The sequence below is a fragment of the Falco peregrinus genome, chromosome 3 (assembly GCF_023634155.1).
Source record: "Falco peregrinus isolate bFalPer1 chromosome 3, bFalPer1.pri, whole genome shotgun sequence".
Lineage (NCBI taxonomy): Eukaryota > Metazoa > Chordata > Aves > Falconiformes > Falconidae > Falco > Falco peregrinus.
Genome location: NC_073723.1, coordinates 18,660,189 through 18,732,277, shown reverse-complemented (window position 1 = coordinate 18,732,277; position 72,089 = coordinate 18,660,189). Strand labels below are relative to the sequence as shown.

At 42.8% G+C, this 72,089-nt stretch overlaps 1 protein-coding gene across 6 annotated transcripts; it reads right to left on the bottom strand.

Annotated features, from left to right (window-relative positions):
* Positions 1-33,412: 33,412 nt before the first annotated feature.
* On the bottom strand, positions 33,413-71,115 carry TMEM65 (transmembrane protein 65). Of its 6 annotated transcripts, XR_008746458.1 has the most exons (9): positions 70,541-71,110; positions 67,249-67,488; positions 48,448-48,492; positions 46,195-46,262; positions 44,840-44,894; positions 43,601-43,643; positions 42,492-42,597; positions 37,033-40,896; positions 33,413-33,538 (listed from the first exon to the last, which is right to left on the bottom strand). XR_008746458.1 is itself a non-coding variant. In XM_055799559.1 (8 exons), the coding sequence occupies exons 1-8, from the start codon at positions 70,866-70,868 to the stop codon at positions 40,247-40,249; spliced, it is 891 nt and encodes a 296-aa protein (XP_055655534.1). In that variant the 5' UTR covers positions 70,869-71,115; the 3' UTR covers positions 33,413-40,246. The 6 variants fall into 6 exon arrangements, 5 of the variants coding, with proteins under 5 accessions (XP_055655534.1, XP_055655533.1, XP_055655532.1 ...); XM_055799559.1 differs by having other exon boundaries at positions 33,413-40,252; positions 70,541-71,115; XM_055799558.1 differs by having other exon boundaries at positions 33,413-37,123; positions 70,541-71,115.
* Between the last annotated feature and the right edge of the window lie 974 nt (positions 71,116-72,089).

The window sequence follows — 72,089 nt, the reverse complement described above, 5'->3', positions numbered from 1 at the left end:
AGGCTCCCCAAGGATGTGGTCAAAACACCGAGACGGTCAGAGTTCAAGGAGTGTCTGGATGATGCTCTTAGTTATGATTTAGTTTTAGGTAGTCCTACAAGGAGTAGGGAGTTGGACTCAATGATCCTTATGGGTTCCTTCCAACCTGAGATATTCGACAATTCTATGAAAATCTTGTATCTTCAGCCACTCATCGACTATAAACAACAGCTGCAAGCCACACACCAGACAGACACTGCCCACGACATCTACATTTACAAGCACATACAAAAGTACCTTTTTGAAATATATTAAAACAAAATTATCTGCATGAGGTCCAGCTGGTGCTAGATGAAAGCCTGAACTGCCAGATACCGGTGGCAAATATCAGCAAATATCTACATGGTACCTGAGAGGCAGAGGCAGCTGCCCTGCCCATGATTTGCCCCGTGCCTTCTCCAGCTTTATGCCTACAAGAAAGTCCCACCACTTGCACAGCTTCCCCGACACAGAGTCCACCTTCAGCATCATGGTCTGTGGGCTGGGGTTATTTAATTTGCCTGTAAGCACCAAGCAGGCAGCAAGCGCCTATTAAATATAATACTGAGATTAAACTCATTCCCACCAAAAGTATGAAATTATCTTGCTGCGGTGCTGGATCACAGCGAACCAACACCTTTAGTCAGCGTGACCTAGGAGATGGTGAGGTTTTCCTCCATGTAGAGAAGGGAATGGATGATATAACTACAGATGGAAGAGAATTGCAGGAGGAAAACAGTAAGAAAGGCACAAGAACTTACAGGCAAAGATATTATTTACTAAGCCAAGGAAAAGCTTTTCCTTTAATTTACAAGTGGTTTTAGTGATGCCATAAGGAGAGACTGAGCCATATTAAGCAAAATCTGTTTTGCAAACAAGCCCATAATAAATATTTTTTTTTTTGGACTGGCTGTTCACTGGTAATAAGACACAAGGACGATTTAATACCTTTATTTGTTTAATGCTTCCTGCTTATTGAAACTTCTCCCTCAAAAGCAGTTTAGGAGCCCTGAAAGAAGCACCAGGGGCTGCATGTGAACCCTGCTGCCTGTCTGGAACATTATTCTGATGGTATTTTAATATGTTTCGTGTGGATAGATGACTGCTTTTACTGGAGAAATGCTATTTCAATTACAGGTCTTCATGGAACTTATACCTGGGGGAGCGTGGTGACTGTCTGGAAAGTCAAAGTGATTTTACAGCTTCCTCACTGCACTACAAGCTGCTTTGGGCTGTGCCTACAGTCAGAGTCAGGTACAACCAAACTGCAGCTTTTTGCACTAAAACATGTTGATTTTGATGACATTTTGACATGAAAATCTTCAGATCAGCTCTCATCAGGTTGAGATGTGTAGGTTTAGACAGACAGTTGCCAGGCTTGTTGTGTAACTGTTTAGCTTTTCAATTCCCAGAGGTCTGTAAAATATAGAGTATACATCAGTATTATTTTACACCATGTAGGTACAGACTGTGCCATACCAGTCCCACACACTGTCCTGCCAGAGACCGTGGCAGAGGGAGGCTGCCCGCCTGTTCAGCCTGGGACCTGTGGGCCAGGCACCATCAATGCCTGAGCAAGTCCCCCTGTGTCTGGAGGGGTGCAGAGCCCACTCCAGGCTTCGGCTCACCCATGCCAAACTGGGACTGAAGCAAAAGGATATATTTAACTCATACGATGTTTGGTGAATGCAGTGTTCAACCCACAGGAGGAACACAGGAGGAGGTGAGGTGCTATCTGCTAAAATTCGCAGCCAAGAGCCTTAGAGGGAAGAATCAGAGATGTTTCAACATCTCTGGGGAAACCAGGGAAATCACCACAGGGCTGAAAAGCTGATGAAGCTCCCAAAGAGGAACGTGGTGACCCCAGGTGTTGCACATTGTAGGAAGGCTACCCCGGATCACTAAAACAACCCTTTAATTTAGGGTCTAGATCAGCAAATCTGAGGGGCCATGCTGTAACACAGCATAGGCTCGTGAAAGAAAGGTTCAGGCAGTTTCCCAACAAGATTACAGTTCTATACGCTATATATTTTCTTGGACCATTCACCCACACTTCACTGTTAGGTGGTACGTTGGTCAATCAACATGCATGAGGGAGCAGTAGGTATCAGAAGCAGGATTAGACACATTGAAGGCTGGCTCACAGACAGGTCTCCACGTGCACCCAGGTGCAGACCACACCAGAGGGGACATGTTTGGTGTAGGCTGCTGCAGAGATTGGGCTTTGAGCCAGCATTAAATAAATGTTTTGATTGTGATACAGGCTTTTTGCTGGTAAAATATGCCGAAGATAACAAGAACAGAACAGTAGCAACCAAGCAGGAGAATGGCTTACCTTTGCAAAGTGATCTGGACAGCTTGGTAAAATGGCCACAATCCAAAAAGGATATGTTTGAATATGGGAAATTGTAATAAAGGACCAGTTTCTTTATACTGGATAAAGAAAGCATATTTCTAAGCATGGCATGGTATCAATGGTTCTTTGATAGCAAAGCATTCAAAATGGGCTGACATCTGTTGGGTGTGAGAGGACAAAAGTTACAGCTATTAGAAATATTCCTCAGTACCTTGTCATAAACATTAGTTTCAAGGGTGAGATTTGCAGAGGCAACATGCTCCGTCAGAGAATGCTCCCTGACATTTTAGAGAAAGCAGGAAGGAGCAGAGCGCAGCCACCTGTCTTAATTCTCATTATTGTAATTGCCCCAATATTACCAAAGAAATACAGGATTTTGGACATACATTACACCAACAAAATTCTGATGAGGTTTTGACTGACACAGTTATTAACATAGAGAACTGAGAGGTGTCAGAAGAGCAAAAATGTACATGGCAGTCAGGGAAGATATTCTGACTAATAAGAAAAAGCAGTCTGGAGCATGATATCAATATTTTGATTTGCAAAAGCCCCAAAGGAATGACATTAATCTGACAAGAACAGTCTTAAAACAGCAATATTTTTAACTTAGCAGTGATTTGATCTATTTACTCTCTTCTTAGTGGAAAATAAGAAGTTTCCCAAGATTGATACCATAGCCCACGTAAGCAAATGAACTATTACTCAATAAAATCATCATGCATATTTATTTTATAGGTATTTGGGGGATAAAAAAGCCTATTCCAGGCAGTATTTTAAAATACATGTTTCAAGGAGGCCAATGCCCTTCCTAAGTTATCGGCTGTGGACTTTGCAACCTTCTGTCTTTGCTAATACTGTATCTCCCACCCAGGAATCCAGGGTGAAACCGGAGAACAAGTCTTTAAAATACAACTTACTTTCATCTCAGTCTATCAAACAGGGTTTGGTGTCCCTGTGGCATCGAGCCCAGGGGCCCATGCCCTGCCTGGGGCCACGCGGCAGAAAGGGGCCAACATCAGCACCCAGCCCACCAGCCAGGCTGCACGGAGGGCTGGGGCTGCCACAGTCACCTGCCAGCATCTACACCGACGTGCCTCTCAAGTGTTTGTTTTCTAGTGTCCCAGGAAATGCTGATGTCTGTGCATGCTTCTTCCTGCTTCTGCACATCTTCCAACAGAGCTTTGTATCTGCATCCATCCTCTCTGAGCCGGGTCTTAGGTACCTCTGGTACTTGATGCCTGTGGATGTCTCAGTGCGATATGAAGATGGCTTTGGATGTACAGTTATGGCTCAGCCTTGCTGCCAGCCCCACTGGCATCTCCATGGCCACTGGTTATCAGTAATGGAAGATGGGTTCTGCATCTCCACACGCGCAGGGACACACTGTGCTCAGATGGTGTCAGACAGCACAGAAAAATCTCAGAAATGCAGAGCTCTTCCCCCCACTCCAGGGTTCCAGGCAGCCGCTGAACCACAACCCTTTGTGGTGGTTTATTTGCACACTTTTTAAAAAAATAATAACATCTTTCTCATCCAACAACACAAACAACACAAAAATCAAACCTACCTAAGTGACAGCATGCCTTAGAGCACCACTTTGGACTCACTTCATTGAGCTTCATGCATCCAGCATGTGTTGTGATTTAATCCCAGCTGGCAACTAAGCCCCATGAAGTTGGTTGCTCCCTCCCCTCCCCACCCCACAGTAGGATGAGCAGAAGAGAACTGGAAGAGTAAACATGAGAAAACTCATGGGTTGAGGTACCGTTTAATAGGTAAAACAAAAGCTGATCAACCAAGCAAAGCCAAACAAGGAATTCATTCACCACTTCCCACGGGCAGGCAGGTGTTCAGCCATCGCCAGGGAAGCAGGGCTCTGTCACACATAACAGTTACTTGGGAAGACAAACACCATTGCTCCAAACATCTCCCCCCCTTCCTTCTTCTTCCTCCAGCTTGATATGCTGAGCATGATGTCCTATGGTATGGAACATCCCTGTGGTCAGTTGGGGTCAGCTGTCCCAGCCGTGTCCCCTCACAACTGCTTGTGCCCCCCAAGCTGCTCGCTGGTGGGGTGGGGTGAGAAGCAGAAAAGCCCTTGGCGCTGTGTAAGCGCTGCCTAGCAATTACCAAAACATCCCAGTATAATCAACAGTTTCCAGCAGAAATCCAAAACACAGCCCCATAGTAGCTACTATGGAGAAAATTAACTCCATCCCACCCAAAACCAGCTCAACATGCGACTCACTTCACGTAGCTTTATAGCTCTCATTCTTAGCTGGTTAGCATAAGCTGTCTTCACAGTCAATGGAGGGAAACAGGCACCTTTATCCAAACAATTTAGTGTAAATATCTTTAATTCTAAATATTTTGAAATGTAGTTTCATTCTAAAACTATAGAATTACATGGCTGGAATGCTGAAAGTGCCAGGTTTCCTCCATGGGCTGTAAAGGGCACTTAGACAACTCACTCAGATACAGACATTCAATTGGTGAGAAGAATCCCAGCGACGGGGTCCAAACACAATGCACACAGAATTTCAGGCAGCACATCAGCATGGCACATGCCAGCCAGCTCTGAAGCAAGCCAAGACCAGTCCCGGCAGCCGTGCTGCCCTGCACCGAGAAACAGCATCCCCCACTGGCTCCAGCAGATGGGGAGGGGGTGCGGAGGGTCCCACCAGAGCCTGGGCAGCCCTTCAGCGGGACTGGTGGTGTGTCCACTTCAGCAAGCTGTTAATGTTCTTGCACACCATCACAGGGTGCACTCACAAGCAGGGACACGACATGGACAGTCTTAACACCATGCATTTTTCTAAGGGTCTGCAAACATCTGCTGCTCTCTGAGCTCCCAGACCAGGCTCCCTCAGCAAACCTTCCTTTAATGCTTTCTCAGTGACATAAAACATGATGTTATCCCTAAGCAAATCATCCTCAGCGTTTCCTTCCTCCTGATTTCCTGCTTTTTGCCTCAGTTTGGTGTTACACTCACTCTCCTACACGGTGAGGAGACCAGAACCGATGCCAAGCTATTCGGGAACAGCAGAACTTCCTAAACATTTTCAATGATGCACACAAAGGGATAATAAAATGATTCCTGATTCCTGTGATAATACATTATAAATAACTACATCCTCTTCCGATGTCATACACACTAAAATGTGACTTTTACACTGCTCTTTTTTAACATGTTCCTAAGATGTTCATAGGCGTGCAACATCTCTTCCCAGCTTTTCAAGACTCAGGAAAATGAACCCATAAAAAAAGTGAGAAAAGCAACTTGTAAGCCTTGGTGTTTTCCCTTGTGTTTGTTTGGTTTGGGTTTTTTTTTTTTTTGGGGGGGGGGGGGTTGGTTTTTTTTGTTATTGTTGGTTGTTTTTTTTCTCTAGGTGAACAGGCTTTCTTGCACAGTCCCTGGGGATGAGATTCTTTTAACTACAGTATACATACCATTCAGTTTCCTCAGTCTTTCTTTATAGTCCATGGAGAGAAACGGGCACTTCAGGTGATGCTGCTGGAGGTCTAACCGATGGCAGCCGATCGCAGTGTAAGAACTGCCTGAGGCTCTCCACAGCCTACGGAGGAGCCAGGAGCCACCGTCCCACATGCAGCTATCTGTAGACAGTTCAGGCGGCTCCACTCTGGGTTTTAGACAACACTTGTGCCATGGTGGTATTGGTTGCTTCTGGCACTACGGAGCCCCATCAGCCTAACACTGAGCCTAGAAACCTGCTCTCCTGTGGTAACACTTCATTATTTTGCAAACGCCGCACTCCATTGCATCCCCATACAGCAAGGTAGAGCATTTGGCAGTTCTGGCTTTCACTCACTCTCCCTAGTAACCCTCAGGCTTGTCCCCAGAGAGCTCATTTCCCTATCCATTACTGAGAAGAAAGGCAGTCTGATGCATAAGTATGTCAGTTTGGGACTCAGAAATCATTTCCCTTGACAGGTTTTTGTGTCATTCTGCAGACAGACATTGCTTTTTGCATGCCAGATGCCTGGCTGCATCTGCAGTGAGGTGGTGGCCTTGACCTGGCTGGGACACCTGAGCTCTTCAGGGCCACATCATACTCCATGGATGAAGTGCAGTAAGGTGAGGACAACACAGGCTGAGCTGAGCCTGTCTTTCGAGTTAAATTTGTGGTCCTTGCACTCCAACACCGTTTCCCCTAGAACCTAATGGCCCTACAAACTCTCCACCAGGTAAACCTGTGGACAGCTGATGAATTTTGGCTTCAGCCTGGCTCCAGCCCACGCCTGAATAGCAGCACCAAAACAGAGCACCTACCTCCTACCCACACCGTGACCATCACTACTCGCACTGACCTCCGAGACAACAAACCACTCTCACCATCGTGTCACTGTTATAGATGTTTATCTATCATTAGCACTCAGAAACACAAAAAACACTGAGTGCCCCTTGTGCTGGGGGCTCTACAAGCTTAGGACAGAAGAGACATTTGCCCTCTTAATAAGGAATGCCCCCCTAAAATAAAACCCACAATCCATTTACCTAATAGTTTTTTAACAAAGAATACAGGCTTTTGAGCCTTTAATTAGCATTAAATATGATAATTAATAGCATTTAATAATATCATTACATTTTAATTTAATATTAAATATTTAATAATATTAATATTAATAAATGACATTAAAAATGCTATTACTCAGTATTTGAACGAAGCATGAACTGAACAAGAAGGTCTCCATCTCTGCTTACCAGAGATGTTTCCAAAATATAGAACAAAGTTCCCCTTTAAGAATGTGCCTTCCTTATTAATACCTTGCCATCAGCAAAGTAATTTCTGCCATCATAATTGGTTTTATGCAAAATTTTCTACATACTGCAAGGAAATGGTACAGTAATTACTTATTACTTCCTTTAGCATTTACTTACATGGAGTACTCAGAATTATCCATATCCAAAAAGAAAATTTGTTTATGTAATGCTATCCCCTTGATCAGTTTGCTGAAATCTCTTACATTCTAAAACCACCTTCCTTATCTGTATTTTTCAGTCTGAATCTTTTTGCCTAATCCTAACATACATACAAACTTGCAGAAAGCCTGTGCTTCCATTCTCTCCCCCTGCCCTGGGGGAAGAAAAAAAGAATAGCTTGGGTTTATGACTTAGTTCAAGAAAATGTACCAAGTGAAAATGAATACAAATTTTGCTACTGTGGTGAATTGCTGATAAAATGAAACCTGAAGTTGAAATCTAGGGTTCGTCTTCATTTAGCATAAGAAATACTTTCTGCTCACAGTTCAGAATACATTTCTGCAGATAAGAATGTTTAAAACAAGCCTGCTCGGCAAGAATTTTTAAAGACTCTTTTACAGCTGAATAAAGCGAAGTAGAGAGAGACAGAAAGAAAATTGCTGGTTTACTGTAAATCCTGGACACATTTCCCCCCTCTCAGTAGAAGCAGACAATGTGTATATTTCATATTTAAGAGATCCCTGGCAGATCTGATGTAAATTAGCATTTATATGCAAGTGTCCTTTGAGGGATTTGGCTACTTTACTGTTGCAAGACAAGAAGTAATAGGTCAGATATGAAATATAACTCTTTCCTGAAACTGTTCTAAAAACTGGTGACATTCATTGCTGACTTGAAGCAAATCCCATACAATTGCGCAGGAGCAAAGGCACAAAAGAAATCCTGCTTTTTCTAACAACCTGACTTGGTATCTTCTCTATCACCCGCCTACAACCCAAATCAAAACACACTGTAGTTTCCAGTAAGAGTAAGAGTGTTTCCAGTGATGTGTTGAGCATATATATATATATATATATATATACATATACACACACATATATATAAAAGATACCTTTTGGGATCCTATGGAGCTGTTTTTAGGGAGGAGAAAATAAGAGGATGGAGCTATACATGCAAGAGAAGTGTAGGCAGCAAAACATGGGGAAAGTTTATATATATATATACACACAAATATATATACATAAAAAAAAATATAGAGCCAAGGTGCAAACCAGATCTTTTCATTTAACTTGCAAGTGGCTTCTATGCCTTAAGAACAGACTGAGCCATATTAAGCAAAATCAGCTTTGCCGGCAAGCACATATGTGTGTGCATTTCTGTGGTGCTGAGTAATGGCTGGGTGAATGCCATAGGACATCTAAGAACTCTGAATTATGTTTGTTTGCTTAATGTTTTCTGCTGACGGCAACTTTTCCCTTGCCCAGCTGCTAAGTTATGGGTGAACCATTCCCCACCCCAACACCTCTGGCACAACAGCCTGCAAAGAAACGGCATCTTGCCAGCTCACACCTCACCTCCCAAAAGGCAATGGCAGACACGCTGCCTTGATCCACATAATTGCATTGAGAAAACACAAATTCAGGCCAGAGGTGTTTCACTATATCAGTATTCTTACAATAAGTACAAAACCAAAGTCAGTGAGGCTCTCAAAAGTGCCCAGCACAGGTTTTTGTACTCTATTGAGTTCAAACAAATCAGAGTTAGCTCAATACAGGCTGAAGTTCTTCAGAGAGGCTCATTTCAACTTGGCAAAATTCAATTACTTTTCCAATCTTTACCTGACAAAACTTGTTCATCCTCTTCCAGATTTCAGAACCAGTGTATGTACAGCATTTAGTAAATCAAGAGCCCCACAGTCCAGGGCAAATGCTACCACTATAAAATACAGCAAGGAGGATGGGTAACCATCATACGATTCATCTGAGACAGAATCAGTACAAATCAAAAGAAATACCCAAATGTAAAATCACTTCTGCCTCACAGCCTGTCATAAACAGGCCAGTTGTTAAAGGAGAACTGCCTCTATCTTTTTTGCATTCAGACATTTGCTGCTTTTCAAACATCCAAGTCCATTTGTTCTCTTAACAGTGTTGATTTGACACTGAAGATGGTGGGTTTGTAAAGAAAATTTTCTTTGTACTCCTTCCTCACACACTCCAGCCTGTTATGGTAAAGACAACACAGTAGAACAACCTATTATTTTCTACTCATTTTTTTTCAGCAATATCTTGGCTGCTGCACAAACAACAATTATTTTTATTACTTCTAGGTAAGCTGATGATTTTTCTGTTCTGTTGTTTGCTGCTGGAGACTATGAGCTGTTCTACTATTCACTGCTTTTATTTGTATTTCCAGTCAATCCTGAACATTGTTCCATTTATGGAGGTAACAATTCTTGTGTGGAACTGAGCATTTAATCTGTGGGATTTGCTGTTTCGGTCTAAATTCTTCATGGTGCTTTTGCAATGTAACACGTTTAGAAGCTGAAGTCAATACAGGAAGGCTGAAAACCTGATTTGTATGGGGAAAGCAGAGGGGGATTTCAGTGAAAGCATCTATAAACTTAAGTTTTTCAGGCAGGCTGTTCCTTATGGACAGCACCAATGTGCCTGAGCTTATGTTGTCTCTCATACAAACCCAAAGGAGAAGTTGCATATTGTTAAAGTGCTCTTAAACTGCAACTGCAGATTTATTTCTAATAACAGGTTCTAGGCTTCCCAGCATTGCACACGTGTTGCACACACCCTCATCCAGCAACAGCCTCCCCAGATCCCCACGGGACTCTGTGAGCTGAAGAGTTTCACCCCTTAATCTCTGCCTGTAACTTCTCAGCTGCAGCATGTCCCGTGGAAAAGCTTTCGGTCCTGACTGGCAGATTTCTAGTGATGCGGAAATGATTTTTTAAAATAAAAAATTCACAATGCAAAAATAAAGGTGGATCAGGGGTGTCAGCTGCTATACTCATAATCCACCACTTCACTTTGCTACTGTAATCAAGATTTGTTTACTGTAATTTTCTGCAGCTCTTTACTCATGAGTAACCACAGTGGGGGGCGGGGGACGGGATGACACCACTACTTTTGGATGGAATAATGTGGGGCAATGCCCGTATTAAAAAAGGATAAAAAGAGGACTTCCCCTGCTGTTGGAGCAAGCCAGAGGCAGCAAGTCGAGAGGCAGGACCCACAGGAGACACTGGTCTGGGGTGCGGAGGGGTAGAAGCCGAGCACTTCAATGGTACTGTCTTCCTGCATGACTTTAAGCAAAACAATTTCATCCCTCTTCACCTCTCATCTGTAGCCTGTTGGTATCAGCAGTTTCCCATCCCTCCTCCTATCCCATTTATTCGTACTATGAACTCTTCAGAGCCACACCTTGATTCTGGTATGTATTTATACAGTGCCAACACCAGCTTGGCCACATGCACAGAGCTGCATCAGTACCAAATCCCTGATGCAAACCAGGGAGGAAAAATCATTCCTGAGAGCTGCCAGCAAGCCTTCTCGCCCCACACCTGTGTCTCCCTGCCTCTGCAACGCAGGTAGCATGTAATAAAATGCTCTTGGACTTGAGTATGCATCCCTGAGCAAGTGTGAGCTATCTCCTCCTGCAAAAACTGCAGGGGACTGGAGGTTTTCCCAGGCATTTAATTCACTTTGGATTTTAACTGAACATCTCAAAATAAAGGCGAGAAGGAAAAAGTACTTATATTATAATTAGATATGCCCAAAATAACCTCACCTTTTTTCTGACACTGCTTAAATTAGTATTCACCGGGCATAAACCAATGTGAATAAGCTAATGAAATGATTCATTTGTTCATTTGCCTATGCGTGCTGATAACTATAAGCCAAGAATCCAAAGACTTGTTAACAGCATCATTTATTTTAAAGAAGATGCTCTCATTCATAAAGCATTGGCCACCTGCCACGCGTCCCTTCACCCTTCCCTGCTGCCTTCATAAATCTCTGATTAACCTCTCGAGCATCTTAGGCGTTTTTGTGAGGAAAACAGCAGCATCTGCTTAGAGGCAACTGCTGCTCATCTGCTCACCTTGCAAAGGTTTCTTGGCCCCTGCCCCTTCCCCTGTCTGTTGCATCCTGCTGATGCAGCTCATCACTTCCAGCCTGCACAGACATTTCTCATAGTCATCTGGCACTTTGCCGTTGCTCCGTATAGGAGGAGAGGAAGCCATAGCTCTCCTCCTCTCTTAACCAAGCAGCTAAGATTAGTCATAAACCAGATCATTTGCTCTCAGCATGATTTTGAACGAAGCTGTTAAAAGTTACCATTATTCTCCATTATGCACAAGGCGCACACAAGAGCTCCTCTGCTCCTGAATTTGTCGGGGAGGCCACCAGAAACCAGTGACTGGCAACTTTCCCATCCACAAGAACTGTCGGTGCTTATCCAGCCTCTCCGGATATTTCTGAGCATCCACGTGAGACAAGTGAGTCGGTGCCGTGATCTCATTTTATAAATGGGCACTTGAGGCATGGAGCTGAAATAATTCAAGGTCACGCATAAAGCCTGACCAAGAAATGGAACACGTGTTTTCCCCTCCCCTAGATTAGATCACATCCCTCCATTTTGGGGGGAAAGTGAGTATCCTGGCCCACCCTGCCCCTGAAGTTGCAGGAGGGTTCAGCAGGATCAACAGAGATGGGTCTGTCTTGGGAAAACCTCCCCTGCTTCCAAAGCAAGTACCTCAAGTTTTCTTTGTGCAGAACAGTGCTGGGGTCACTAGGTCATGCTATTTTGGGTTCAAAGGAGGTAACCACACAGCCCCAGTACATGCAGAGAAGCAGCACTTCTACACCAGCTGAGTAGGCAAGTCCTCTTTTTTCCCTATCATATAGGTCCTCTCACAGCCAACCTGCAACAGGACGGTGTTGATGAAAACAGTAGGCTCCACTTCTGCCACCACTGAGCGACACTGTCACCATCTGCCAAACAGTGTCACACAGTTACTCATCTTATTTTGCACTGCAGTAGTTTTCCAACTATGGCCCGTGTACCCTTGAGGTCTGGTTAGCAGCCTGTAGCTGGCAGATTTTACGTATTAAACCCTTACACTGACAAACTCATCAATTAGAAGTTGGATGCTATGGCCACCTGGCAGCCCACCAAAGCCTGCAAAGGTAATAAATGGGTCAGCTCCCAAGTGGTTTGGGATTGTCTGGATCCTTATTACTAACAGGAAAAATATCTGCATCCCAGTTCGTGTTCCAGGTCCATATGGCATGTTTTACGGAAATATTAATAAAGTACAAGAAAGACACTGGACTACCAAGAGGAGTTGAATGCATTACAAGGAATAGGAAATATAGAGCAAGAGTAGAAAGGAACCATAATGGTGGAAACCCACGAAACACTTGTGGGGTGCAGCTTTGACATTAGGTGAAGTGTTGGTTAAATCCTATATTAGTATTTATAGGAAGGAAGATTATCCTGGGCCTGGATGACTTCAGGAAGTCACTCTATTCTTCAGGTCTCCAGAGTGAGCTCCAGGGCTTCTGGCCCTTTCCTTGCAGTGCCTTGGTGCTGCAGACAATCCATGCTTACGGTGGCTGCTGTGAGCCCCGCCATGGGAGGGCTTAGCAATAAGAAGCACCCTTCATAACCAAATTCATAACCAAATCGCAACACCCTGGGACCAGTTATAGCTTTTCCTGCTATTTTCCAGTTTCTTATCTAAATTGAAGCAACACGTGTTCGATTACACCAGTGCATTAAATGGGCGATGACTCTAGTCTCACTAGCTTGCAAATGCAAGACTGATAGATAGCACTGAGATGATCTTTACCCTGCACACCTCTCCTTCGCATGGTGCTATCCCCCATGTGGGATGCATCACCAGGACATGTTTGGAATGAGAATCAGCAACTCGCACAATGCTTTCGCTGTTTGTATACCCAGGATGGGGTCTACAGACATTTGTTTCTTCTTCTGCCACCTTCCAACTAACCGATGTATGAGGCTTCAGAGGGAAAAATTGCTTCTGATTTAATTAATTATGTGTTAACCTGGTGTTGTGAGGCAACGAAAGGAAAATTGAATTGTCTGGCCCTTAGCATGTAACACGATGGAAGCAGATAATATTTGTGCTGCTTGGTCTTCTATCAAATAATACTGAAATCACTCCTGCACAGGAGCAGCAGCAACGTATTTAGTCCTTGATTCCCCTTACACTGCTCAAGCAGAGTTGCTCTGGCACATCCTCATATGGGCAATCAAAGGCTGTGGGCAGAATTTCTCTTATTGGCATCTTACAGCAGCAACTGTGTCCTAAGTGTAGTGCCAATTCTGCAGAAAAGTCTTACCAACATAATATGTAGATGGATCCCAAGAACAAATTCTGCGCTTTCACATATCCACATCCAGGCCCATGTCACCTAAGGCTGTCACTTACAGAGTCATAGACCAGCTCAGGGTGGGAGGGATCTCGAGAGGTTGTCTGGTGCAATCCTTTGTGGAAAGCAGGGCCCAGGTATGATCATCTACCACCCTGTCCAATCCCCTCTTGAAAACCTGCAGTGATGGGGACTGCCACATCCCTGAGGAGGTTGTTCCAGTGATTCATTGTTCTCACTGTAAAAAATTTGTTTCTTATATAAAGACAAAACATTGCACCATGACACTTGGTGACTGCCCCATCAGAAACCCACTGCTCTATTTATTTTTCCAGGGTGCTGTTCCTTCCGACTGACTTCCACCTCAGCACCTCAGAATCCTTGGCAGGCATTTGGGATGCTGAAAGATGCCAGTACCTGCTACTCCTGCAGCCAACCACTGGCTTCCTTCTCCCACTGCTCCTGCAGCAGCCAGTTTCAGGATGTGTGATGAAAACAACTTGCCAGTGCCATACCCTAGCATGCGATTTCTACAGTGACTTTAGCACAGCTTTTTGTTATTTAATTTTCAGATATAAATGCTTTTGTTGATGGAAGGACTTGGACTGTCACTAACTGCACTTCATCTGCTCAGGGACAAAAACTCACCTGTACTCACCACACCTCGCCTCAGCTGCTTTCTAAACCTCTTCCTACTGGGATGCTTCACCTCCTGCATCAGTGTTAATGCTTTGCACAAGGAGTGAAGGGGAAAGCTCTTCTGGCAAGGGCAACAGCAGAGGTGCCAGGTGCTTGTTCACATCAGTCTTGTGCCTCAGGCCACCTCATTGTGTCTTGTCCCCTCCATACAGACAGTGACTCCTGCCTTCTGCTATTCCTCTTTGAAACAGGGCAGCTGTGGCTCTTCAGACATCCCTCCTCCGCCCCAGCACTGACCAGAGACTGACAAGGACCACACATTTAGGTTACAGATATGAGTTGTAGCCATCAAGTTAATACAGCTAAATGATCTTTCATCGTGAGCGATCAGGTGAGCCATACATTAATTACATCAGTCTCCTCCACCTGTCCCACTTGTACTCGTGGTTGATTCCTGATGCTGAACGGACAAGTAACTCACTGCGCTCTGGCAGAAAGGCTGTACCCTCCACCCAGGGTAAGCATTTCTGATTTATGCAGAGGGATATAGGTTTTACATCCGTGCCTAGTAAATCACAAGATGCCAGATGCTAAAGCAGATCATTAGAAAGTTAAGTATCAGTTTCAATATTTTTAGAGCTTCTGGAAGGATTCACTTCTAGGTGATAGATATTTCTAAGATATTTCCCAATTTAAGCAGCAGCAGCTGGACTTATGTTCTAAGCAAACTAACTTCACAGCAAAAAGAAAAGAAAGTACTGGCAAGGAGTTTCAAAGTCAATCCACTTCACTGTGGAAGTTTGACAGAAATAAAATGAAGATGTTCCTTTAGGTGGATCCATATAATTCAAGTCAAAATGTTTATACCAGCTATGTATCTGAAAGACAGAAAATAAACTTCTGCAGTTTTCTTAGATTTAATAAAATTCCAATGATAACCAAATTCATTTGAAGTGGGTATCAGTAAACTGCTTTTATATGTGATTCTAAGTGGAATCTTCTTTCACTTTGATAGCTAGATTTGCCTACAGGCAGGATTTACCTCACTGAAATTTGGCTGTTCCAAAAGACAAGCACAAGCCTGTCAGTTGTCTGGGCTCCCCTCATCAGAAGAGGAAAACGGGCTCCTCCAAAACCAGGTGCTGCCCATCTCAACACAGGGACTCATCCCTGAAGCTGTCTACCTTCCTCCACTAAATATGGGGGGCTGATGTGGCTAGACATCACAAGCCTAATTCTACCCTTAATTAAAAAAAAAAAAATAATGACAGAGAGCTGGGGGGGGGGGGGGGGGGGGGGGGGGAAGGAAACATTTTTTAGTAACAACAAAATGAGCTTGAGAAATCTTAACAAAGCATCTTCCATGAGAAAGCACAAACGAACCATTGACCAAAGGTGCACCGGCTTTTTTATTGCTTCGCCTGCCTCTGTCTGTCCTGTAGCTTTTTGTCTGAAAAATTTAAAAAGTCAGTGTGGTTTCCAGTGTAAAATAGTGGAAATGGGAACTGAAGGGTGTTCTCAGGTTTAAATTACAGGGAGTATTACTTTGCCATCATTATTACTGATTTAATGATGATTCATAACCAAAAGAGATTCTAACTCACTACAGTTAGCTTCAACCAACCAGATGACTTTTATTTAACAGCCTACAGAATTAAAAAGTGAGCTTTAAGGAAGTAATTTATAACAGATGTAGATTGAGTGTAAAAGCAGTTGATCAGATTGCCAGTAAGAAGGATAATTTCTACTTACAGAAATTATGCAGACTGAACTACCAAGAGCACAAGGCTAAACCAAAACAAATGTGACCTCTCAGGGTGACCCTTTCCTTCCTAAAAATTCTATTTTTTAGGAATTCTATATTCCTATTATAATCCTATATAGGAATTCTATATTCCTAAAAATAACTGCCACTCTTGTGGAGTTAATAGTGAAGGAGATGCTCCATGACACTGTCACCTGGCCTGTTCAGAAGCTGCCAGCAGCAGAATAAACTATTTCAGACAGTAAAAGCCAATATTACAGATTTTTACGCATATTACATCAAGAGCTTCATTTCCACACGATGACACCAAAGTCTACTGAGTTTTTACACCGGCCATCCTACTTCAAACCCCAGGTGAAAAAGGCCAGAACAGCCAAGCTCTGACAGACAGCAGAAGAAAACAACAAAGTCCTCAAAGGATGTTAACCCCGTAACTGCCTTTAAACAGCAAGGAACGCTCTCACCGTTCACTTTATCTCACAGTCTCTCTCCCCTCAGCTCACTGCTGTTGATGAGAGCAGCCAGAGGGTCCTGTGGCCCTTGTGGGGTCCGTGGAGGAGAGCACTGCAGTGGGGCTGGGAGGTGGGTTACGGTTAGCCTGTGGTGGTTGTCCCATAGAAGAAAGCCGAATGAAAAGTGATGTGCACTGGGGAAAGTCACAGCACATGAAAATGAACTGCATAGACACATGCTTCGTGTGTTTAAATTGTTTATCCAGACAAAAATAAAAATATTATCAATCTCGACAAGCAAAATGCTGGAGATCCAGACTCAGACATACACATTCAAGCCGAAGCTAAGAAGTTCAAGAGGGTTTTGGGTGGGTTTTTTTCTCCAAATTTCTGCTTCCTGCCTAATAAAAATGTGTCATGACAATATGTTGTGTTAAGATAGATGAAGAACTTAAGTATTTTGAGAAGCTGTCCTGGGAATCCATCAATCAAACTTTGCCTTTGAAATATTGAAGTGATTAAATCTAATATTTGATGTTTGCTCATAATTTTTAATGGCATAATAAAAAAAACATGATAGAAAAAAAAATATTTAATCTGAAAGGAGTTGGAAAGAGAGATAAATCAGACTAATAAGAATTCCTATCTGTACGAGTAATCACAGGAAAGCCAGCTCAGAATGGATTAGCTATATGCATGTTTAACTTGAAAATGTCATTTCTGAGATGCGTTTAACCTGTGTTCAACCTACAGGCATAAAAACATTTTTTGCTCTGTATTTTAACAACCAGTTTAGGGCCCACATGACAGAGCTAACCAGGGAAACTTAAAAATTAAATACAGAAAAAGATTTTGGCTATTTGGAATAGGTTTAGGGTGTAATGCAATTACCTAAGCTCCCAGTAGAGGATTTGAATCAATGCATAGAAGGGCATTTAAGGTCACCATCACTGGGGAGAAAATAAATAACTGCTGTTTTTGAAAAGGTCTTCCCAAAATGGCCAAGCTCCTGCTGGCCAAGAGGCTACTGAAAAGCTGAGCAATGAGATTTTTGCTTTAGGTGGGTGCCTCAGAGCTGCCAAGTGGATCTGAGCAATATACTGAGGAGTCTTGAGTGATGGCTGTTGGCAGAGTCATTGGAAATTCAGTTAGAAAGTATAGATTTAGCATTGTGTAAACCATTCCAGAGATAACTGCAGCACCTTATCATTGTGAGGAAGGCCAGTTACCGGTGCTGGCCTCAGCCATGCTGTACGCGCTACAGAAATCTCCAGGGGCTTCTGCAAGTGCAGGAATTTTCCTGTGCGACGCTCACCACTGATTAGGAATATGACAGTCAGGTCTGGAAAGGTCATGAATGAAATCCCCAGTCAACTGAATTTAATCAGATTTCTGCTGTGGCTTGTTTCAGTGAGCCTCAGATGCCACCTGTTAACAACAGGGAGGGCTCTGCCCTGGGAAACACAACCAGTAGATTTAGAGGTCTGTAGTGGTATCACTGTATCACAAGGAAAGGAAAAACGGATAAGCACCAGGGCTTTTTTTTTTCTTTCTTTCTTCTGTTCAAATAAATTATTAACATGCAATGTTTTGACTCGTTCGAGAAATTGTATTGTCTCATCCAGCAGTGGTTTTCCTAGATAACATTTACCTCGGACCACCACACCAGCGCTCTTCCCACTAGCTCCATTTCCAAGTTCGATGGATTGCACACCAATGCCACTAAACACTGGGGAAACAGTTACCTTTTACATCAACCACCAGTCCAAACAGCCAATAGCCGGACCCAAAGTTGCATATTTATGCAGTTAGAAAACATGCCAAAGCTTCTGAGAAAGCAGATAGACATTTTAACCTGCTTTCATTATTTATGTTGTCTTTTAGTCAATGCTGTGTACGTAATCAGCCAGTTATCTTCTGTCTTTACAAGGAAATTCTTACAGCTGCATAGGGAGAAACAAGAAAACCCTTTCACAATAGATTTTAGGGAATTACACAGGGAGTCGGATGTTCATCTGGCAATGGGCCAGCACATGCTTCACATTAATTGCACAGTATTTATGCCAAATTAAGATGTGGCCCACTCTCCAAGGGAAGCTTCAAAAATTCAGTAACCCTGAAAATAACATGTAAAATCTTTCTTTTTTTCTCCCAAGGCATGGAGTTTCTCTTTAAAACTGTAAATCTCATTTGCAGGATAAGTAATTTTCAGTCTTTAACAACATATCTTACAATCTTAGGAAATGAGAGCTTCTTTACTGCTAGATAAATTAAACCTCCAGCAAGACTCATGCCACCGTCAGGACTTCCCGGTCTCCTGAGGATGGTTAGTGGCGATGCACAAACCACACGCACTATCCCCTTCTCACTGCCTGTCTGTTCACACAGACCTGAACCACGGTCCCCGCGAGCAGACACTGCTCTTCAAGTCACCTGCTGCCAGCGATGCTCTGCAGCAACACCCACATCTGCTGGCAGCACCCACCAGGCTCACTCTTTTGCCCAGGATGCAAAGAATGAGGAGAGCACCCAGTGAGGGAGCAGGGAGATGGCAGGAGCATCCAGTTTGTGAGCAGGGAGATGGCCTTGGTGTCTTAATCTTTTCAGGCAGAGAGGATTAAGAGATTTCCCCCTCCACAAACACACAGAACAGCCAGAGCAGGGTGGTCCTGCTGCCCTCTCAGCTGCCAGTACCTGCCACTCAACTTCCAGGCACCCTCCCCTGAGCTGCTGGGAATGGGGAAACTCGCTGCAATACACTATCTTGCAGTCATTTATCAAGAAAAGCCATTGATGTCTCATTCTACTCCTATTTTTATGCATCAAATATTTGTTTTCCCCTACCAAGCGTGTAGAGACAGAGCTGCAACAGCTAAAGGGTCCTGGTTTTGCAGGCTGTGGCATAATGAAAAAATAAGGTAGTGTGGTGATTTGGTGGAATCAAGTTTTCCACACTTGTTCAGGAACTCCTGAATAATTCAGCGGTAGCTTTGCTTCCTGTGAGTAATGTACTCAGTCTTGAACTCGTGCCAGTAAAAACTTACATTCCATCATTGTGAATCTTCTGCTGTACAGAACACTCGCGGTGACGCTTACAGATAAACATTTAATGGGTTTTGGGTATGAATTTGCTCTGTGTGTGCTCCAGTAGAGACCCAGCCTCGTGAATAACAACTGCTTACTGTTACTTAAATGCTCACGTAACACATTCGACTACAGTTTTCCATATCCCAAGTTGGTTGTTAGCTTGATTGCCTGAGATGGCTCAGGAGTCCCAGCATTTGCTGCCCCATCCTCTTCCTACTAATTCCCGGGCACCCCAATTTGCCTTTTTGACCACTGTTGAGCAACCAAGCCAATATCTTCATCACACAAGCTATCATAACCCACGTATGCTACTCCTGCATGGTAACGGATAGTTTGGAGACAAACATTTTTGTACATGAAGTTAGGATTGGTTTTTACCATGTATATCTCTGAACATTTACACATACTGAACCTCATGTTTTTCTGCTCAGTCACCATGCCTCAAAAGTTCCTTCTGGAATCCCTCACATTTGGTCTGATTTATTTTACTGCCCCAAAAGTTCAGTGCTATTATTGTTCGTTCCCTTTTCAGTCTGTTATGAATAATAATGAAGCATTCATTCATAAATAATGAAGCATTCAGCTGCCTTAGCCATGAAATCATTCCCTCCTTCCACAGGTTATTCGTCCCTCCCCTCCATGCAAGCTGAAAGAACTGAATTCTGGAGATGGTCAAAAGACAGAAATTGCAAAGTCAAGGTGTAGAAAAAATATGAGCAGAAAGAAAACTACATGAAAATACATACAGGTGGGAAAGGAGACAGCTTTCCTCCCAGCCTTACATTTATCTACCTGGGTCACAAATGGGGCTGGATCGGTCCCACACGCACCCCTTCCTGTGCCATGGTGGGACAGCACAGGGCCACCTCCCTGCGACCTGGCTCTACACACACATTCATGTGTGTCTGCAAAGGGGACAGCAGCATTTCAGCGTCCCCCTAAAGAAGGGGCTCCGTTTGCCTTAGTGGCACCACAGTCAGTGCCTGCTGCAGTGCCCAGAAAGGGGATTCTCTTGCTTGCCAGCAAGTGAGTTATTTTGAATAAATAAATCGACATCTTAAACCCATCCAGAGCCTGGCTTCTTTACAAAACAACAACATTTCTTCAAAAATAATTGCTTGAGGCTGATTGCTGAGCACTGCCCCTTTGGCACGTTAGGTCCCAAGCACGCAGGCCACAATTGCTTCTCAGCAGACCAGAGAAACACTGAGAGCAGCCACCAGCAATGGCGCTTCTGCACCACAGCTCCACGGCAGGGGGCCTGGGGCCCTCCTGTCATCCCCTCCACCCCATGGAAAGGAAGGTGGAGGTAGATGATGCTTTGCGACGTGTCCGAGACTCCTCCTCCGTGCCTTAGGAAAGCACCACCCTGCAGACACATCACCCTCCAAACCTCCCGCAATCATTCATACGTCCCCTCCTCCATGCCCCAGGGTTTATCTGCCATTTGTCTACCTCAATCTGTTCAAGCTCCGACACCCAAGCAATGCATCAAGTGTCAGTTTAAGGGAATAAAATACAGGGTTTAGAAGTGAATAATAAAATGAAATTCCAGGAGTCCATGAGATCAGACTATGTGATCTCACAGCTGCTCCAAATCCTTAATAATAAGGTCCCCAAATACAAATCTTAAGCTCAAATATCATCACAGCCAAAGTATATTGTGTTTATAATAAATTCCCCTAAAAAATGTATTATTAATCAGCGCATGTATTTCTGCTAGTATATCTGACAACAAACTTACACATTTAAACTTTTAAACGTACATTTCTTATGGAACAAACCCTGTCTCTGCTCCTTCTGGCACTTCTCATTCGCAGCTTCTCCACTCACTGCAGTAGAACACCGTATTACACTGAAGGGATTACAACGATCTCTTTGCAGACCTAAGTCTAAATGAAACACTTTGCCACTTAAACAGAAGACAAGAGGTCTTCCAGTTAGAGACCCTTAAAAACCAGCAGGTATCAGGTAAACATTTACATTTTGATGAAACTACACTCTTCACTGGGAAATTATTCCACCTGCAGATTAGATTTATCTTAGTTAATAGTTAGAAATATCTTTGAATTGCTCCAAAATACAGAATCATAAAAAATGCCCAGGTGCAAGCGATGGCTGCCATTTGGTTCTGGCCGTTCACCTGCATGGGACAGCCAGCTTGCAGCACAGATGTAGGGAACACCTGGATCATACCAGTGCAACCAGTCCATCATTCCCAAAAATGTGAAAGAGGCTCTCCACACCTGATTTGCAGGAGCGTGGTGGTGCCTGTTGGATCTGCCCCAAGGGCTCAGTTGCTAAGCAGCCCTGGTGTAAATACCGTTGTACTCCAGGAGAACCTGCAAGTGAGACCCAGGAGAACGCTCTTCTCTTCCAAAGATACAACTAGTGGTTTACGTATTTTCATTTTACCCTCCTGTTTGCTATTTGTTTATTCAGGTTTATACCAAAACCCTCAAAAACAATGCCCGAGATTTTACAGCAGCCCTTCCAGAGGTTACAAAAAATAGGAATAAAATTTAATTGCTCACCAAGCTGCAAACTCCTGTCTGCCTCCAAATCATATTTGTCCTCAAACCCACCTTATCTAAAAGGCAACAAACACCACAGGCATCTCTGCCAGGTTAAACTCAGCAACACGTCTGTGTTTAGTGCACAGTGCACCAAGGACATCCTCTCTGCCAAAGAAGTGATGCTCTGAAAGTCTCTCTTCACCTGGCTCCTTTGCCTTCTCTAGGCTTTCAAGACCAGGCTGTAACCAAGCTACTGGCAGACGGGTGACAGCATACTTCTCTGCCACAGCTGCATGGCTCACTAGACACCCGTCTTCTCTCTCAAACAGCAACTGAGTCTCAGCATTCTCTTTTCTAATTATCACAGCCATCTAAATACTTTTTCTTTCTTATCAGGGTCCTTACTAGAGTGAGAGGGTCTGAAGAGGTGGTTCCTGCTCATGGTTTCCCTGTGCTTAATGCTTCCAGTCTCAAGGGCTTTCGTTTCTGGTGATGGGTTTAAGCACCCCCATCCTCACCATGATTTCCTTCTGTACCAGTCACCGACCTCTGCTCATCTCTGGTCTTTGCATTTTCTCAGTCTTGACCAGCACCTGGGACAGGTACAATGACAACCTGAAAAGCCTCTGTGCAAAGGCACAGCAGATGATACCCCAAATGGGAAAGCCTTCATGAAATGGCAGGCACCAACAGCCTGAAGAACAGACTGCAACACAGTGTTGATTCTCTCTAAGCCTAATATTTACGTTTACTTTTAAAAACACAAGACATGTACCTGACCCCCTATGATCTCCTGTTTGTTTACAAATTGTCACAAACACTTGTTAAATGCTGGAAAATTGTTGCTGACAAGACCAGCCTCATTTCATGCTGAATTTTAAGTGTTCAGAGTCCAAGGCATCCTCAGAAGGCAGTAAAGGGAAGAGGCTCGCTCCAGCAGTTCAGCTCACATAAGACAGGACTGAACTTGCAAAAAGCAAATCCCAGCTCTTGCCACGGCTGCTGAAGGAGTCTCACACTGAAGCAGCTGTGTCATTGAAATAGAGATGGCCCCTGGGAGACTTTAAGGACACACACAAAAGCATTTGTTAGAAACAAAGAAAGTCTTTGTACAACTTACAACTGAGACACTTCTTGGGCAAATCCTTGATTTCTCTGGTTCAGATACTGCCTGTATCTGCAAGTTTGCACACGAAGCACCCTTTCTCTGATAGGGTCAAATTTGCAAGCATCAATGTTCTGGAGGTAATTTGCCTGTTAGGTACAGTTCCTCCAAGTTTCAAAATTCCCAGAAATCTTCAATTTTCCTCTAAATTTCAGTTTTAAGTCATTCCAGACATCCAGACATATTCAGGATCCAACCCTGACCCACCCTAAGCGAGTCTCCTACCAGGCCAACTATTATTCGTAGCAGTCATCAACTGCCACACCATCCTCTGTTCTTCTCCTGTGTTTTTTGGACCCCGACTCTTCCCTTTTGCTATTCCCAGTCCTAGCGCTTGGTGAAAGCCTCCAGCATCCAGCCTGAGCCCAGAGACAACGGCTCTCACCAGCTCCCTGTCAGCCTGAATGTTATTTGGGTACTGAGATGGTGCCATGCGTTTGAGCATCAGTGCAGTCTGAGGAAACACAGGGAAATGAGCCCATCCAGAATAATTTTTGGCTCTGTTGGAAATGACTCTTCATCACCCATCCCTGGAGCTGCTGAGCAGGGAAATGCCAAGGGCCTGCCTTTGCCATGAGCGCTGTGAAAGTCAGGGAAGAAAAGGTAAAGAAAAAAAGAATCTACCTCTTTGTCTACACGAGGCAGCAGGATTTCTTTCTTGACGGAGTAATGCAACCCTGCATTGCCATGGGTAGGGATCAGCAAGAAGTTCCTACTGCTCACCCGGAAAATCCTACAGAACAAGCATTTGCAATACTCCCAACATACAGGTTTACTGCAGGATGTCTGCTCGGACTCAGGTTCTGGTATAGAGAATTCACACTACTCTGAAAGGGGCCCAAAAGTCTTGCCTGCAAAAGAAACCCGAGATCCAGGGACCTAATGCAGAGAGCTGGGAAAAAAAAATTTAAATGTTTTCATCGTGTCAGTCTCATGCATTGCCCAAGGTCACTCTGGGTATGACAGTTTAACCAGAACTTGTCAGTGCACTGTCTGATGGCCTCCCCCGGAACCCACAGACAGTGTAAAGCAGCAAGGAATGAAAAGCAGGCCTATTCAGGAAAATCAGGGTTGATTTGCAATTAAATAACAGCCTTTATGTTTTCCAATAGTTCTATTCCAGCAGCTTTAAAATCTCATTGTGTGCAAGATGTGTCTCTTACCTAATATTTGCATAAAGCTGATGATGTGCAACAGCTTTTATTAAAAGCATCTCCTCTCCAGTTTTTTTATTTACAATGATAAATATATTTAGAAGGAAAATCTTTTCTCCAGCTGCAGTCCCACAGCCCACTCACACATTAATTACACCAGCAATGCCTGGAACCCAACACCACTATTTAGCAGATGGTATTTCAGAAGCTCCTGTTGCTAACATCTTTTTCACCTGCATTACTGCGGGTCTTTTCCTTACGCCCACCACCCATCAACTGCAGATTACATCCAATCACCAGCCATTCTTTAAACTATAAATACTGAGGATGGTTTAGAATAAAATTCTTCAGTTTTCATCCCTCCCCTACAGACAGAAATGCCCGCTCCCACTGCTGTCACCTCCAGCTCAGAGCGAGCCCTCAAAATCTGCCAAGTTATTCTCTCCCAGTGACTCTCCAGTGTTGATGAGAAAATAATGGCTTTCCAAAGGAGAACAGATCAGAGGGTAGGGCTTATATTAAGTGGTTGCAATGAGATAAACTTGGCCTGTAGGAGAAAAACTATTTCATGCCAAGCTCTGCAAGCTGCAGAAGGATTAGGCTGCATTTCTCACATGCGTTCCAAATAACTCATTCCAGAGAGATCATGTCCTGCAGCTGTTGTACCCCCAGCCTGCTCCAAGCCAACTGACCTGGAAAGCCAACACCTTTGGGGATAACACACACACAAAGAGGAGAGAGACAGAAATAAGCAACAAATCAGAGATGCATTTTAAAAAGCAATAGAAATCCTGGTCCTGCTCTACTGCTGGTAGGGAGGCACAGAAGCGGACAAGCTCTTCTAGGACCACCACCCCCCCTCCAGCTGTGGTATGTCAGACACAAAGGTAGCACCATGTATGTGGTATGCTTTTTTTTTTTTTTTTCAGGAGCTTCTCCCTACTAGGAAATTCAAAGGCCCTTCTTCCAAACCAGGTTTCAACCACCAAATCCATCCCAGCATAATTCAAAACACGCACCCTTCCTTCTCTGACAAGAACTGAGAAGCCTGTAAAAGATAAAATGTGGGCTTGACCACAGCGAAGTTTCCAAGTTCTACCTACCAATGAACTTTTACCTGTACCATGCCTGTTTTCTCATATTTTTCACCAAAACCCTCTGAACAATTGCAGTTTCATTCCAGTGAAGATTTTTTTTTTCCACAGGATAATAAAAATATATCCTTCGTACAGAATCGCATCATGGCTGAGGTGGGAAGGGACTCTAGAGATGGCCTAGTCCAACCCCTTGCTCGAAGTAGGCTCACCTACAGCATGTTGCTCAAGGCTGTGTCCAGTCAGGTTTTCAGTATCTCCAAGAATAGAAACTCTGCAACCTCTCTGGGCAATCTGCTCCAGTGTTTCAGCACCCTCACAATAAAATGTTGGGGTGTTTTTACAGTTAAATGGAATTTCCTGTCTTGACACTGGGAACCACTGAGAACCACCTGGCTCTGCCTTCTTCACACACCCCCAGTCAAGTATTCACACATGTGTAAGGTGCCCCTGAGCCTTCCCTTCTCCAGAGTAAATAATCCCAGCTCCCTCAAGGCTTTCCTCATACAACAGATGCTCCAATTCCACCTTCGTTGTCTTACTGGACTTGCTCCAGCACCTCCATGTCTCTCCTGTACTGAGGAGCCCAGGTCGGGACACAGCACCTACAGGTGTCTCACCAGGGCTGAGCAGTGGAAGGATCACCTCCCTTCACCTGCTGGCAACGCTCTGCCTACTATAGCCCAGGGAGGCTGGTGGTTCACCGTTGCCACAGGGGCACGTTGATGGCTCACGGCCATCTTGGTGTCCACCAGGACCCCCAAGGGCCTTTTCTGGGGTCAGTTCCAGCCTGTAGCTGTGCACCGGGGCTACTCCTGCCCAGGGGCAGCATAGCATATCCCTGTGCTGGACTCCATGAGGCTCCTGTCAGCACATTCCTCAGGCCTGCCCAGATCCCTCTGGACAGCAGCACACTTCTCTGGTGTATTAGCCACTCCTCCCAGTTTCTTATCATCTGCGAACATGCTGACAGAGCACTCTGCCCAATCATCCAGGTTCATTAATGATGTCCCAGTATCGACCCCTGGGTCGCCACCAGTGACTGGGCTCCAACTGGACATGGCTCTGGGCCCAGCCATTCAAGCAGTTTTCAGTCCACCTCATTGTCCACTTGCTAAAGGCAGGATAAACAACATCCATCTCCCTCCACTTGCCCACCGGGCCTATCTGACCTGTAGAATGCTATCCACATTCTCAGTACTGGATTCACTACTGAGAAATGGCATACGTGTAGCACACGATAAACTAAATATTTTAAAGTTCAAATAAAGATGATCCTTGAATTGTGATTCACTTTACGCGCTCATCTAAAACAACACACGCTTGTGCTCTGCTTGTGAACAACTAATGTAACATCAGTGTGAGGTCTGTATTATGAACAGTCAGGTGAGTAGCTATTCCTGCCCATATCTGCCCTCGGAAAGTACATTTGCTGCAGCTCCAACAGAGATATCAAGATAAATGTGCTCTTTGGTGAAAGGAATACGCCACAGCCATTCATATGCTGACTTAACCTCGTAGCCTCTTAAGTTAAATCCATCATCTATGTTAAGATTAATGAAGATTAAGTATGTGTTCCACAATACTCATGTTAATGAAGGTGGCTTTGTTTGAAGCCAGCTGAAAGGGAAATTTTGTGACTTCTCTCTGCTGTTGAGCTATACAGATTATGTCGTCCCCCCCCTGCCTCCCCCCCAGTTTATTCTATTTCCATTTTAAAATGCAAAAAACCTGTATCTCTCTGCTAATTCGGTCATACAACATTTGCAAATCCCCTGCCCCGAAATCATAAGTAAAAAACATGCAGAATTCAAACCTTTCAAGCAGGTTAATCAAAGCAACAAAATACAGTCTCTCAAGCTCATCAACAAAAGCATCTCTGATTTTCACAGCAACACCCACCACCAGAGCTCAAAGAGTACTGGCTAGATGCATCCCTGCGGTCCTGCTGCCCGCCTTCATATCCATAAAGGACCACACACCCCCACAGGCCTTTAATATAGTGGGTTCATTTGATAAGATTTTGAAGCATCTTTACTTATTTCTTGCTTTCAGTTTCTTAGAATTCTCAGTTTTTTCATTTCCCTACCCTCTATCCTGCTGACTCATCATCCCCCCTCCCCACCACCAGCCCAGTTTTTAACACCCAAATATTTTCTCTCACACTTCCCTGCTTAAACCCCCCATCCTTTGCACTCTAAAGCTCCACAGCAGCAGGCATCTCTCACATATACGCAACATCCCTGTTCAAAAAGGCTTTTTACATCCCATTTCAACAACCATGACATTCATTGCAACCTTCCATCCCATCTCCCCTTCACAATTAGGCTCCATTCCCTTCCCCTTTTTGCCACATGTGGGCTTCTGGCCATTTTCCAGGCCCCTCTCCCATGGCACTGAGGGTTCACTATGAGTAGCTGAACTTAGCGCTGTGCTGCTGTAACAGGGATTTTTGCATCCAGTGCCAAATTGATTTTTAGAAGCATCACAGGCTCCTACCGCGGATGTGAACCCAACTCTCTGCTGGTGCCAGACCTGGCGGGTATTTTGTGCCATCACTGGTGCTGTCCACCAGCAGCTCCCTCAGTCCATGAGCCTCTCCAGCAGACTCCTTCCCCTGTGTGACTGGAGGCCAAACATGGGGCCAGCAGCCCCAAGACGATACCTGAGTGTATCAGACAGGCTGAGGACACAGCTAGACAACAGGGGTGAAAACTTTCCACAGTGTCAATATCATGCCAGAATCTGTCACGTTTGTGACAGAAAAAACAGCTGTTCGAGGTCATAAGGAGAAACCTGCATTATGATTTGATCAAAATGATTCTGCACACACAAAAGGTTCTCATCTTAGAGTCACACAATCATAGAACCACGTAGGCTGGAAAAGACCTTTGAGATCATCAAGGCCAACCATTAACCTAGCATCACCAGTTCCACCGCTAAATCATGTCCCTAAGTGCCACATCTAAACATCTTCTAAATACCTCCAGGGATGGTGACTCAGCCATTCTCTGGGAGAAGAAACCGACCCCCCCCTGCCTACAGCCCCCTGTCAGGGAGCTGCAGAGAGCGACAAGGTCCCCCCTCAGCCTCCTGCTCTCCAGGCTGAACACCCCCAGCTCCCTCAGCCGCTCCCCATCAGACTTGTGCCCCAGCCCCTTCCCCAGCCCCGTTGCCCGTCTCTGGACACGCTCCAGCCCCTCCGTGTCCCCCCTGCAGTGAGGGGCCCAGAACCGAACACAGGGTTCCAGGTGCCGCCTCACCAGTGCCCAGTGCAGGGGGACGGTCACTGCCCTGGTCCTGTTGGCCACACACAAGCCAGGACGCTGTTGTCCTTCTGGGCCACCTGGGCACACAGCTGGCTCATGTTCAGCCGGCCGTCACCAGCACCCCCAGGTCCTTTTCCCCCAGCTGCTCTGCCCCAGCCTGTAGCGCTGCATGGAGCTGTTGTGACCCAAGTGCAGGACCTGGCACTGAGCCTTGCCAAAGCTCACACAATTGGCTTCAGCCCATCGATCCAGCCTGTCCATATCCCTCTGCGGAGCCCTCCTGCACTCAAGCAGATCAACACTCCCACCCAAACTGGTGTCATCTGCTAACTTGCTCAGGGTGCACTCAGTCCCCTTGCCCAGATCATCAATACAGATACTAAACAGGACTGGCCCCAGTTCTCAGCCCCAGAGAACATCACTTGTAACCAGCTGCCAGCTGAACCTAACTCCATTCACCACCATTCTTCGTACTTCGGCATAAAGCACACCCATCGGAGCCACGAGCAGCCAGTGTGGGAGACAGTGTCAAAGGCATTACTAAGGTCCAGGCAAGCACCATCCACAGCCTTTCCCTCACCCACTGGGTGGGTCATCTTGTCACAGGAGGAGATCAGGTTGGTCCAGCAGGACCTGCCTTTCATAACCCCATGCTGGCTGGGCCTGATCCCCTGGTTCCTCTAGGTTAAAGGAACATTCACACCTAACTCAGTGTTGGTGCTGTACCTTGCATACTATGAACTCTCTATCCAGAACATTTTCTGCAAGGAGACACTGAACAGTACTTACATATGTACTTGGATGTTAAAAGCTCATGTGAATTGATAAATGGTAAACGTACGGCATTGCAGAGGGCAGGAATCCACCATTATCTATGGTGAGATGCTCTTTGTCTATGCAGAGATCTGATAGGCCCTATCAACTTTTAGTTAAAGAAATAAATTGGTGTGGCCTCAGCACAGCACAAGTTTACCCCAGGTAGACATGTCTTGTGCACGTGATGGATACTCATCCTGTGGCAGCTGCATCTTAAGTCTGAAGTTTAACCAGGGCTTATGCTCCAGGAAAAGGGGCCTTCCCAGACATCCATCCTGTACCCTATATAAATACTGACCACTTCTAATAAAACCTATGTATCTCATACGGTGGAGAACCAGTAATGGCTGAAGCCCCGTTGTCAGTTCAATGAATTTCACGTAAGTCTTTGCACACTTTCCATTTACTAGTGTAATCTAGATACAGCCCTGCCAAATCTGCATCAAACTGCCCCAAAAGACCTGATACACCACTACCAGCATCTGTCCTGGCCCGGTTTCCCACACTGTACAGAGAACTAGAGACTATAAGAACAGCTTAGCAAAGAATCTGAGCTGCTTTTCCAAAAGTCACTTGATTTAAAACATTGAGGCAAATCTCCAGTACAGACAAGGAACTCTATTTCTCTCAGGCCAAGAATATTAACAGCCTTCCTCTTTTCACAGTGAAGGACAACAGCTTTTTTGTTGCTTGCCAACAGAAATGTCAGTCTGCCAATCCCACACCACCACCAGAAATAACACTCTTATTTTCAATTTAGCAGTGTCTAGTCCTGAAGGTGAAAGACTTTATTATAGCTTTGAGTTTGCTCCAAGTTTGGAGCCTGGTCACATTCAAATAAATTGCCTCATACACCTCTATTATTCTTCTCTTCACTTACACCAATTGCAAAAGTCACTCATCTTTCAGACCCTATTAGCCATGTATCAAAATCAGCCAGGAGTTACAAGAGTCAGGGAAATGAACGTGGGACAGCCCTAGGAGTTACCTGATCTGCAAATGCCTGTTTCAGCGGGCTGGGTCCCTGCGGTGACTCAGACGTAGAGTGGGCTTTGCTGGCTTGTCTTCTCCCAGGATGCAGAGGACTAAGCAACAAACCTCCAAACCCAGCCCCACAGCCCACCGCACGATGCACCATGAGAGCAGGATCCAGCCCCGAGGAGCCAGAAAGCTGCATGCCCTTCAAAAGCCATAAGGTGCCAACACTGCATTCACCTCACCTCCACCCCCCAAGTTTAAAGTCTAGGGCATAATTTACAGTTGGTCAGCTAAGCTTCCTCTTTGGAAGAAGAGAGACACAAGCATCCTCTGGAGATGTCTGTCTGACCCTCTGAGTGGCTCAGAGGTACGTGTAACTTCTAGAAAGCCACGCTTAAGTGAGACAAATCCTACCCCTCCAAAGAGAATGACAAGCTGATCTGCCACAGGTTTCTCCAGCAACGTTACTGGCAAAACTACCAGTTTCTATAAATTGATTCATTGTTTCTAAGATCAGAAAGAACAGTTTCCTCTTGCGGGTTGAGCATTTAATAGTTCTTGAAAATAATGAAAAAAAAACCCACCTAGAAAAAAGACACGCACAAAGATTGTAAAACAGCAAAAAATATTAACGGTGTTCTCTGCACAGGCAGTCAGCAATGCCAAGGATAAGGAGAGTTTGACATAATCGGCATTTAGAAGACAGAAAGCAAAAATATTGCTGTTAATAAATAAATATATACACTTTTCCCTCAACTACTGCTCACACTTCAGCTAGTGACAGGATACTGTAAGAAGGATTCAAAAACGTTAAGAGGAAATCCAAACATTTTTAATACAAACTACAATCTAATTGCCCATGTAGAAAAAAAACTGGGAACAACTATTTAGTGTTAGTAGGGCTGGAAATTCGGAGATGAAAGAAAATGAAGGACATCTCCTTTGTGCAGTAATGAAAGCTGAGACAGTTTTTTGCAGACAGTAATATCAGGAGGAAGAAAAAGTTAACAGCCATAAAATTTTCCTATTTGTTATAGCTATCTCGTGGCAATCCCTGAAATACACCACCCTGTTTATAAGCACAGGAAAATGCAGTTTTATTTACTTGCAGAGTGAATGGTGCCACATGAGATTAATAGGATATACAGGAAAGAGCACTGTATCTCAACAGTGACTAAGAGTGGTTAGAAGAAGAGATATCTTTTCAACATATGAATATTTTTCAGTGTGCATATACACCAACCATGGGGAGGAATTACTTATATGACACACTGCGGAGTACTAATTCAAAGCAGCAAACTAGATAACAGTTAAAAATGAAGGTTAGGGAGAAAAAAAAAAAAAAAAAAAAAGACCCCACTACTGAAATCAAAATATACCAAAGCTGTAGACCACAGTTTGCAAAAGAACTACAGTATTACCATGCCTGCAACATCACAGACACGATACTGGCAAGCATGGCAAGCATAGCCAGAACAGTCAGTCAGTCATGGACAGCAGCATCAACAGCTAAGGGTGTTTTTTTGTTTTGGTTTACTGGTTTGGTTTTTTTTCTTAATGTTTACATATCTCCATAGCATCCATGCAGAGAAAAAAGCATGTTGAAAAAATGCAGAAACTCGTCTGCCTTTCATTCTAACCCTCTATGCCACCACCACTTCTTCCACATTTTCTTACGGTCTGGAAGAAGCAAGAACAATTGCTCTGTCACCAACATATCCAAAGGAAGCTACCAGCAAACTTTACCCAGAATTAGATGAGGATGTGAGATAAAATATGCAAAACCCACAGTGCATAGAAGTCAGGGACTGCTCCAGATGTAGGCAAGATCAGAGGACACGTCATCAGAAGACACCAACATGTCACTTGTCCTGCAGCAGACCATTTCTTTCTTAAACGGGTGCCTCCTGGCAGCAGGAGCTTTCCAAGCTCCAAGACTCTGCCCTTGCCCTCTGGTCTCTGCTTTTACAGGCACAAAGCATGGGCACTGTCCCACGAGGGACCCCGCTCCCCACTGGAATTACTGTCAATGACTGAGCTGGCTGGAGCCGTCAGTGTGGCAAGGCTCAGGGCACGTGGTGGCACTGGTGCAGTGTGGTCACCACGTCTCCTGCACTGCCGTGGCCAGGCTTACAGACTGCATGTGGGCATCAGAGTCCCAACCCATCTGCTCACATTGCTGGATCGGACTATTTCCTAAATTCTTCCTAAAAAAACCCTACAGGAACCGAAACAGAGATTCATTTGACTAGATCAGATCACACGTGTGCGTGAATCAGAGCATATCTTGGAGACATATTTAAAGGGCTTTCATCAGAACATTTTTAACTCTATTTGCATGAATCAATGAGACAAGCCAGATTATTTTGATGGTGGATTACACTGAAAAAGTCTCTTCCACAACATCCAGGGCCACCTGATCAGGATATATAAACAAGATCAATGCCATTAACAGAAAGCAACAGAAGGCTGCACGTTTAGTTCAGAGAGCAAGCAGCAAACAAAATTTTTGAAACTCATATGGTAACCACACAGTGAGCAAGTAGCTACCATTGTAGCTTCCACTGTGGCTGGAAAGGTCTTTTAAAGGAAAACAGCCAAATCATAAATGAAGTGTACTAATAATTGCCATCAGCTAATCAAAGCGAAACACAGACTACCATGAAGGGGGAAAAGAACGTGCACCCTAATAACTTTTTCCATTTTAGATTCAGAGTGAGAAAACAGACTACTTGTTTACATGTGATGCATTTATCCAGCCAGGAGCTATATGATAATAGTTTTAAAATATGCTGAGTATTATATAGGGAAAAAACGCCATGCACAATTGTCCTCAATAATTTATAATAACAATCACAAAACAAACAGCAACTCTTGCTCTTTCACAGCCTGACTGCACATATGGGGAGCACCCTAATATAATAAACTAGAAAATTAAAAGATTAAGAAATAGACCACGCAAAATCCATAATTTCTGTTTATTATGACTCAGTTTAAATCAGAGTCAAGTCAATACAGAACTTGAGCCAAAGAGGTTTTTGTCAGCTGGAACTCAGAAATCTTCTAGCTTCTTTGTAACCATCTGTGGGACTGCCAGAACGAAAGATACCAGTTTAGACCAAAACAGTGCTATTGCTTTTTTTCCCAGATATTTTAATGAAATGAATAATTTGTTTGTATTTCGTTGAAGGGAAGGTTTATTTCCTTTCTGTGTTCTCTTCTTTTGCAATTATATTCTTCGGTGTTTCATTATGTGTCCCCCACGCTAGCACCAGAACCACAAGTGACTCAAGGAGACACAAGCAACCCCAGCATCGAGAGGAAGCAGCTGCACAATATGCATGAAAATCAGCATTTTTTCATAGGCCACAATTCTCTTAAAAGATTCATCAGTAACTTTTTGCTGTATCACACCACTGGCCTACTTGTGTTATACCGACTTTCAGCAACAGCAAGCTGACAGCATTTAGCAGCGCACTAGTTACAAGCATGCTATTAAATTCCTTTTTGTTGGCCAATCTGTTTATTTTAATAGATTACAGTTTTCAAGCAAAGTAATTTACAACGGAGAGCCCCACTGCTGTGCAACTTGTGACATTTGCATTGTTTGTCACAGCAGCTGAAATGCAAGCAAAAAAGCTGTAATTCGCTACCCACATGGAGCGTCCCACAGAACAGCCATCCAGAACAGAGCAGCTCTTCCCTGCTGGAAAGTTTTTAAAGAAGTAATTTGTTTCCCTGTTACCCCTCTTTGCTACCAAGCTGCTCCACTTGCAATTGAAGTAGGTTTGCTTTACTACAATAAAAGTTTCCATCCAATGAACTAGTTATTTCATGTTGAAATAAACTCTTCCATTTCCAAGTACAAGCTAACTAGCATATGATTTCACTGATCAAAAACAACACTGCATGGGCCAGGTCAACCAAAACCTGGGCAAACTTTGGGCAAAGAACAGGACTGAAACTCTTAATACACCCCAAATACATGGCTTATCATCAGCCTTTTGGTTTTGGTGCAGAGGCTCCTGCCTGCAGAGCATGACCCATCCCATCCTGAACTGGACACCTACAATACATCAGACAAAATATATTCTCCGGTGGTGTTTCGAACATACGCAAGGGGGTCACGGTGTATGTAACCCAGGTGAAGTTGCCCAGCTGCAACATGGAAAGTCTACATTTAGGCAGAGAAATCCCATTTCAGGAATCCTCCAAACTTGTACGAAAACTGAGGCTTGAAGCCTGCAGGATAGCTGCAAGTGACCAAGCTCACCAGTACCCAAACCATTCCCACGTCATGTGGGGGACACATAGAAACACGACATACAAACGGATTTTGGCTTTCCCAGGACTTTGTGATCTGAAAAAATGTACAGCTGCAGGCCATTTATCTACTGCACAGAGAAGATGTTAAGGTTTCCAGTGCAGGCTGGGAAGAGTTTCTTTATTTGGGTTTTTTTTTAAAAGTCTGCATGACGGATTGCCCTGCTCCCCAACATGTCAATATAACCACCCTTGGCGTAAACTAACACAATCCAACAAAATAATTTATTTTCCCATAGGAACCATCCTCCCACTGTCTGTCTGCCTTTACAAGGGAAACAAGATCCTACAAATGAAGATGAGCCTGCTCCTCACACCTAGGATGCTTTCCTACAAGCAACGGCTCTGGTCACAGCCTCTCTCCCAGTCCTGCCATCCCTTAGGGGTTTTGATGCCCTCACAAAAGCAAGCGGGTAGAAGGAAAACAATGCCTTTCAGCATTCCTACACAAAACGGAGCAAGTAACTAATCAGTGAAAACCACAGAGAGAAAAAGTTACTTGCAGATTCTGCATGAAAGCCTGCCTGAAACTTCACCAAAAGGGGCTTTTTTCCTTTTAAGATCCAACTGGTTTTTGATGTGATCTTTCATAACTAGGCAGTTGTACTGCAAAGCTAAATCAAGTGTAATCATTCTCCTCTTCCTATTCAAGGGCTCCTGTGTTCAAAAGGGGGTATTTCTGGGCTATTTTTTTCCTTTGACAATTCTATGCAGGGATTATTGGCAGCTCAATAGCTGAGGTGTGCAGAAAAGCCACCCTGGGGGAGGTAAGCCTCATCAGCTCTTTCTTCCCATCTCCCAGCATGTTAAAAGCAATCTGAGGCACAGAGGACAGCAGGAAAGTAGCATGAATGCAAATCACAGGGTTTTTTTTTCTCTCTTAATGGATACTCTTATGCATCCCCATGTAGGGAAAATGACCTGGCAGAATCCCATTCTCCTCCCTTTCCTCCTCATTCCTACCTAGAAGCGACAGATACACATTTTCAACAAAACTGCACAGCATCACCATGGTGCAAACAGATCACCCTGCCAAATCCAAGCAGCAGTGCTGCGCAAAGACAAGGCAGCGCTCCGTGTTATCACACTACCATCCTGCTCAGTGGCAACCCTCTTCCCAATGGGAACGGCAGCTGTAGGTCCAACACAGCAAATCTTACCTTGTTTTCTAAGCAGTCAATGGTGCCATTCAGTATACTTCATAACCCATTGCAATATAATCTCTTTATGGATAGATAATACTGATATTTACAGGTTTGGAAAGGCTTAAACCCTCTAAGCAAAAGCATACGGCCTTTTTCACAATCAAAGACATATAGATAAGACACTTTGATAAGCACAGCATCAAGAGCAGAACACAAAATGCATCAGGTTTAAAGTCTCAAATAATTTTGGTATTTCACAGCAAGTCAAGTCTTTGCCCACACAGACAGAACAAGCAACCCATGAAACCAGAGCAGCATTCATAGCTGCATCAGTATCTAAACCAACTGCTTAGATACCTATGCACTAATGTGAAGACTGTTAAACCAGAACCCTCTCCTGCCAGTCCTCTTCACGCTGCTGCAAGAGGCTCATCTTGGCATCATCTACTTATAGGAGAGACACATTAGCACTCCACACGCCCTGTTGCTGCCCAAGGTCATGACTCTGAATTACATACCTGAGGCTCACAGACTGTCCTGCTCAAATCCTAGTGACTTGGGGGAGCAGGGCCAGCAGAGCTCACAGGTCTCTCTAGGTGGTGGTGTTTGTTTTGGTTGGGGAAGGTAGTTTTCCAAAACAAGCACAAAAAATAATATCCTTCTGCGTTCTACCACAGCTGGCTTTTAAATTCCAAGTTTGCCCAAATCCCTCCACTCCCCCAATACTATTTTGAAGCAACACTCTGGATGCCAAGGGTCCTGAACACAGAGACAAGTGTTCTTAACAGAGCTTTAACAAATATCAAATACTTTAAAAAAGGAGCTTGAATTCGTGTTGAGACCATTAACTGCAACCCGGAGTAGCTCTTGCTATTTTCTTAATACTTTAGGTTAAAAAATTCCAGAGGCTTAAGAATTTCAGAGCAGGATGGTAACTCCTCAATACTTTATTAAGGTCTTCAGTTTATATACTACTGTTCTGTCAGCTTGTCACTAGACCATGTAAAACATCAGAGAAGAAGGAAACAAGTTGGTTAGAAGTGCGACAGGCTCTTGGAACAGTATTAAGAGTTCTACTACACAGTGCAATTAGAATAGAGTAAAATAACAGCCAACCTATACACGTTGTCAAAATGAGATGAGACCATCCTTCCAGTACAGGTGTTTTACTCACAGCACTTCTTTATGCAGACATTCACAGAAGGGACTGAACAAGGAGTGGAAAAAATAAAACAAAGTGAGGATCTCTGAAGTTCAGGAAAGTTCAAAAAGGCTTAGTTTGCATACAAAACCTCAGTTAATTCCATAAATTCAAGTGCAAGTGGACTTCCGACTAACATGAATCACAAATGCCACCAATTTACCATGCAAATATTTTAATTGTTTAAATCACGCTCTTCCAAGCACGAAGAGACAGAAGTACCACCCCACGGTGGTATCTCCAATGACAATGACAAAGGACCACCTGCTTATAACTTAAATAATAAATTCCTGTTTTGTGTAACTGAGGCTGAATACCCACAGGATATTATTAAGAATACCCCTCCAGCATCTAGTCTAATAAAGAAACACAGAACAGCTTTGCTGTAGTACAAAAGTTTACAGAAAGTTCAACGACTTAAAGACAATACAAAGCACGTTGTCTGATTTCAAATAATTTATGTAAAAGTACATGCATGAGAAAATACTGGCGAGAAGATTTGCATAACCATATAATCAGATGCATGTTCTTTGTCCCTAGAGATAACATACAGTCAAAAATACATTTATATTTTAAGTTACAATAAAAGACAGCATTTTAAAATAAACACAATTTCAGGTCTACCAGCCCTTTAATGTGAAAGATCCCTGTTAACCCAGGACAAACTGATAGAATAAAAAAAAAAAAAAAATGGAGCCATACTGAAGTCTCTGAACAAGCCTGTAGTGTTTGGTTTTCCTTTTATCAAGGAAAGAGGAGACAACAGAACACAGAGGAGCATTTTGTTAGTGCTCTCTTCTCAGTTACGTGTTTTAAAAAGCATGATCAGAGCATAAGGGATTACCTTCATCCATATACTCCAGGAAAACCCACCCTCCTCATGAGGAGACGGTACAGATCAGGCACAGATCTTCCCTTCCACATGAAGTAGCACCACCATCCACACAAGAATGGATCCTGCAGGCAAAGCAAGCTACCCTTACTGTATTCAGGGTGGCAGCTTGGCCCCAACAAGCACTTTCTCTCAGCCTCTAGCAAAGCCACTGTTCCTCTCAAATCACAAGTTATTTCTTCACATTTGTCAAATGTTGAAACTCCAGAAGTCACCTTCTTGATTACAGTATCAGACAACAGCCTGAAACACCCAAGATATCTTACCATGTGTCACTTGCCCTCCACGTTTTTGTGGTCAGCTAAATAGTTTAACAAGACGACACATGATTAATTTCTTCAAAGATATTTTAGTTCATTAATTTGACAAAAGCATTGGTTGCAGTACAATAGTTTGACATACAGTAACAGAACGTACTCAATTTACATGCACAAGCTATTTAACAAGAATACATGGTCTCTCCTATTGCCATTATAAAATTAACACTACTATGACAGCTGACAGCCTTCTGATTGTTCTCATGAGCTCTTAAAAAAGTGATGGAAACAGCGTTCCAGTTGGTACGATGGCAAAGAACAGAGATTTGGCCACTGCTGGAAGATTCCAATGAAGATGCCAGTACCGTAATGGGAAAGTGTTGGCATTACTGTAAAAACTGCTACAAAAAAGCTATGCAAAACTGTTCTGATACGTACTTCAAAGAACATATGGGAAATACTTACAGCTTTGTATAGAAACATAACAGAAACAAAAAGTACATGTAGGGGAAGAAACGTTACGAGTTTAAGGCAAAACAAATGTGTGGATGACTAAAAAAGCCTGATCACTGAGGTACTGTAAACCAGCAGCAATCTGTTGGGGAAGGAGCGCATAATTTTCTAGCGGAACTGGGTTTTGTGCATATCTTTTGTGGTTGGAGGGGTTTTTTTGTTTCTTTGGTTTGGTTGGTTTTTTTGTGGGGTTTTTTTTTTTTGTTTTGGTTGGGGTTTCTTGTTTTTTGTTTTTTTTTTTTTTTTTTAATAAAGCCTTCAACTTTGAAAACGCAAACCAAAACTCCTCTGCATTTGTGTTCTATGCCTGGCTGAGACTTCTTTCAGGTTTACAGTTCGGTCAAGATTCTCATGGTTTAACATACAAAGTACAGTATGTGCTACTAATGACTGTATTTTCCAAGTCTGCTTTTCAAATAACAGATACAACACTGTCACCTTCATTAAACATGGATGTTAAAAGATTCAGTACTGCTGTTAAAGGGCTTCTAGAAATGAGAACAGAGAAGTCAGATTTATGACCAAGAAATAAGCAAGGAGCACTGTAAAACATACACGTTACAATAAGACTTTTCCTATAGCGAATAAAAGTCACCAGGGGACTTAACTTTTTATTATTTTTTTAAACATTTCTTTATAGCTTTCAAAAGTGCTAACAATTCCAGCAATAAAACTTTCCAGGTGCCCTGGCTGTACCTCTCTTTTTAGTATCTTTTCCAAATAGTATTTAAACCGGTACGAAATCCTCCCCTCTAATCAACAGTTATCAATTTAACATTATGCTCCTGCAAGTCTGATCCTGAAATATGATGAATACGCGACAGTTGTAATGAATTTATTCATGATTGTATAAAAAAAGCACAGTTAAATGTGACTGCACTGTCAGACCTATAATACACCAAATAAGACTGCAAAAACAGAAGGCAAAAAAAGGAAAAAGGCCTCAAGTCTCCTTTTTTCTGTTGCTTGGGTTTCTTTACTAATTCTCACGGCAAAAAAAAAAAGTAGCAAAGGTTTAATCTTAAATACAAAGTTATAATCTGCAAATCAGGTCCTCTAATCCAGACTGATGTCACATTTTTTTTCAACTGAACCACCCGTGACAAACCTGCAATGCCTCCACTTATTTACACTCCAAAGTGCTCCCCAGCCTCATCCACCCGATGAACTAGTCACACTTTATTTTAAGCAGAACAATAAAAGTTATTTGCGGTTTTGAAACAGTTGGTCTGAATTCTTTAATACCACACTCAAAACTCAGGAAGACAAATTTAAGAATCTCTCAACTCAATTCTCAAAATATCGTTCACAAAGGGGAAGAAAAAAAAGAAAAAAAGAGGCACGAATATGGACGTACAGGTGTTAAAACACCACTAAAAAAATCAGACTTGATTAAGAGCCTATACTGGAAACACTTACCTTGTCAAAGCATTAAAATGATCACCTCAGAAGATAATTCAGAGACATTCAGAACTGTGAAAAAAGGCAAACTAAACTGTCATAGATCACTGAAATATCTAACCTAAATGCAGTGTAAATTGATGGCTGGTGAAGGGACAACCAGTCATCTTGCAAAACGAGGGACTTCAAATTACTCATCACCAACCTCCTGTAATAATCTGCATTGAAGGACCTGATGAACAGCAGTGAAATCTTTGTCATGCAATTACAACTGTTGAGCAACCAATATGCAACTCAAAGAGTGATACTGTCATCCATGATGGATTATTGAAGTAATAATCCATTAAAGAATAAGGTCAAAGGGAAAGTGGTAAACATATTGCCATAAGTGAAAACACTTCAAAAATTTACAATTAAATAAAAAGTTAGATGATATCTTATAAAAAGAAGTACTGAACACAACAAAGCCACAATAAATTAGTGTTTCCATAAAACGACATGCTGAAGGTTTTGTTCCCAAGTCTATACATTTTTTTACTGTCTGTTAATTCCTAAATATTGACAGCATAATTGATAATTGAGGTACAGTAGTTTACATTTGTATACGTCTTGTAAAAAGGTTAATTTTTTTCTTCCAGTTTTTCTTCCTCATCTCCAAAGAACAACAAAGGAAACATTCCTAAAATGCAGCCAATGGTCACTCCAATAGCTTTACCCTAGAGAAAGGGGGGAAAAAGTTTCTCACTGATCAGTAGTTACTCATTCGCTGTGTTGCACCAGCACAACCAGGAAAACAGACCCTTTGTTCCAGTTTTCGGTTGGGAGCCATATTTTTCTTAGCATGCAGACCAGAAACACAATCTATGAGACACACACAGGTATGACAACATTGGATATAGCATGTGCTGTGATAAAAGACAATTCTGAATAAAGGGGAGGGGAATGACCAATGAAGAGCTGCACAGGTGATAACAGAGGAGACTGATTCAAAGGATTAGTAGGATGGCCAGGAAAGTGGAAGGGGGGAGCAACACTACACCAACACACACCCCCCCCCCCTCCCCTCCCCCCCCCCCCCCAAATGCTACACACATTTTCGGTGCAGTTAAAAAAACAAGCTTGTATCTGGTAATGTAAATTATCAGAGTCAGGAATGAGGAATTCCTTGCAAACATGATGGCTTGCAAAGGCACAAGGTGAAGACAAAAAAAAAAGTAATTGGAAAATATTTTGCAATTGGCCGAGAAGTAAAAGTCAAAAGGAAAGGAAAGACAATGGGCAACATCCGAACCACATCACCAGCAGAAGGTGGAAAGTATTGAAAAATTTGAGACAGCGAGCGAGAGAAAACACTACTGTACAGGCAAAGGTGCTCAGACGTCTTTTCACAGAAAAATGCTGTGAATGAACTGCAGTGCAATGACAGGCTTTTGCCACACAGACTCCGCTTCCACAGAGAAGACTTAATGTCGAACAGACTAAAGGGCAGCCCACAACATGCCAGTTTTTCCCTGCTCAATGCTTTGATCTAAAAAGTGCACTAAAAGCAGACTTTCCCCCCCCTCCCCCCAACTTGTCCTCAGAAAGTGCTATTTCTCTCCCCTTAAATCTGCAAAGGTATTTTTCCCCAAGAAGGTTCATTCTGGCAAAGTGAAAGAAGCACCTGTTCCTTTATTCAGCTTCTTATAATCTGTTTCTTTAATCAAAATAAACTAACACTCTCATTGCTGAAGTGGGACTACTTCAAATGTTTAAAATGTTAATTAAGTAATCACCCTGCAAATGAATTTGCAAGATTAGTGTCCCGCAATTTTAAACCCAGGCAGTGAATATTACTCAAATGCTAAAAGTTTACCCAGGGGAAACTAATTTCATATCCAAGCTAATTATAGAATATTAGAAATTAATATATACTAGAACAGGTATAGGAATAGCAAGCACCTGACAAAGAATGTATAGGAGTAAACTTCTATGGGGTCGTAACTTTCAAATAAACTATCCTATCACAGTAGGCAGAGCTCAGCCCAGGCACCTGCACAGCATACATGAAGTCATTGCAGAGACTTATCCATGTTACTAGACACGCATGGCTTGTTGCATACAAAAAACACACCCAAGCTCAGAACAATCCAGTCTCATGATGCTCCCTGACATAGGCTCACAACTAAAGTTTCCAGGAGATGTGCAAAATGGTGGTGGTCGGTAAGGATTTAATGGCAGAAGTGACAAAAAGGATTTATCACATACGATTCAACAGAAGTTCAAACAAAAAAAGCTCCACACAAACAGTGCCTACCTAAAGCATACTCACCAAGTGTGCACTGAGACGCGTTTGCCACATATCAGCTTGTTTGGGTGTCAGATCGGGGATAGACAGACCCAGTCGTGAAGCTAAAGCTTCTACATAACCTGCAAGACTAGAAGAACAAGAAAACAAGAACAAACAGTTTTGGATCTGACTGTATCTTCTAGTGAGGATTTTGAAATATCTGAAGCACTGAACTCAAAATGAATTGAGCTTTTCCTTCAGCATACTGATAAAGCCATTGAGAGGTAAATAAGGGGAAGTGTTCAGACTTCTGATGGTCACATTTTGCAGTTAGTTAACTATCCCACCGATTTAATATGCAGTATTTCCAGAAAAAAAACTTGATGCAGTAAGACATAACTGGTGTGAATATTACCGTGTTTTTGCAGAGCTGGAGGAAAGGTTACACAATCACTAGTTAGTAAAAAGCCTTGTTATTCGCAGAAAAAAGAAATATCAGAGGGACAGTAGGGGAAAAGAGATGCAACAGCCAGCTTTACTTTCACTAATTACACAGAAGCTTCCTTTAAAACATTAAAAAAAACCCCACATCAGCTGCATCTGTTTATATCAGAAATAGGTATGCCTCGATCTGAAGATACATAATTGTTTTATCCAGGGAAAAGCAAATGTCTTCAGATCTAGACATAATCTGAGGAGGTATATTAGGTCCATTTTATCACACCAGGGTATTATATAACAAAAAAAATTATTTTTCCACTTCATATTTTAATGGCACACTTTGTAGAAATTCTAATACTTCTTTAAAAGCAAGCATTACCTACAGACTACACTGAATGAGGTTAAACAACATCCCAATTCCACCACTTAAAATATATAATACCATAATAGCGAGACTGTTATCCTGTTTCAGAACTATCACATGGCAGTTTTAAACTTGACAAGAACCACCTAATATTCCAACTTTTTCTCAGCAAGGACAGAATACATTTCTACAGACATATAGTTTACAGAAGCAAAATTCAAGAGCTAGGAAAAAAAAACCCAAACAAATCAATTTCAACAGTTTATATGTTCTAGCTCAGTAGCACCAATAGTGTATGGAAGAGAGGGGAAAAAAAAAAATATTCTTAATACAAGTTCAGACATACCCCAGTCCAGCTAAATCTGAAACGAGGTTTCCCAAAGCTGCAGCTGGAGGGAGGAAGAGGGAAGAGAAGGGGAGAAGAAAGCAAAGTAGTATTTTAATAACAAATAAAACCAACCAGCTCCCGTCCCTCACCCCCTGCAGCGGCTCTTACTTTACTCAGTATATATAGCACAAAAGACTATTAGAGGTTTTTTCTGACCTTATTACAGTTTGCAATAACAGCAGCGGAATAACAATAACAGGAAGTCCAACTATTTTTCTGAACTTACCTGAAGAAAACTTGACAAATACAAATAAAAACTTGCCAGTGACACCTGAAAAAATTCAATGTAGTGACTTTTCAGCTCAGAATTAAAAGCAGCCATGTATGACTGCCAGCTTCACACAGCTAACGCTGGACAGCCAGCAAGGCTTTCCAGTGCCTGCAGGGGCACTGGAAATAGAAGGAGCCGTTATTCACATATGTAGCATTGATAAACACCTCAGTATACCCATGAGCTGTGTCAGTTTAGGCATAAATACTGTACTTATGACGGAATAAAGTCACACATTTAAAACACAGGATTTTACAGCAGATCTGGTTGAGATAAGAGTCACAAGCAACAGAGGGCTGCAAATCTCCGAATTATTAACTCGTTCTGCTATATAAATTTTCATTTAAGCTATCTGCATGCTTTTGAGCAATGCTGCACCTGCAGTTGGTGGACCCGTGAGCAGGGTTTTTTCCCTGGCATTGCAGAGGCACCAAAGCTGTCGAGCAGAGCTTATCAGTTTTGGCCCAGTGCAGGAGCAGGGGGGCTGCCTGGCCCTCCCGCAGTATCACACGGAGGCAGAGGAGCCACCAAGAACACCAGCCAACACAGCAAAAGGACACCAGCACCAATCTTCACATAACACTGCAAGCAAACAGCAACTTACAAATGTGTATATACATGTACATAAATAGCAGATCCTAGGGAATTTAGAGCAGTTCTATTACAGAAATGCAAATATGCTTTAAGTGACCCAGGATTTGAACTTTTAGATTAAAACTGGCAACAAGCATTTCAAAAGCTATTTGAACTGAAATTCCATTTCTGCAAATGGAGTATGTCCCTGCTTCAACTATATGTTGTTCTTTATTAGGAAAGGCAGCTGCAAGACCAAGAAAGCAACCTTTACAGCCCTATGGCCTGCTTTCAGCCTAAAATATAGGCATGTGCCATGTTAAGTCTACACATACTGCATTTTTATTACTTGCCTGCCATAGTTGAAATTCCTAGGACAACTCCAATTGACAATTCTATTTGGGTTCCCTGAAAAATAAAGAGTTTTCTTATTATTTGAGGGATTTGGAATTAGAATAGATTATATTGATTCAACTGGCAAAAGTATTGCTTACTGCTTGTTTATGTTAAAATTAAAAGGATAAATAGACATTACTTCTACTAGATCTGCACTGCTCCTACCCTCCTGGAGTATATATTTCCTGCTAAGACAAGAGCCTACTTCTGATATTCTTTTAATATTTTATAGTTTCATAATGCCCGCCTAATGGAGAAAACCATAATGCCTATCTCTGCATACTATTTTCCCCACTAATTCTCAGCTGAATGTACAGCTCTGAATGCAAACTTCTACAAATACTGAGCAAACAAATAAAACACAGTATTGTAGCTCCTTACTTTTTCAGTTGAAGAAACAAAATCACAGTGAACTGCAGGATGAAACAGCAGTGTGTAGTCCAAAGATGACAGACAACGTGCGTGAATTAAAACAAGACATGTTCCAGTTGGATATAAGAAAACATTTTCCACTGTGAGGACAGTCAAGCATTGGAACAGGTTGCCCACATAGGCTGTGCAGTCTCTGCCCTTGGATCTTCTCAAGTCCCATAGGATAAAATGATCAACAACTTGGTCAGGCCTTACAGCTGATCCTGCTTTGAGCTGGTAAGACCAGTGACCCTGAGAAGGTCTTGAGCAGGAGCAAGACTAGAGACCTAGTAGGTCCCGCAGTCCTTTCCCACCTGAATTATCCCATAATTAAGATCACACTATCAACAATGATTCTACAGGAAGAAGAGTTATGTTTGACCTTTTATAGACCTTCCTGTTCCACTAGCCCATTTAATCTTCCAAATAAACAGGAAAGTATCTCAAGAGCATTACTCAGGAATGCCAGACTACATCAGTACAAATCATCATCAGCACTAACAGTGCCTGCATCACTCAGAACAAAAGGGACACATCAGTAAAACCCCTGAAGGCCTATTAATCACACATACTTATCACATTATAATCAGTCAGTACAAAAATATATCACCTTCATGATTATAAATGTGCCTTACAGCATAAATTAGGAGAGGGAAAAAAACTCCCAAGCCTCTTAATTCAGTAAAATTTATTACAATACCAGCTTTCAGAAGGAACACTCCTTTGCAGAATGCAAAGGCTGAACAGAGCATGGACATTTTCTTTAAAAAAGAAAAATTAAGAGAGAATTTAGCAGGTTGATACAGACTGAACAGAATCTTCCTGAAACTCTCATAGTCTAGTCTATTCTGGTTGAACAACATAAATCTGAGTTGATCAAGGAATTAAATAATGAACTTACCGCAGCAATCATAATTGCGTTATCCAAAAATCCAAACCCTACAAAAGGTAATGCATTGTGGAAGAACACTAAAAGAAATAAGTAACAAAGAAAATAAACATTTAGAAGAGTTCACTAGTTCACACTAACAACTGAAATGTCAGTCTAATACTGCCTTCAAGAGGAACAAAGACAACATACACAAAATCCCTTTCCTACTACTTCTACCAGTGACCTTTTTTATTTCTGGCAGGTTTGGTAAAACCCTTTGCCACATGTAAGTGTTACTAATAGCTTGTGACGAACCAGTTAAAAGAACTTACTTTGCAAATACTCTCACAATTTTGGATAGAAGCCACTTATACCTACTAGTGGATAAGAGAAATACTTAAAACTATGCAAGTTTGGTACTATTTACAGTCCTTCCAACCAATGCTGCAGTATTACTGAAGATTGCCAAACTGTGTTACCAGACTCCCTGCATTCTTCTCTTGCTTGAAATAAAGCCCTTTTCTCTGCAAGTCCCTCTTTATTCCTGTGCAAGAGGAGCTCCATCTTCACATATTCCTAAAACTTCGTATTTTAAAAGTATTGCCTTGAGCTAGGCAATTCTTATCAAAACTCCCCCAGCTAAATCTGCAAACGCTAAGGTGGTTTTGGCCAGCATGTCATACAGCATTAACTACCTCACTATTATAACCCAAACTTCTGTATCTTGATTTTTTTTTTGGGGGGGGGGGCACTATGCTGGGAGCAAGTTAGACTTGAAGCTGCTCCTCAATACACTGTTCAATGAATACAATCAATCAATACAATCAAGTTTCGCTTTTTATTTCATGCGTTTTTTCTTTTGATTCCTGAAATTCCAAGTAAACTCTATTTGAAAATATTTTCTATTGCAGGAACTTGGAGCATGCTGGTCTGCATAATTTCTGACAAGAAGCACAGTAATACTGTATCGTTCCCTTTCTGTCCTGCTCCATTTTCTCTCTCAAGTTTTAGCTTGTAAGCTGATGGAGATGGGATTGAATTTGCACATCATTGCCTCCAGCTGAGTTTCAAGGGGCTAGCTCCATAAAACTAAATACAGTACTGAGAGCAGACTACATGACTAAAAATACAGCTTAGAAAGTTAAACTTTTCTATTTTTTTAATATTTATCATGCATCAGCTGTTTAGGGTTTCCCACACACACACTTCACATGGGACCAACAATTCCTATATTTCATAAATTTATAGAGAGGCAAACACAGGAAGAGGGAAGCAAGAAGCATGCATGAACCTTACAGTCACATGACAAGAAACTGGTATGAGTCCCTTTTGGATTGACCTCTTGTAGACAGCACGAATCCATGACCATATAAAAAACAAAGCCACACGCAAGAGATCTTCCATGTTTAGATACTACAACATGTTTGGATTTCTGTAACTACTTTGTAAGAATACACATACCTTCTAAAATGCACAGGTAAAAGACTAAAGCACAGAATGTATGAAATTTTCCAATTATTTTTTTTTAACCATCGCAGGACAACTCCCCCCCCCAAAAAAAAAAAACCAAAAACACACTATAAGTAACAAAAAAGCACATAGATATGTCCAGTATTTTCAAAATGTGTGTACCAAACTCTGGAGCTACAAAGGGAGCTCAAATTCCTATCAAAACTGACAGAATTTTGGAATCCATGGAGTAAACAGAACCCCAGGGACCAAGCAAAGAAAAACAAAGAAAAATAAGTGTAGATACTTAGAACATGAAGATATTCAACTAAATACATTTGCTCACTGAAGGAGTACAAAAATTACAAGAATACACTGATTTGGAAACTAAATCAGAATTTGAATGACCATGGTATTATAAAGAATACCAAATCTATTTCCAATTTCTCCTCAATTTTATCCCACTTCTCATTCCATTTAAAATATAGGCAACTAGAAGCAAGTCAATAGTTTTAAGCTTAAATACAAAAAAACCCCACAAGGTACTGCAGCACCAACTCCACTTGGCTTAGGAAAACAATGTTTGCTGCTGCCTTTGAACAGCACGCCCTCATTTGGGTTTTCTGTCCTACTTTTCACTGAATGCTGCACATTCTCCAGCTGAGGTGTTACAAAATAAAGAAGGCAGGGTGACTGTTGGTGCTTGCTTTGGTTTTCTGTTACTCCATACAGCAGGGATGAGGACAGACCAGCACTTGTAGGAGAAAGATGAAGCAATTCAAAAGACAGACTGCACGAGTACTGAACCACATTCAACAAACATTCTTCTTTTACCATGTTTCAGTTGTCCTGGAGATGGTGGTGCAACCTCCAACTTCTCTAGAGAAGTCAAAATGAAACGAGAAAGTTAGCTAGTTCATCGCAAATTCAGTTTATAATAAAGTGTCTACCAAATTACTAGCAGGCAAAAGAGCAGTTAACATTATTTAACAGCTTTCAAATTTGAAGAAAAATGCTTCACATCTACTTTTTTTAAAAAAGATATATTAAAAGCCAAAAATTCTTACAATATTACAAGATTAAAGTAGTATAAGTGATTATGCAAAATAACAGCACACATTAGAAGCAGCCCAACAGCCATCTTTATTACTGAAAATTAGAAAAATACAGTAAAATTAGAAAAAACAGGACATCTAAGGAGAATTGTATTTTATTAGGTTTTAGAGGTCCTCTAAGCATGCAGCAGACAACCTTCTTTCCTCCAGAGACAGTCTGCAAAACACCCCCTACCATTTCAGTTCTGATAAAAATCTTTTAACAGCTAGTAGAAGAATAAAAGAAAAATACTACGATGACATTAGAGACCACTGATTTCAGCAACAGCAGATCAAGTTTAGTCATTTGGTCATGATTCAGGTATCCTGGCTTCAAACCAGTAAGACCTTGGAAGGACCAGGCCATCATTCCTGAGCCTGACAGAGTACTCTATAGGAGACTAATGCAGTCTGTTAGAGGTGACACACAGAATGCAGCAGCAGCAGCAACCCACTTCATAAGGCCAAGGGAAAGAAAACAAGCTACTTTTTTAGGCTTGTTGTGTTTTTTTTTTTTAGATGTGGGTATTGAGCACAAGAACTCTTTCCAAAGCAGATAAAAATGTTGCCCCAATACTTTCCAGTATTCTGAACGCTTAGCTTTTGACAAGTTGCTTCCATACTTATGATTAGGTAACTTCTACAGGCAAAGGTAAAAAATGGTAAAACATGAGAGGAGCCTACAACACTACCTCAGGTTTTCAAATTTGACTTGGGGCAGCCAAGAACATAAAAAGACAATGCTGCAAACACGGGCTATAAATCATTTCAGCATGTCTGAACAGTGCAGACCAGAGTGATTATCCCTGCATCCAAACCACTCCATATTCAAAGCTACTGTAAAGGAGAAACTAAAATATTCACTTGAATTAAGTTTGGGGAAAAAAGATAGTGAGACCTTAACACCAGTATTCAGCCAATCAGGACACCTACTTCCAAAATAATTTCATTAATGTAAGGTCTTAAACTGTAACAGCTTTCAAGCTTTAGCAATTATTGAAGAGATGCTTCTTCCCTCTGTCCAACAGATACTAACTACCTAAGGTCTACAAACACCAGTTGTACTCATCACGCAAGCAGTAGAACTACAGCCCAAGTATTACAGAAATAAACATGATGCTAGAGGAAGAACAAAAGACCATTCCAGGGTAAACAGAGGGGAGACCTGCACGGGCCAGTCTTCCAAAGCCACGGGCGTCACTGGTGCCCGACAGCCAGGAAACATCAGACCAGAATTTTCAGCTTGTGTTTAGGAAGGACGAGACCAGGGATGAGATGCATGTTCCCCAACACAAACTTCTGCACTTGTCTGCATATGGTCTCCTTCCTTCCTAGTTTAAGTGAAGCTTTTACTGAAGAACGGGGTAAAAAAAAAAGAGAGCTATCTATATACACCAGCACTGCCCTTTCAGCAGCTTTTCTGAGACAGCAAATTCATACAACAATGGGGAAAATCAGAGACACTTTGAACCGAAGAGATTAACAAAGGCCACCACTGCCAGAAGCTCAAGATGCCCTGGGGGTGACCAGGCAACTTAAGCCAGCACCCTCACATTCCTGATGAAGCCTTCCTAGCCTCCTCTTGCTCCATCCTGCTGGATGCCAGGGAGAGAATGAAAACCCAAAATCATGAACTCAAGCACAAGAGGTCACTGAGAAGGTGCTGCCCTCCACAGCTTTCTGCTCCAACGGGAAGCTATCACACTGACCAGCATGGTTCCTTCGCTTCATGTGACACTGCCACTGAAACCATCCCTGCTGAAGTACCACCTGTTCTTCAGATCTAGTTCTCCATATACAAGGGTTTCATGATAAAAAGCTGTAACAGCATGAACAAACTTCCAGAAAACACTCTGTTCCCCTCTGAGGAAGACAGCTTTTCATAGTTTGCCTTGGTCATGATAACCAGTTAAGTGTTTAGGGTACCAACACAGAAGACTATTCGCTTTGTCACAAAATACTACAAAGCTCAAGAAAATCAGTCTTGAGGATTTAGCCACAACTGATTTCCGAGTTTGACAGCACATGACAGTCTACATAATTACACTCTATTCAGTGTAGCTAGAAAGCTATTTAAATTAAAAAAGAAAAAAAGGTAAAAACCAGGGCATAATTGATTTTAGAAAGTTATTATCCAAAGGAGGAATTGAGGGCGAACGTTTGGTAGGAGGAAAAAAAGTCTTTCACATCTATGAATAATGGGAGTTTAAATCACATTAACTACACAGGACATTAATCTCTTCCTTCAAACATAAGTCAAGGACTATCTTGGGATGGTTTAAAAAGGAGGGAGGGCTGGGGGACACTACTTTGGGGTTAGAGGAAAGATGAGTTGGTGCAAGGTAGAGGGAAACAGCAAGGGATCAAACATAAGCAAAAATTACATTGACTGTTTCAGTATCGTAACATTCCTGGTAAATAGCCATTTTATGAAGCAGGACACCCAAGGTGCTTCAGCACCACTAGGGTGGTAACTAAGGACAGAGTGGTGCCACCATGCTCTGGAGACCAGACAGCTCTTGTCCAGCCATAGGAAACTCCTGTGTAGGTAACAGCATCTTCCTGACGCAGCCATAAGAACTTTCTTTTATAAAAGAGTCTTGCTAAATTCATCTGGAAGCATGCCTGACATAGTTTTTATTTCAATGATGAGGGACGCACTAACCCAGGAAAAGAATCTGGGATCACATGTATTAATGAGACAGAGACGGAAGTCTGACAAACTTCAGATAACTAGTGCAGGTCAACCCTTCTCACACTCCAGAGAAGGAAGCTCCAACCCCGACACCCTCTCTGCCGAAGCCAAGACACATCTTTAGCCTGGGGAGGTTATCTAGTCCCACCCCTGCACAAAGAAGGGCCAAATCAGACCAGGTTCTCTTCAGGACCTCGTCACATGGCACCTGCAGGACCAGGCTCAAGGGAAAAGCTGTCACTCATGGAGCACCAAAACCAGCCTTTAAAAACAAAGATGACTTCGCCGACGGCTGCAGTACACTCCAACACAGAGATACAGAGCACTGCCCGCTATGGAGAAGGGGGCTGGGCCAGTTCAGCTCCACTTGCAGAGGCCAACGCTTAGTTTAAAGCCGGGACACTGGGAGAGGTGGGAGGGGGGAATAAATAAATGAAAAAAGAAAGCAGGAAAACTTAAACAAATAACCACTGTGTCATGAAAGGCAAGAACCTTTTTACAGCACCACTCCCAATATCACCTCTTTAAAGCATAATATACTTTAAAACTCTGCAAGATACAAAGGCACCTGGGGAACATATCTCAGAGACAAAAAGTGTCTTTAAAGCAAATTTTAAAACTCTTGACAGTGTTTCAGAACAGTGTATTTACTCATAAGAAACTGTCCCAACTAATCAAATTTTCAGGGCTTAGCAAAAAAAAAAAACACACACAAAAAAAAAAAACCACAAAAATGTTCAGAGAGTACAGCAAAGGAAACATGTCCCTTGCTTGTTTTACTGGAGGGAAAACAAAAATTCAAACTGCAAACCCCCCTTTCAGTAACAGAATTCAGTCAGAATCCAACAGTTCAGAGTGTAAATGTCCAGGGAAAAAACTAAAGTACTCCAGTATTGCATTTCACAACAGCTATTCACCAGCTCGTCCTGTGCCACAGTGCTGAATAAGACTAGCATTCATCTTATCATAGAAGGAATAAAATGAAATGGCAGAGTAAGGAATACTGCTGTTTTCTAACAGATGTTCATTACCATAAATGAAGTTATAAACCAAAGTTCAAATGCAATACAGGTCATGAGCCCTGAATTAGCAAAGCCTAGGAAGCAGAAAAAAAAAAAACCAACCACCACCAAACGGCCTCTTAAATCTGTTCTTGATCTTTTTTGAATTTACAGTATCACTTTTTTGCTAACTAAACATTTACCCTTTAAAAAAAAATACAGAGAACCTGGGGATAATCTAAAATTGTCGACATAAACATAACCATTACCCACAACTTGGCCCAAATCCAGAAAGTTAACTCTGCCAACTGCAGCCAATTTAAACCAAGACAGTTATTTGCAATTTAGTTTTAATATTACTATTCTTAGCTGACAACTGTACTGACAGGTAACAGGGGTGCATTTATTCAGATAGAAAACAAACAAAAAACCCAACAAAAACCAAAACAACCAAAACCCAGAAAGCTATCATTACCAGGTTTTGAGTTAACAATTACTTTTAAGGACTGGCCTACAAGCAATCTTGCAAGCGTGAAGGCAGGTATTATTACCTTTTGTTCAAGTTGCAGCTAACACTGCCATAAAATTTTATAGCTAAATCTGTTACTGTCACCCAGGGGCAGAAAACACGTAGCAGTGGTAACAGGTACTGTGGCTAGGACTATGCTAGGAAGATACGTGGCTACAGCCGAGTACTGTTAAACCCAAGACAAAAGTATGAGCACTGTTTTATAAATAGTGACCAAATTGTTAAGATTAATGACTTAACAATTAATATCAAGAAGGCAAGGAAAAGGAATATGAAGATTATTAATAATTTAGATCCGTTCTAACCTCACTGTAGGCTGTAAGGTTAGTATCTCATCTGGAAGTTAGGGAGGGGTTTCTCTCAAATTCATGAATCTGTTTCCTTCAAAAAGCCTGTCCAGGTCATTGCAGCAAATCATTCAGATACACATAAAGACAGCAAAAGTTCTTGCACAGAACAAGAAATCAAAGCAATTGTTGTGTCTACTAAGAAGAGGTAGTCCTTTACGTGGCGAGTTCATAAGAGGATCTTCAAGCCCAAAATTCTGGATTGGAGCCTAGAAATGAGGTGTGTATTATTGCTTTGTTCCATATCTAGAGGTGGATCCTTAATAGTAAATTCTGACTATGATGTACAAGTTCATGCAAGGAATAAGCTCATCAGGCTCATCCCCAACATCCTTTGTTCCTATGTTTTTCTAGACATTTTAACAAAAACTGCAATAGTTTCAGTACGTACAGCAAAACACTAACTTGAAAAATCATGTCCACTGATCTTCAATTGGATTCCCTAAATATTCCAGATGGGGAAAAAACAGTCCATGAGTTGACAGCAAAAAAATATTCTGCATCATTTGTTATAACTCACAAATGGTTTCCTGTTACTACAGCAATTAAAGCATGAAAGGATGCTGACTTGTGCAGTGCTAAAAATAAACTTGGCTGTTAGCCCGTTCAGTCATATGCACACAAGAGAAAGCTGAGCAAAGCCTTGTAAGACATGAATAGACAGAGGACATGAGAGAATAATTTCTCCACCACCTCTGAGAAGGTAACTATGTTCAAACAAACATTCTAGATGCATATAAATAGGACACTGAAGGGTTTGGGGTTTTTTATACTCTGTAATACTGTAGAAAGTTACACAGTGATTATGTTCCATCTCCCTCCTTGAAACACCTTGCAGTAGCAGAACAGATGAATTACTGTCTTTATTTGAAACTACTGATATACGTACTGGAACAAGGGCTGAACAAGCTTTGCAGGAGTGCCGTTGTTCCCCTGCCATCAACCAACCAACCCCCTCAGAACAAAACCTAGGAGTGATTTCAGGCATAGTTCATTCCTGGGGTACGCTCCAAGCAGGTGAGCAGCCCAGACATACGGGCCCCAGGACAAACCCAGGGCTAAGTGCCACATACAATGGCTGCAGTCAGCCTGCTCCAAAAGAAAAACCAAAACAACCTATGATTTGGAATATAACTACTCTGCACTACCTCACCTAATGGTCGTTAGTTACTCCCTAGAATGGATGCATTTAGCAACAGAAATGTACATTTCCCATCAGATGCAGGATAGTCTAGATTTCAGTATCATAGAACTTAATTTGAACTTTATCTGCAGCGCTGGATATTCACCACCAAATATTTTTAGTATAACATACACTTATCCTATTATCCCTCCCAAAACCATGATACATCATTCATATCCTTTTAAAGATGTTTAATGAATCACAGAGTCCTAAGGTGGAAACCCAGACTGGAGATCTAGGAGAAAGCATAAAATGCAAACAGGTATCCAGAAACTCAAATCAGTGTCTTCATCGTTAAGAGGGTCTTTTTCCTGATCTAATCAAATTCTCTGTCAGTGCCTTACAAACTTAGAAGGTCAGCCTTTCATTTCCACTCAGACAGGTTCACACCAAACTAGGGTTTGCAATGGTTTGCTTAACAAGGTCTCAAACTGGAGCTGAAAAAAATTAGAAATAAGATACCTGCCTAAAGAATCAAGGGGGTTAATCTGCTAAAATAATGACAATGCAGAAACGACTTGCAGTTTTTAAGAGATGCATGGTAAGGGTAGAAATACAGAGTTTAAGCTGTCTCCTTCAGAGAGAAATGGAAAATGTCATTAAAACAGCTGAAGTTTTATATAAAAATGCCAGAAACACAGTAACATTGACAGGAGAGTGAACAGGAACAATAATGTGGTGTTCTGATCTGTGCATTCCAGAAGTGAATCATTATATATTAAGGAAAAAAAAACCCAACAAACCTAGGTACTTGAGAGTTGCCAACAAATAAACTAACTGTAGCAATTCCCTAACCAGTGAGCCACCCCCGGAGTCAAAATTCCGTACCTCAAAAAAATCAAAAACTCATCAGCCCAAATGCAGGCTGGCTCTTCTTCCCCTCTTCCATTTTCAGTGCTCAGGGACTGCAATGAGTTCTCAGGAGCTGGAGGAGGGACACCTCCCATAGCAAATTCTTCGCACTCTTCTCCCTTTGGATGAACTAATCTTCCCCTGGGATTATCAACACCCTCTCCACTAGCTATGGAAAAAGACCAGATAAGTACATCAAAGTAACATCAGACCGGAATTAATCTCATTCAAATATACTCCCCTGTTTAAGTAAGGTGAGGTGTTGGCAATTCTGTATCAGCACTGATTTTTCTTGGGCCTCTCTGGTTCGAGGTAAGCATCTATCAACTATTTCACTGCTTTGCAGTTGAGCAGAGCAGCAGCTCAGCCACAGCACCGAACTGGAAACAAGACCACAGTACCTATGTATCATCATGGTGCGAGATTAGGGTTTTGGCTGTCCTCCGTAGCAGGTTCACGTAAGAGGACAAGCAAAGCAATTCTGTGGGACACCACAAAAGATTTGTTAACAAGAATTATCAGAGTTCTGCACACAGCCATAGAGATCTGATCTAGCAGAAGGCTTTCGTCGCCTTTAAATACAGCAGTGTTAGGCATCACTGATGCCTACATATGAGTGTTCATGAAATATCTGGGGAGTTATAGATACAATTATAATATTCTTTATTTAATCATTTTCCCTCCAGACCACGTTTGAAAAGAAATCTGAGAAGGTGGTGACAGATGAGTTTATTCCCACCCCTCCTCGCACCTGCCCAAAACCACACTTGTTTCTCCAGGAAAGAAGGGAGATAGGGGAAAGGTAATTTATGAATAACAGGGAGCAGAATTGGCTTTCAAGCCAGGGCACATGATCTTGTGCTTGCAGCCAGCAGCGGATCCCCTTGGAGGGCAAAGCTTACTTAAGACAGTCTGTGCAGCACCCAGGGGGGAACCAGGACACTCCCTCCTCTGCTGCCCTAGCACAAAACTGAGTGTATGAATAATATGGGGAGCTTATGCCACAGAGTGGATGCAGTGGACCAGGTCCATGCTATACTCACTGGCTTTTTTCAACACGCTTGCTATTTACATTGCCATTCCCAGGCACAGAATGTGAGATTTTGCCTTCTGCAGTACTCAAAAGGTCTTAAAATGAGAAAAAAGTGGCTTGGTTACTATCAAGACAAATGCTCATTGTAAGAGCAAATCCAAGGCTGGCAACAGCAGTGCTTCCCACAGTCCCTGGTACCAGCAGCACCAGCACCTCGACTCAGTCAGACAGCAACAACCCTTCCAACAGCCACCACCACTTGCAGGCTGTTACAGCAGTGCAGTAACACACCAGGAGTGCAACTGATAAATTTGATGTGTCTGGTGAAATTTTTTTTTTTTCGTTTAAGAGAACTCTGCTATGATCTTTACAGAAAGATGAAGAAAAACTGCTATTAAAGCACATACCACTAAGCACCAGCTTTTTCTTAAGCAGAAAGTTTTGTTCCCTGCCTGAAGACAACCTTGGAAGCAAGTAAGACTGCAGAAATAAGCTTCCCTCTGAAATAATTTTAGATGCATGTAGGATTTATTGCTTTTCATCTGTCTCAGAATTAAGACAGCTACCCAGAATGAGACGGAGATGACCGATAAACTGAATGATGTTCAAACATTTTGTTACAGACTCACATTAACTGTAATTAAGCTCCTCTTCATTTTTCACTGCATTAGGGCAATAAAGACAAAAGTATGAGCTTCCCTGAATTCCTTAAGAAACTATTCATACCTGTCACCAAAAAAAATACCATAAGAAATCACTGACAATTTAAGTTCCAGACATAAATTACACTGAGATAATTGGTACCTCTCTATGTAAGTGCCTAATGAATACAGAACGCAGCAGCAAGGAAGCTATTCGTAGCTCTTAAACCTAGCACAGTGGCAGCACAGTGGATTCATCACCTGGGTACCTTTCTTCTTCCCTTCCGCACATAACTTAGCAAAGCCTCTGGCTACATTTGTGGGACCAGTCAGACTTTAACAGCTGACTCTGCATAGCCAAAGCGCAACGTCAGCTGTCTTTAGCAAACGGCTGATGGAAAGAATGCGCTATAATGTAAAAACAGATAAAATACACTTTACATGGAACTTTAACTCAAAATGTTCTCTTTTGTCTTTTATGTTGTGAGAATATAGGATATCTGCTGGGTTATTCTGCAGCTGCATTATTTATTAATCTATTCTGCATGTGAATTTTAAGTTCTAAAAAAAAATTACTCTGTTCATGAAAATAGTCTGAAGTTACTAAGATTGTTGATTTCGTAAATAAAGTCATATAAATAAGGAAAAGCAGAAGCCAGACTACTGTGTTCTACCCTTCCTACAAGTGAACAGTTCTAAGTTCACTTTTAACTCTTTCTAGCAATTGCCCTTATTCTGCAAAACAAGAAAAGGAAAATTCTTCTCCCAGTCAATGTTTCTGCCCTCTCTCAGGCAGATTAACTAGCTCAGTTTCAAGTGCATCTCCGCAGCTTCCAACCGCAGAGCTAACACAAGCTTAAGCCCACGTCACACCACTGCAAATCACAGCTGTGCACACACTCCCTCTAAAGCCACTTCAGGACCTCTGCTCTATGAAGTACTACACGCCTGGTCCGTTTATTTAATCCCAATGTTCCTTTAATCTTCTCAGGAAACTACCTAACACCAGGTTATGAAAGACAGGGTTCTGCCACTTAGCACAGTCTTTGTTTTTCAACTTGGCACATTTTCCCTTTTCCAGTGCTAGGGTTTTGGGTTTTTTTTCTTCCCTGTTCTTCGGTCACAATTTCACTGTGAGCATACAGCAGACTCCCATGAGTGCTAAAACTATATCCTCCAACTCCAGTTCTGATAATCAGCTTCAGAACTAGTAAATTACAAACACAAAACCACAGCTGAATCCAAGCTTTCCTGCACACATCAGCCTGTGCTGTTTTCTACACGGGAGGAAACATGGAACCTGATCTATTGAACACTTTTCCCCTTAGCAGTGAAAAATATGCTGTGGCACTAGTGTACTGCCTGCATCAATGACATACCTGTAATGCCAGTATTTTCTGGAGACCTTAACGAAATTTGTGCTCGCCTGCAATATTTTTCATGCTCTGTGATGGGGGCTGATCTCAGCATGCCTCCGGCATCCTTCCCTCCTGCATTCTCATCTGCTTCTCCAAAATCTGGGCAATGTTTACACCACCTCTTCTCCAGCAGCGAGAAAGGCGATGGATTCAGGCTGATGATGCCTTTTGCAGTGCTTAAGCAAAGTGATACAGGGGAGCAGCCACTGATCCCAGGAGGAATAATCCTGGGTACAGCACCAAAAGAAGGGAGAAGAGAGACAGCTCCCGACCTAGGCAACAAGGCAAATTCAAGGTCAAAAATGCATCCAAATATAACTGCAAGTACTTGACAATACTAAAAAAGTAACCTGGGAGATTGAAATAGTATTGCTCACTACTGATTCAATACTTTTCCTCCCATTCCTAAACTCCCTCCTGATCATTTATTTGGGACTCTTCCTTTACTCTAGCACTTGAGCTCAGCCTGATGTACAATCAGACCCAGAGAAGAACACTAGCATGGAAAGCAGAAACGGGACTTTCACACCCAGAGGTTTCCAAGACATGGGGGAAGAACAGGACGCTTCCTTTGCAACAACATGGGTAAGCCAACAGTAAATCCACACCATAAAGACAGGTCACATCCACTACACATTAGCTTGTCCACAGCTCATCTGCGCATGCTCTTATCCCACGGTGGGGAAGCCATGTAAATGTTTTTCCTCTGGGGTTGGGAAAGAATAATTAAAGTGAGCTTGCCTTTTTTTTTTTTTTTGAACTGAGGTTTTAACACAAGGTCAGACACAAATCACCATAGAACTCTGCCATATTAGCATCCAGCTGCAAAAACTCATCTAAGCATGGGAACAAGGCTGATACAATAGGTTCCTAACATCCAAACCAGAGAAGTAAACCAACAGTGAAAACACTACAAATCCAAAGACCTTTTTTCTTTCTGATAAACCATAACCAATAAATGAGTAAACAAGTCACATGTATTTCTCACTGGAGCCTTTAATCTTCAACACAGGCCATTTGTGCTGCATCAGAACCACAGACACACCTTTGTTATGTTCCTTCCATGCAGGGAGAGGGACACTGAATCTCAAGAAGCCTGTCCAACATTTTCAAGAGGAAAAGGCCACTGGGCTAATTATTTAATAAAAACACTGCCACTTTCGCAGCTGTTTACTTTACTCCATAAAATAAAAAGGCAAAGGGGGGGGTGGGCGGGGAGCTGGATTTCAGGCTGATCTTCCATCTCCCATCTCTTCTCTTTGGCAAAAATCTTCTATTAGGCAAGACGGCTGTGGATCTAGCCAGCAATTCTTACATCTCTTCCCCTTGAACAAAATGGTTGATTTTACATTTGTAACAACACAGCTATACTTGTGCTTTGTTAAAAATCAGCCTGTTGCCAAGACTTAATGAAGCAAAGAAACAGCTGGATTGAAAGCCTATTTACGATCTGAAAATACAAGCTGGTGGCACTTAAAAGAGCAGTGGGCTAAAGAAATTGGTTTATCGCATGCACATTTCTCCCCAGTCTTCCATGAAACCAAATAAACCACAATTTCTACCCTTTTGGATTGCTATGAAAGATGGGGTAATATCTTAATGGAGATCAGCGATTCATACTCCTAGTGTAAGATGAGTTACAGCAAACTGGCCAGCAGTAAAGGATTGATCACTGCATGGAGTCAAAAGCTATCAAGAGCAAAAACTTGAAAGCCACAAACAAAAAAAAGTTATCCTATCAGTACAATAACCAGAAACTGATGATATCTAAAAGAAAAATGCAGCAGGTCAAAATGCAACAATTGTTGGCTCACAGTAAGCATTTGGACCTGAAGAAAATACTAGAGTTTTGTGGCAATACAGCTTTATACACATCAACGCACCCCAAAGCGGACAGACCTCTGTCCATGGCATGAAGAACCACAGACCCTGTCCTGTGTCTCCTGACTCTGCCTGAAGCTTTCACAGAAACTTTTGAAAGAACTGCTGGTGTCCAGCTGACAGGTCTCAGACTAGCCTGGGCCACTGCCAAGACTCATGTCTCTGGCGCTCCTCTCAGTTCAAGTTGACTTCACTGTAGAAGCCTTTTTCTCTCAAACTTCTCCATCCTTTTTGACATGAGAAAGATTTTTCCAAGGCTTCATCCTTCCCCCAGGGTCATGCAGGAGCCTTTCATGAGGATCACTGCCAAACAGTAAGGCAAGTTTTAATTCTGGAAATGTCTGTGCTCCTATCTGAGACCCTAAAAGCTACAAAGTATTTAGCAAGCATGTTGAGGAAAGGTTTTATCCTTGGGTACAAGCAGTAGGAGAGAATGAAACAAGCCACTTGCTCCTTACATCTGCTTTAAGGTGATAGGAGAGTTGATACAGAACATGCTGTGTCTCCAAACACATAATACTGCAGTCTTATGTATGTTCCTATTTGCTTTTTATTATCTAGAGAGAAACATGCAGGTTAAAAAAAAAAGTCCTGTCAGGATTTGCCAAAAGCTGAAGGATCTCAGTTTGTCAAAATTAAATTTCAAAAAAACCCCTCAAGGAATACCCCAAAAGCAACGAACATGATGAGCCCATCATACATGAACAGAAACTGGCAAACGACACAGCCAAAGTATACAGAGTATCAGTATGTATTACAGCTGCTAGAGTGGATATTTTATTAATAATTAACATCTAAGAAATATCTAAGAATCCAAAGTAAATGAACACTGGAAAAAAGCTATGAATTCATGTCCCATAGTTTTGGATGGAATATACACTCCGCTGTGTTAAAAATGGAATTTTGTGGCCTTTGCCTTAAAATGCTCCCAGTGTTTCAGGGGAAGCAAGGGTTTTGTTTCAGGCATGGGTTAGTCACATCCCAAAAATTCCACGGGGCTCGTTCAATGTTAAAGGAAGTTCTCACACACAGCAACAAAACAGAAACAAGAACATATGCTTTCAGGTTTTTGAAATAACACAGTGCTAATTTAAGGAGAAAGAAAGAAGGAGGGGGGCACAAGAGAGCCCATACACACAAGTTCAGCCCTCCCCAATATGAGCCACTTCTTGTAAAAAAACCCACCAACCACCACCAGAGAGATCAAAGAGAGCTTCCTTAAGTACTCTGTTTGCATGGTACACTTACCTCATTTTTCCATTTCCTACTAGTTTTTAGAAAAGATTTTCTCCCGGACACACCAGCTGCCTCAGTAGTTCCTTATTTGGATTGATTAAATAATAAATAAGGCTGACTAAAGCTACAAGTTTTCAGTTGAATGAGTAAGCTTTAAATAATTTCTTAGAGAAACTGGTAGACTTCATTTTAATTTTGATTACATGCTGAAACAGTACCCCTGTGTTCACAGAATAAACATGATCCATTTCATTCATGCCTATTACAGAAGATCCAAGTGTTTCAAATTATCACACTGAAAGGTTTAAGTTGTATTGTAAGTAAAAGTTGCATTTCTAATGATCTTTCCTAAAGACCTAAATCAAAAGCACCGCTCATACCAGACAAGATAGCTAAAAGCATTATCTGTCTCCTAATAACTATAAAATGTATTATTTTACACAAGACACATACAGTTGAAGAACAATGGCTCAAGGTTTAGATATTTTTTTAATTCACGATTTAGAAGTTGTTCATGCATGACCCCTATTTTGTACACATCACATGCTTAAACACATGCAAATGATGGAAAACATTTTAACTGGAGCAATCTTCTCTCTTATGTCTAAAACATTAACTGCAGAGAAGAGCAAAGGCAGCTAACTAAATAATGATACTTTTAAACAGTAATATTACTTCTGCATTATGTTTGGACCATGTAATTTAATGCACAACACCTTTCTAGGAAAAGGCGTAAGGTAGATGACACTGAGCTTCAGTAAACGAAGCTGTTTCACAGTTTGAAGTCTCTGGTTGAGTATTATCTAGATACTATGGTATAGCTCAGGAGTTCCCGCAAGACTTGAAACACTTCTTTGGTCACATTAAGAGTAAGTCCCTGGAGTGCTATGGGGATCACTTAAATTCTTCAGACAAAAGCCTTTGTATTAATAAAGAAAAACTGTACTTTTATTCCTGGTAGCAATACATGCTAACTGCATCAAAACAAGCAAGCAGAAAGTCTGTCAAACCAGCAGCCTGCTGGCCTTATGCAATGCCACATCTTAGCAAACACACTTTTTTGTAGTTTGTTTGGGTTTTTTTTACTGTACCAAAAGTACTGGTCGTCTCTGGTGATACTACCTCCTTCGCTGGCTTCTCAAGTGGCACCAGTGGTTTAGGGTATCTGGACGCTACAACAAGTTTTCAAAAGCAAGACAGCAGTAAGTCATTATTTTAAAATCTTCCGACCAATACTGGAGTATCAGCCAGCAAGGAAAGAGCCTTTACAAATACTAAGACTGGATTTCTCTAAGTCTGACACCAATTCCACTTGAACACTTGCAGGCTCTCCTCCGCAAAAAACACACAGCAAAGATTCTGCATTTAAGCAGAGAACTCAGACTAGAACCTGCTTTAAGTGATACGAGCACATAAAATTTCAGAATATGAAAGAAAACCAGCCACAATAACTAAACCAACATGTCTTTCAGAAAACAGTACCTTGTCGAATGTGGTTCAAAGGTTGGCAGTTACAGTAACATTTGACATTTTCAGAGAACAATTTCAGGTTAGTTTTACCACAAGCGACCAAGCACCAATTTATTGTTTATGACATTAAACCTCAGCCCCTTCTAATACTTAAGTAATATACACATGGCCCTGTCCCAAAATACTATTTGTACTAGCACAAACAGAATAAGCCTCACAAACAGGATTTAAAGCAGAAAAAGAGAATTACCAAATTTATGCAAAGTTAAAATTTTATGAAAATTTCTATATATAGTTAACATTTCCATAAGATACCATGTGTGCAATGAGATGACATGATGAAGAATCCAACTTTTGTAAGCTACCTAAATTTGCAGTTTTACCGTTACTCAAAAAAGGAAGTCCAAAAAGATCATGCGCATCCACTTGAAATAAAGCTTAAACATGAAGGAGCACTGCAATAAAAACATGCAATGTCTGACGGACTAATGCAACACATTCAAGTGCTACAGTGAACACCAGAAACAGGTTTTTCTACTACCCAAGAGCACACTTAGGAGGTGAGGTTTTGTTCATGCACTATTTTTTGCTTTGAAGTTTTGAGATTCAGTTGAGGTTTCTGTTAATTGTTTTGTTGGGTTTTTTTAAAACTATACTTTCACTTCTGAAAGGTTTCTTGGGGAATGGGGCACACCTCTTAAAAGGACTTCAGGAGTATTAAATCTTTTAAATAAGGCACCCCCATGCAGCATCTAGACCTTCCCATGCACTTCATCTTTTCTGATAACGGACATCTATATTCTTGAAAAGAGGCGTAAGAAGAGAGAATCTAGAACAAATTTAACTGAATTTCATAAGTGAGAACCCAATCTATGGATAAAAAGGAGGTGGAACTCCTGCCTCTACCTGTTACCCGCCAGAGTAGCTGCAGGGTTCACTTGATCAACCAGCCTTATCCTGGGTCACAGCATCTACATAATCACTGTCAGCAGAGCAGGAACCCAGCTTCCCCCAGCCAAGCTCCATCCCAGCTCCCCGAAGAAGGCAGAGCCCTGCTTTTCAGCATCGAGGCCCGGGAAAACCAGATCAGTTTTATGCATCAAGTATTCCAGATATAGAAGCACATGACAGCTACAGGGCTGAATACAGCTTCTGACTTCTCCCTCTCTTCACCAAGGTTTAGGAAAAATAGTGTCAGAACAACTAGAAAAAGATACAACTCATTCCTCACTCCTCCCCCTCCAGCAAAATGGCATCAATTCAAATAAATGGCTAAGATTCAATATTAGCATTAACTGACATTTAGGGTGAGAAGTCTTTTATAAGTATATTTTATCCCATTTAATAAAATATTTTGCATTACACAGGTGACCACCATTTGAAAACAGAACAGTTCCAAATCGAGGCATTAATGAAAATGATCAGTAGAATCTGCGTAGCACTCTTCCTTCATGAGGGCTGCATGACTGGAGGGAGGTGGGGGTGTGTGCAAAAAAAAAAAGTTTCAGAAGCAAAAAGAGAAGTAGCATGTGTTTCCATCTGAAAGACTATATTCTTCTCACTACTGAGCATTTTTCGCTCAGCGGTCAGATTAGCAATAGCCCTGGCGTATGCTGTGATGATCTAAGACGACAAAGGGACTGCACACCGACAGGCTAGCAAGAGTTTGCCATTTTAGCAGCTTGACGGGGCACTTCAAACTTGCAAATGAGATGCTTGCCAGCGGTCTGCCAGGCAGCCTTTTCCTAGAACAGCAAACACTGGAGTTTAAAAGTTTCTGGACCTAGGTCAACAGCAAGGGAGAGGTAGATGATCCTTCTCCACACACAGCTCAGAGTTCACGTGCGTATGTTGAGTCTGTAGAGGAGAGAAGGAGAGAACACCATCCCCACCAGGTGCCATCATAGCTGCCACAGCATGCTGCCAAGACTGCTCCCTCTACCCCCAGCTCAGCAGGCTGGGTGGTCCTTGCAAGAAGCCTCACACTTGCACTGTGAAATCACTCTTCAAACAGGACAAGTAGTTCCATAAGGATCAAATTATGCTTTGTTGTGTTAACACAGATCAAGTTCTATTAAAAAGGGGTACTAAAATCTGAGTGGTTCTAAACCACCATGGCAGATGAACCGGTTTGTTCATACTAGCAAGAAGCGTCTGACTCATGCAACAAAGGGAATCTTATTCATAGGAGATGGTGCTTGGAATGCCTAAAATCCACAGTGAGATCTGTCTGTCTTTGATGACATCTGCAGTCTTCTGGATTAACTTTTCTTTTTGAAGTTGTGGAAGTAGAGGCACCTAGGCTCAAACACTTCCTAAGCTATCCCTTCACAAGTCTGAACACCCAATCATAAACCATAGGTGTTTCTTCTGACACCAAAGTAAAAGCTTGCAGATTCCCACAGAGATCTTGCCCCAGCTGTCAGCCCTACTGAACACATGGAGGTGGTGACCTTTACCTGCACACTAACTTTTTAAGCAGGGATAAGATGCAGTAACTTGAAATTATGAACATTTTCTATCAGAATGCATGCTTTTGGTCAGATTATTTATAAAACCATGTATGGTTTATGACATACGTGCCTTCAGAGAGAATCTAGCTAGAGACTGAATTCTCCACGACCTGCAAATTAAACCAACAAAACTAGCTGTCAAGACTGCACTGCTACTGGGTTTCTGCAAGTTTTCCAGTTAATATACAACCTCAACAGGCAGAGAAACAAGCAATTACACTTCAGAAGGCCTTTTATTAAGTGATCACATCACAAGCGCCTTCCATTTAAACTATAAAATGCAATGTGGTGCTTTCAAGGAATTGTGTTCAATGTACATACATTACATGTTAACATACTTTTATATATATAATACACAAAGGTATATATTTTTTAATATATTCTATGTATATGTACAAAAAGACAGGAAAACAGGATTTGTTTTCCTGTCTTTGCAACAAAAGATGGGAAAATAACGGATCCTCTCACTATTAAGACCTGAGATTTCTTACAGGCCCTAGACAGTCATCGTGTCAGTATTATTAATGGAAAGTGGTTACATCTGGGCTCAAGAATATTTTAACAGCATAGATAAGAACAGTACCCTTAGAAGAAATGAAGACACAGCAGACATGCTAAGTTTAGTATTTCTTACCTAAGCAAGTCAAACCCTTCAGCATTTTTCCTTGTTACTGGGCTTGCTGCACTGCTTAGAACTGCTTTCACGAATCACTTCATATCATGCACTGAAAACTAAAGGTAGGAAACCTGAATATAAGCTCCTTAAGAAAGAAGTTACCTCATCTTTCTAATACCACTCTTTCACAATGGAAAATTGCTATAGAGGGTCAGAGGCATTAAATCATTCTTCACATTGCCAGTAAGACTTCTACATTTTCATCTCCCCCATGCAAGAAAGGAGCATCTGACAGGAAGGAAGATCTGACTGACTGTTGCCAACAAAACTAAGCTTTGATTATGAAGCATCACTTTCATGAACAGGAAAGCAGAACTATCATATTTAACAGAATTGGCCTACTTGCTACTTCAGTGTTCCCGTATTTATGAGAAAGAACAATACAAAATGTTTGTATTCAATTCCACATGCATCATCTTCATCTGGTGTGGCCGACATGCTTACAAGAAACACAAGCTGAAATTTAAAAACTTTGTTTCAAACCTTTTCCTGGGAAAATGTGAGACCTTATTCACAAGACTGGAAAAAAAACCAAAACCAAACCAAAAAACTTGAAAAAGGAAAACTAAATCCAGGTGAGAAGGTCTTGCAGCTGTCTTCAAAAAGAGCAATTTAGTGATATTTTGACTAAACTTTAAGATAGTAAGATACAGCTTATAGTCTAAATCAGGACAGTTCTCAAAGTATCTTCCATCAAGACTCAGTTTCACAGTCCTCCCCCCAGCTTCTCCTATGCAAACCCCATCTATTACTTTCAGCTCAGGCTCCCATCCTTTATCACTAGCTCACAGATAGAGCTCTGTCTTCCAGCTGATGCACAGAAGAATCTCTGTGTTTATTAATAAGCTAAACTGCTCAAACTGACTGCTAGTGCTCAGCATCTGGGAGCATTAAGAGCCCAGACATAAACATCCTGGTAGGACAGGTGACAATGTGATGGCAGGAACATATTCACGGACCCCTCCTCACCTACAACTTTTGCGACTACAGTGCAAGCAGATGTGTTAAGTTTCAAAAACGCTTCAGACTCACCTAACTTACAGGTCAACAGCTACGACTCACCTACCTGAGGACCGTCCTTCAGCGTAGCAGCCGCAGCAAAAGATGGGTTTCCCTGTAGCCTCTGCCATTAGCGGAGGCCACAGATAGTGTGGCCTGTCATATTTCGCGCTAGGGCAATTAGTTGATGGAACTGCATCCTTCTGGTGGTAGGCCTGGGAATGGGCTGAGGAACAGGCCCCAGTTGGTTCTTGCTGTGCCCAGGTCTCCCCATATTGCTGCCAGCTTCCCCTAGCTGATATGGGGTCTGTTAGGGCACAGAAGAGGCAGTGAAGGAAGAAGGTCAAAACTTAACCCAGTAAGGATTGTGTTAAGAAGGGTACGGACTAAGACCTCCCTTTCCATATGGAAGTATGAAAAGATCACAGGCACAAAACAAGCTTAAGCACAGTGGCAAAACTGCATAGGCATTTTCTGATTAAGGAGAGACTGATTCTCCAGGCTCAAACAGGACACAGGAATTTGCTCAGTGAATTTGAAGGCTGCATTTGGATCACTTTCATTGGAAATGAAACACAAAAGTAGAACGAGCAACCTTACATAAGGAATAAGTTACTAGGAGCCGCAGCATGTTGCCATCAAACGAGAAGATCGAGAAGAAACCCAGCATCTCTAAAACCATCTCATCTTGATTGAAAAAAATCAAAAAGTGACACTAGTAGACTGAAGGAAGTACTTGGAAAGCAGGGCACAAATACCTCTAACTACCCATCTGCTACTCACAATCACAACCTGTCTACCTGTTGGACCATTCCTACACAGTCAGCATTTCAACAGCAGGAAAGAGCAAACGTACAAATTATTATCTAACCACAATAAAGCACGTTAAGTACAGAATATCAACATCTAGGCCAGAAATCATATAATTTTCTTTCAAGTGCAGCCCTTCTATCCACTTTGCCTTCTGGTACTCCGTGGTGTTGAGAGTGATGATACACATCCAACGCTCCCCAAGAGCCTGGCTCTACATTCACTGCCTTTCTTCACATAAAATCTGAATTCTTCGTTATCAACCCTCAAAAAAAAAAAAACAAAACCAAAAAAACCCCCACACAAAAATAAAACAACCCACCACAAACAGCTACGGGCAATCCATCCCACCCAGGGATTTCTGGCATTACCGTTCCCTTCCTCAGCTCAGAGCAGCTTGCACACATGCACACCAAAGAGGATTCAGTGCTATGGTGGGTGCACCTAATGAAAGCAGAGCACTTACTTCACCAGCACTGAATGATTTTCTGGGCCACGTTTCCTCTTATTCATGTGGTTTTAGTTCACTATAGTATCTAGGAATGTACAAAGGTCCATGCTATAGTTTTCAGATTTTTATTTCCTCTGATTTTTTTATTCAACAGACTTACCAGAAGCCCTCCTTGATTATGATTTTTCATTTTCCACAACACAGGAAAAAAATCTCATTTCTTAGAATTAAAAGAGCTGACAGCTATTACCATGCTGCAGTCTGGTAAAAAAAATATGAATGGAGCCAGCTAAAGGAAAAGGTTACTTTCAAAAAAGTCTTATCAAGCTATAGGATGGGCTGCTCAAGAATCTGACTCCAAGGACAGAGGTCTGATGGCATCACAACACTGCACGCAGCCCTCACCTGTAAGACTACAATGCTCACAGCTGAGATTTTGTTCAGTCAGTCTCTCCAGTGGGATTAGTGCTCGGTTTCAGCACAAGTGAACTGCAATTTCCAGTAGCAGAATAAATTTGCAGTTTACTAAGAAGATCCCATGCAGTAAAGTCTCTAAACTCAAACTAATGCTTTTGTTACTCCTTCTAAATCCTGAAGCATCAGAAAGTCACAGTATTTTACAGAAACAGACTTTCATATTATAGCTAACAGTAACCGAGAAACAAAATTAAATAGGACCATCTGTTGAACTATCTCCATGTAAACTTTTAAAATGCATTTCAGTATAATGTCTCAAAGTCTCACTTTGATATCCACCGCACCATCCTCCAGGGCCACAGAAGCAGTGCCAGCAGTCCAGTTTCACCTGAGAAGTAACTGCCAAGATAGAAACCCACACAAAAACCTCACGGCAAGAACCCTTCAGAAGCAGAGAAGGCTCCATTTAGGAAGAGTATTAGTTGTTAGTATTCAAAAGTTAGTGTCAACTTACAGCTCAAAGCATACCTCCCACTACACTGGAAAACACACACAACTGATCCACGCTCTGCGAATCAGAAGTGCTGCTCCTAAAACAAACTGCTTAAGCAAACTACTCTCGATCTCACTAGAACAGTAGCGTTCATGTGGTTATCGGCAAAACCAGAGGTACCTGCAAAGGTTTTGTCTCTTCACAAAAGTAGCTCTCCTATGGCTGACCCCTGGACCTGTTCTCTGCCCACCGTAAGATTTCTTCCAGACACGTACAGAAGAGCCACAGGGCACAGAAATGCCCTTCCCAAGGGCACAGCACTACCAAAGACACAAAGAGGCCCAGATCAAATGCACACTGATCTCCTGAGTACCCGCCACCACCTTCGTCGCAACAGGGGCTGTAAATTACGGTTGAGCGTCAGAACCAGGAGTACTGAGGTCGCAACTAAAGAGGATTTGGCTTTGTCAGGTTTGATTCGTTTAAGGAAAAGCGTCAAGTTGGCAAGAACAGTTGGATCAGTTGGAAGAAAAAAGAAATCACCGTGAATTATTTTAATTAGCGTGGCACAGCACTACCTTCAGAGACACATCTACAAGCCTCCCCAGCACAAGGCACACCTTCCCGCAGAAGAACCAACACTTGCAAGAGGTGATGCCGGCAGCTCCCTGTGCAGGGAGCTGTAATTCATGAATGAGCTCTCAGAGAAGCAGCAGCAGCAGCCGCCCCGCGCCTCCTAAGAGGTCTGAAACCAGTTTACTGCTGCGCTGGGCGTCAGGGGGATTTTAGGAGACAGGCTTTTCCACTGCCATGCCCAAGAACGGACCCCCGGCGCCGTCCCCCAATCCCTCGGGAGATGCCAACAGGGCCAGGAGCGGGCACGGTGGGCCGTCTGAAGTTCTGAGGGTACTGCAGATGCTTCTGGAAACTAAATTTCAGGTGGTGTGCCTCGTCTACAGCCGGCTACGATGCAACACGCGCTGCCCCGTCCTGCCGGAGCTGCCCCCTCGCCCCACGGAGCCGCCCGGGCCGAGCCGGGAGCACCCGGCCCGGCCGAACTTGGGGGCTCAGCCCCGGCCCGGCCACCCCCGCCCAGCCCCGCCCGCCCTCGGCGCGGCCCCGGGGCGCGGGGGAGGGGGGCGGCGGGTGCCGGCCCCGGGGCCGGGGTCTGCGGGCGCCGGCGCTCACCTTGGGCGATGGCGATGGACTCGAAGCGGTGCAGCTCCCGCAGCAGGCAGCTCCGCTCGGTGGAGTGCAGGCTGTAGATGAAGTCGCGGGCCCCCTGCGCCGTGTTCAGCGCCTCCATCGGCTCCTTCTTGGGGTGGGTGCCCAGCGCCCGCGACCCCCGCGGGAGGAGCAGCCCCTCGGCGCCCCCCCGCAGGCTACCCAGGCGGCGGCGGCAGCAGCAGCGCGGCGGGCCACGCAGCGAGCCCAGGCAGGAGGAGGGGGCGGCGGCAGCGGCGGGGCCCCCCGGCCGCCCCAGCAGCAGCGCCGCCCGGCCGAGCCACGCCGACATGGGGCAGGGGAAGGGCGCGGCGCTCGGGCCGCCAGAAACACGCGCCGCCGAGTCCCCGGAGCCGCGCTCCCCGCAGCTTCCTTCCACCGGGCCGGGGAGTCCGCGCCCAGTCACCGCCCCGCGGCCGCTCCCGCCAGCGGCGGCGGCGCCGCGCCCCGCACCGCGCTCCCCCGCTCCGCTCCGCGCCCCGCCGCGCCGCTCCGGGCCGCCTCAGCCGCTGGCGCCCATGGCCCCGCGCCGGCCGCAGGGCGGGGCGGAGGGCGGCCAGCAGGGGGCGGCGCCGCGCAGGCGCGGGGCGTGGCGGGCGCCGCGCGGCCTGTGTTGCCCTCTCAGGGCGGCGCGCGCGGCGGTCCCCCGCTGCGCTGAGGGGAGCGCGGCCGGCCGGGGGGCGCGGGGCAGCGCGGGTTAAGCACCGGCCCGGCCTTTGGCAGGGCTTCTCCCCCAGACTCTCGAGTGCTGCATCTATTGTTAAGGTACCCGTAAGCCCACAGGATGCCTTACAGCGACGAAAGGTGTGGCCCCGGCCCGCGACACTCCGGCATCGTACCGGAGTAACAAGGTTTTCCTGGTCCTTGCCGTTTCCCAGGCCCTTTGCTTTGGAGGACTGCGGTGTTGCAATACCCGCTGTCTGGTTCAGTCCGCTTTAGCTGCGTGTAACGTTTGTATTCTTTAATTAGTTAGCAGGCATTGTGTTTGAGCCACCCAAAACGGTTGCATTTTTTTACATACACCTTTAGGATGCAGATTATATCTTTCAGGAACAGAGTATGTTCAAAAACCAGATTTAAAGTGTTCTGCCACTTGGTCTGAACACCTCCCCACTACCTACACCACCCTAGGGAATAATCCAGGTCCTGTTTTTTCAAAGTACTATTCAAGAAGTGTTAGATTTTGTAATGAGACTACACAGAACCTAAATAACCACAACCACAATCAGCTCATATACCTAGCTCATTTAATACTAAGATAAGTGATTTCTGGAGGCACTCAACATTTATTGCTATGTATCTTGCTCTTTTTAATACCACAGGTAGCAGACTTCTGGAGTGGGGATGTTCGTCCAGGGAGTTTCTTTGGCAGGGGAGTCTGCTGCTGCCTTGGAGGGAGGCAAGCAGAAAGTTTTAACTTCTCCTTGCTGCCTTCTCTGCAGGGAGAAACTAAGACTTTACGTGCAAAAGCAGTGTTTTCGCTCCAGTTCCACTGCTGCAGAGTTACTGCATG

Excerpts from the sequence above, each read along its gene's own strand:
- TMEM65 (XM_055799556.1), bottom strand. The coding sequence starts at position 70,868 with ATGTCGGCGTGGCTCGGCCGGGCGGCGCTGCTGCTGGGGCGGCCGGGG. Across the intron at positions 46,263-48,447 it reads TCCAGGACAACTGAAACATG|TGTTCTTCCACAATGCATTA; the intron begins GTAAAAGAAGAA and ends TATTTCTTTTAG. Across the intron at positions 41,042-42,491 it reads CGCGTCTCAGTGCACACTTG|ATTGTGTTTCTGGTCTGCAT; the intron begins GTGAGTATGCTT and ends TGTGTCTCATAG.